This window comes from Panicum virgatum, chromosome 2N (assembly GCF_016808335.1).
Source record: "Panicum virgatum strain AP13 chromosome 2N, P.virgatum_v5, whole genome shotgun sequence".
Taxonomy (NCBI): Eukaryota; Viridiplantae; Streptophyta; class Magnoliopsida; order Poales; family Poaceae; genus Panicum; species Panicum virgatum.
Window position 1 is genome coordinate 40,852,795 of NC_053146.1, and position 72,089 is coordinate 40,924,883.

The 72,089-nt window shown below is 46.7% G+C and overlaps 3 protein-coding genes and 1 pseudogene across 3 annotated transcripts; all 4 read left to right on the forward strand.

The window, feature by feature from the left end:
* The first annotated feature begins 4,014 nt into the window (after nt 1-4,014).
* LOC120660488 lies at nt 4,015-28,589 on the forward strand. The gene is made up of 21 exons (XM_039939030.1): nt 4,015-4,246; nt 4,397-4,473; nt 6,053-6,564; nt 6,811-7,060; nt 7,394-7,692; nt 8,384-8,557; nt 8,742-8,896; nt 9,071-9,473; nt 11,257-11,309; nt 11,414-11,467; nt 11,551-11,639; nt 11,722-11,787; nt 11,947-12,102; nt 13,014-13,409; nt 16,641-16,721; nt 17,956-18,030; nt 18,272-18,342; nt 18,429-18,486; nt 20,320-20,441; nt 27,099-27,178; nt 27,547-28,589. The coding sequence occupies exons 4-21, from the start codon at nt 7,052-7,054 to the stop codon at nt 28,185-28,187; spliced, it is 2,982 nt and encodes a 993-aa protein (XP_039794964.1). The 5' UTR covers nt 4,015-4,246; nt 4,397-4,473; nt 6,053-6,564; nt 6,811-7,051; the 3' UTR covers nt 28,188-28,589.
* A 145-nt stretch (nt 28,590-28,734) lies between these two features.
* LOC120660489 (amino-acid permease BAT1 homolog) lies at nt 28,735-32,264 on the forward strand. Its single transcript, XM_039939031.1, has 6 exons — nt 28,735-29,334; nt 29,428-29,688; nt 30,586-30,604; nt 31,317-31,536; nt 31,617-31,798; nt 31,913-32,264. The coding sequence occupies exons 1-6, from the start codon at nt 29,219-29,221 to the stop codon at nt 32,027-32,029; spliced, it is 915 nt and encodes a 304-aa protein (XP_039794965.1). The 5' UTR covers nt 28,735-29,218; the 3' UTR covers nt 32,030-32,264.
* A 7,075-nt stretch (nt 32,265-39,339) lies between these two features.
* On the forward strand, nt 39,340-40,081 carry LOC120660490 (amino-acid permease BAT1 homolog). Its single transcript, XM_039939033.1, has 2 exons — nt 39,340-39,465; nt 39,558-40,081. Exons 1-2 carry the CDS (start codon nt 39,454-39,456, stop codon nt 39,936-39,938), a joined length of 393 nt encoding a protein of 130 aa, XP_039794967.1. The 5' UTR covers nt 39,340-39,453; the 3' UTR covers nt 39,939-40,081.
* Nucleotides 40,082-40,735: 654 nt separating this feature from the next.
* On the forward strand, nt 40,736-61,928 carry LOC120662617 (annotated as a pseudogene).
* The last annotated feature ends 10,161 nt before the right edge of the window (nt 61,929-72,089 follow it).

Genomic DNA, 72,089 nt, shown 5'->3' on the forward strand with positions numbered 1-72,089 from the left:
GCGGCGGTAAGCCGCGGTCAGGTAAGGTTTGTTTTCCCTAGGATTTAGGTGTATTTAGATGTTTTGTTTTAGGATTTAGGTGTATGACTTAGGTATATTTAGAATTTAGGGAAGATTTATTTGTATTACATGATTTTTTGCACTATGTAGTAGGTTTTAGCTAGATTTGATTTAGGTGTAATAGATGATTTTTGACACTATGACTTAGGTAGGAGTAAGAATATTAGATGATATATTTTTGTTGTGCATGTATGCAGATAGACAATGGCAAGCAGAAATGTTGTATGGGAACACGGTGAAAATCTTTATCCCGGATGACGATGTAACTATTGTCGTACACAGAAAGGAGGAGGTGGTGCGACTAGATTGAAACAACATTTGGCTGGGCGCGGGGCAGAGGTGGTCCATTGTAGGAATGTGCCACCTGATGTGCGGGACTTCTTTCAGCGTGAGTTGGATAGGGCAAAGAAGGCAACTGCTGACCGGGCCCGAGAGAGGTTGAGACGGGAGAAGGCTGCAGCGGAGGGAAACTATCCCGGTGATGAAGAAGATGAGGAGGCTCAGGTGCAGCGTGCCATGGATCTATCGAGAGCGGAAGCAGAGTTCCGATGGGGGGTGGAACAGAGAGGAGGTGCATATGAGCGTGGAGGGGGTAGTGGTTCGACGAGGGGGAATGTTATGCAGAGGATGTTTCGAAGGTCCAATTCGCAGAGGGAGAGTCCTGTGGTGGAGGACTATAACTTGGCAGCTGGTGGGAGAAGAGGAATGACACAACCAAGGATTGATACAGGCTCCTGGACGCAGAAGGGTAAGAACGCAGAGGAAGCTATTGGTAAAGCTTGGTCAAAGTTTTTCCATATTGCAGGAGTACCTGGAAGACAGGCTGACAGTCCATACTTTATTAGCGCAGTCAGGGAGACACAGAAGTGGGGTAAGTTTTCTTTCATTGCAATGATATCTATGAGCTTACATTCTTGTATCTCATGATTTTCATATGGTTGCAGGTGAAGATATCGCATCACCCACTGGACGGGATATTGATGGCAAGTGCCTTGATCAGAATGAGCAAGACTTGAAGACGAGGTATGTAAAGTTTTAGAAAGACTGGCCCTTATTTGGCATCACGTTGATGTGTGATTCATGGACTGGTCCGACGAGGATGAGTGTCATCAACCTTTTGATATTTTGCAATGGGGTCATATGGTTACATAAGTCTATTGATGCGACTGGAAGAACTCAAGATGCTGCATATTTGTTCAAGGTAGTCCCTAAACATGTTCCATTCACATTGTGTATGTTTTGTCATGTTACTAAACAATCTGTCTTCCATTGCAGGAGATTCGAAAGGTGGTGGAAGAGATTGGACCGGAGAATGTCGTGCATGTAGTCACCGACAACGGCTCGAACTACAAAAAAGCATGCAAGGAACTACTAAGTGACGTGTATGACCACATAGCTTGGACACCCACCGTCAATTTGATGTTGAAGGATATAGCTCGAAGGCCTGAACATGGTGTTATCATCAAGCAGTGCAAGCGAATTTCAAATTGGTTACACAATCATGGTTAGTTGAATACAATGATGAGGAACACAATCGGTGGTGAGTTGGTCAAGTGGAATGCCACTCGATTTGGAACCAACTACATGTTCCTAGAGAACATCTATCGGAAACGTGATCGTTTCATGCAGTGGATGGCATCTACTGAGTTCCAACACAGCAAATGGGCGAATACCGAAGATGGTAGATATACTCATGCAAGTTTTTCAAGTATGGAGTGGTGGGATGCAATGAAATATATCATCGACACGGTTCAACCAATATACAAGTTCCTTCGCTTCGCTGATCAGGACAAGAAGCCGAACATGTGCGAAGTCGTGATGGCCTACCAAACTATAAAACAGGAGTTGCAGTCTTTCTTTGGAACAAATGTTTCCACACTGAAAGAGTATATTGAGGTGGTGGACGAGAGGTTGGGTGACGTGTTCATAGGCACGTATGTGGGTCTAGGTAAGCACACACGAGTCGTCTATTTTTAAACTCTATTGACATAATGCTTATTTGAAGTGATTTATATTTTGCAGCTGCTGTCCTAAATCCAAGGTATGCATATATGATGGATCCAACTCAACAAATATTTCGTGGACTCAAGGATACATTTTAGCGCATGACGGATCTCCAGAGCGTTGTCCAGGCATTGCAGGAGTTTGACGTGTTTCGGCAGAAAGTTGGCGAGTATAGCAGTGAAATGGCAATGCGGATGGCGATGGACCCAAAGTAATCCCCATGTAAGAGTTATTCCGTATGAAATTGTTGTTTTCTCTATTCGAATATATTGCTTACATACTCGGTTGCACATGCAGCGTCCTGGTGGATGATGTTCGGATCAAGTACTCCAAAACTGCAGTACCTTGCCATGAGGCTTGTTTCACAATGTTTTTCGTCCAGTGGATGCGAGCGGAACTGGAGTACTTTTGCCTTGCTGCATACAAAGGTTCGCAATCGGTTGTCGCACAAGAAACTTAATAAGCTTGTCTATGTCAACTACAACCTTCGTCTCCGACTTGAGGAGGTCTCCGGCCCACTGATGCGTGAAGAAGGTGATTTCATTGACCAGCTAGCCTATCTTTCTTTCTATGATGAGAATAATCCGGTGCGGGAATGGATGGAATATGGTAGATCTAACCGGGCTCCAGTTCTGGACGAGGATGATGATGACGGCGACATCCCTGTCCCGTCCCATATTGTCAGAGATCAAATAAACGTGTCAGATCTACGTGAGGCTACGTGGAATGATTCCATCAGCGATTGGGCACGTCAAAATATAGGTGACACTCACCTAGGGAAGAGAAAGTTGTAGAAGGGGCCTAAGAAGGGTGACCCGAAGCGTCGAAAAGGCAAAGAAATAGCCAAACCAGTGAGCAGCGACACCGAGACTAATGAAGGCGAAGGTGAGCGTAGTCCTCCGTATCAGGAGTCCGAGGATAGTAGCTCGGCCGATGATGGTGATGATGGTGACGGTGCTGATCCTGATGCTGGAGGTGGTGGTAGTGGTGCTCATGCTGCTGCTGCTGGTAGTGGTGGTGCTCGTGGTGTTCGTTTCACAGGTATACATTGCACATATAAATAGACACATATTTCTGACTATGAGTATTGACTACTAATTATGAAATTTGGTTGATTGCAGGGGAGACTCAGTTCACACATGCTACTCAGGACACCGACCATGGAGTACCGTACTCGCAGAGGAGAACAGGTGGACCGACGGACTATGACAGTCCACATCACTCTTCTTCCTCCTACAGCGATTCCAGGCACTCTTTTCACTACTCCATTCCTGACATCACCACCGACGAGATGGGTGTACGAATGGGAAGACCCCCATTTTTATACTATGTTAGTTCAGGAATGACAGACAACATCGGCGTGGACGGGCCAAACTTGGCAACACTACAAGGCTGAACTGCTTAGAGTGCGAGGTATCGCTTTGATGTCCACCGCCGAATACCAAACCGCGTCCCAAATGGGGGTCTTCCCATTCCTACATTGAACTTTCATTTCATGTGTATAGGTGTATGACTTCGTATTTGTATGCACGCTTATTACTATTGTATTTGTATGCATGATTTTAAATTATTGCTTTGGTAAGGTCATTTACATTAAAATGTGCATAGTTATTGTCGAAATTTCTTTTTATTTCACACCGGAGATTCATTTTTTAAGCGTTGGAAAACTGCTCGAAACCACCGGTATACCGGCCAAACCGGCCAGTAAACCGGAATAATCGGCCGGTATGCCGCTAAAAACCGGACCGGCCAAGTCACCGGTATACCGGCCAAACCGGCCGGTAAACCGGTCTAACCGGCCGGTATACTGGTTAGAACCGCTTCAACGGAGAAATTTGAATTCAAATTTGCGTTTATCCGGTTCCGACCGGTAACCGGCCTAATCGGACCGGTTAGCCGGAACCAGACCCCAGCGGTTAGGCCGGTCCGGGAAAATCAAACCCTGATTTTGCCTACCCGTTCACACTTGCCTTGTTCGGTCGTGTCCTTCCCGTTCTCCTCCTCGCCTCCCTCTCGTCCGTACGTCGTCGTCGCCGCCTGGCTCGCACCGCCGACAGCGCCTCAGCCCAGATCGAGCCCCCCTTTCCCAAATCGGGTTCTAGTTGGCTTCGCCATCGCCGCCGCCCCACACCAGGTGCCGAGGCCTTGGCCGATCTCTTCGCCGGCGAAGTGCGGCCAGCAGGTATTCCCACCCCCTTCTCTTCCCTGTTTGCTGAGCGAAATCGAGTTCCCAAACTACCTCGAGCTATTTGGCTATTCGATGCCTAGTAACTTCTAACTTTTTGCGAAAATTATTGTTTGTACGTGTGTACACGCATATCTCTCTTACTAGATCCGCCCCTGGCCGCCGCCCTACACCAGGTGCCGATGCCTTCGCCGATCTCTTCGAAGGCGAAGAGCGCTCAGCAGGTATTCCCATCCTCTTCTCTTCCCTGTTTGCTGTGCGAAACCGAGCTCCCAAACTACCTCAAGCTATTTGGGAATTCGTTGCTTAGTAAATTCTAACTTTTTGCGAAAATTATTGGGTGTACATGTGCACATCCATGTCCCTGTACGAGATCCGCCCCTGGGTTTGGGGTTGCTCTGTGAAAAAAATGCTAGCAGCCAGCACGACGCAACACAAAAATGGTCTCAGGGCTCCATATAACATTATGAAGCCCTAAATTACGTAATAGTAGTTGAGTGTAGATGTCAATTAGCAGAATGAGTGAAAGACAATGCACAATTGTTGGCTGGAAATTCTATGAACCCCTTTTACTAAACTTCATGCTACTAAACAGAAATGGGGCAGTTTGTATCACATTTCTCCTGTAGGATCCCTACCTCTCTTGTATTACTAGGTGTAACTCGGAATACACAATGATCATTTAGTATATACTTCTATTGAGCCACTGACTAAATTAGAAATGGTCAGTGTGTTGATCGTTTCTCACCTGTGGGTTTGATATGTATCTTTCTATTCCTAATATCAATTCATGCTTCTATTTGTGAATGATAATAAGTACTTCTTTGGATCATTATTTGTAGTAATAACATGTATCTGTCTATTCCTAATTTCACCGTGGTGCTAGCAGCATTAATTCTTTGGATTGAGTTCTAGAACAGGCCAGTTGTTAGTAGCATTAAGTTAGTTTCTGTATAGCATTATTTGTTTGGTTCTCTCTTAACTAGAAATTAGCTGCCAATTTGCAAACCTTCATGGTCGATATGCAGAGGACTTTATTTTGTTTATTTAAGCCATAATAAAGTAACAGACGTTATAGCTTTAACTTATTTCCCTTTCCCCCCTTTACTAACCTAGCAAAAAAGATATGTTTTTTTTCCAATACTACCACCTTCTGACTATGAACTATTTGATAAATGGACAGTCTGCTAAAAGAAACCGAAATATGGCACTACTGCTTTGCTTATATATACATATGTAAAACACGTAAGTTGTATAATTCTACTGAGGCTTACTGAGGCTAGTTCCATAAATGCAGCATTATGGTACTAAATGCATCCATCTATATCTGTGTTTCATAGCACTACAAATATGACCAGCACTGTATGAAAAACAGCAGGGTTAGGTCGATTCCTCATGGAGCTGCTTGCACAATTTGCATCCTGTTTCATGCAGCGTCGGTCATATTTGTTAAGAGTTATGGAATATTGATGAATGCATTCAGTACCATAGTGCCGCATTGGCATATTAGAATGCATTCAGTTTGTTTTTGCAGAATGCAGATTGCGTGTATTTTCATAGTTAGAAGGTGGCACTATTGGAAGAACTTTTTCCCCTAGTTTAGTAGACAACAAAATGAATAAATTAAGATAACATCTGATACTTTATGTTAAATGTGAATGCTGGTATAAATTTTATAAAAAGAACTCTTTTTGTCTGAAAGCTAGGTTTTACTTCTTACTTTGGACATGCTGTATGCTGTGTAATTGAATAGTTGGAATGGCATAAATAAATCATTTTCAAGTTTGTCTTGAGTCTTGACAGGTACAGTGATTTGAGATTCCATACTACCTGTAGCTTCATGGTTTCAAGACCAGGTTGTTTTCACTTGAGGTTGTGTTCAAAATGTTAGTGGTATGAAAATTGCCTCAATTGGGGGCAATGGCATCTAGTACAAAATCCGATTTAGTGTCTGGTAGCCCTGATGGGCATGGATACTTCAATGCACAACGTGGGTCCTATGCAGCTGCTTCATTGGAAAGGTCAGGAAGCTTCCGTGAAGGTGGTGATGGCTATGCGATGTTTTCAGCATCAAGCTCATCAAGGTCAGCTGCAGTGGACTCTATCAATCTAGTTCAGTCACTTGCTGTGGACTTGAGACCTGCAACTGTGGATCACAAAACATCTCGGTTAGATCTAAAGAAATCAATAAGTTCCATTTTTGGAACCCCCACAGAAGATTCAACATCAATTCCATCTCTGGGGAGAAATTTACCAAATGCTATTGAAGAGATCAGATGCATGAATACTCTTAACGACAATTCAAATAAGGCCAGGTATTATTTCATTACTTTGTTGTCTTGCGATGAACTTATCAGATGAAAGGTGGTAGCAGATACTTGAATGTAATATCAATTTTACAAAGAAACACAACTTTTTATCAATGCAAGACTTTATAATGATGTGTTTTTGACCTTCTGGGGGAAGTTGTGTAGGGAAAGTTTTCCAGTACATGGGAATATTTATGTGGGTTATAAATCATGTGCTCCTATCGAATTGTTCACTGTGGAGTATTTTTGTAGGGAAAGATCTAGAGCTTTTGGCGGTGCTATTGCGAAGATCGATAAACTTTATCCCAATGTTGTGCGAAAACGTTCTCGAGGAGACAGTTCATCTAATGAACGGTCTAGTGTGTTATCATCCGGAGGAGTTTCCCCTAAAAATGTTCCTCAGAGCCATTTAAATGCAGATGATATGGAACCTGGACTTCAGAGAGAAGAGAGGACAAAGAATGCATGACAAAATAGGAGAATACGTACATCCATGGTGGAGGTTGGTCCTGCTTCCAAATGTTCATGTAGTTTAGTGTTTTACTTGTATCTTATAAGAGGTGTTAGATAGTGCTGTTTGCGAAACGATACAATTGGGTTTTGCTAGCTTTGAACTCATTTATATATGTGAAATTTGTTGCGTGTCAAACTAGGCCTTATTTTGCAATGTGGCTTAGTTGCTGACTTTTAGCATGTTAAATTTATTCTTCCATTGTTAATTTGCAACTGAAGATACTTCATTACTTCATGTACATAGAGGCCATGTCATTTGATGCCTTGTTTAGCCTACCAGGGATTTTTGTATCATTTACCTGATGGACATCTGATTTGTTAGATGGATGCAAGGACAGCTGGTCCATCAAGAGGCCCCGGACCTACTGATAGAATTTCAGATCCTGGCAAAGCCTCCAATGGCAGTTCTGCAGTCCCAGAAGAAAAAATCAGAGGTTTGGCAACTACTATTGATGGTTGGGAAAAGCCAAAAATGAAGAAAAAGCGTTCTGCCATTAAGCCGGATATGTCACTGTCTGGTGTTTTGAGGACTGTTGATGTAGACCGAGAGTCAAAACAAGGCATGCAACACAAGTTTAGTAATGACGGCAGGGCGAGCCTGACAAGTTCTCCTAGTTTCAGGTTAGAAATTTAACCACCTAGACTTGGAGTTAATATCTCTAGATATTGATTCTGAGATTTTATCCCTTTGAACTTCTTTTGAGAGGCAACTAGGCAACTCAACTGTTATTGCATGAAGATAGTTGGGAACATTTTAAGAAGTTTATACCTGAAGATTCTGCAGCGTGATTAAATTAATAAAGTTTTTGGGACATGCTCCATCCTGAAATGATAAGCGTATTTTGATCATGGAAAGTGACACAAAGTAGTTTTGGACCCTTAATTTCTCTTATAATATGTTGTCATTTGCTAAAGAATAATCAATATCATCTCAGAAGCAGTTTGAATACAAATCTATTGGTGCAAGTTTTATATCCTAAACTTGTACTCCCTCCGTTCCAAATTATAAGTCGCTTTGACTTTTTTGGTTCATCCATTAAGTTATGTATATAGATACAATAATATGTCTAGATACATAACTAAATGGATGAACCAAAAAAGTCAAAGCGACTTATAATTTGGAACAGAGGGAGTATATAATCTGACAAATTGCTGGTCAAAGTTTGTAAAATTTTACTTCTTCCTGTCCAAAATATGCTCACCATTCTGGGATGTAGGGAGCAGTTCCTTAAATCACCAATGAAAAAGTTTGTTATGCATTCCATTTTGCTTTCTGGCTTCTGATTATAACTATATGAAACTGAATGTGCAGGTCTGGAACTGTTGCATCTGGCACAATTAAAACAGATTTGCTTTCTACACAAAATGGTCTTGTTGTGCGACCCTTAAATAGGAGTGACCAAGACAGTGGTTTCCATCCTATTAACAAAAGGGAACGTCAAGTTGCTTTAGATAAAGAAACACCCAATCCAAGAACAATTAACAAGTAAGATGTGTTTCTTTACCTGTTCCGTTCTGTGCTCCTCTACTTTATCATACCACATTAAACTAAGAAAGATATCTTCTGCTGCACATCGAGTCCTAATTTTTTCATCATATTTGTGTTCACCGCCAACTCAGCTCACACACCTGAACAAACAAAATCAGGCCTTGACACATTGATTTTTCAGGCCTAGTGAAGACGACAGTGGATGTAATATTGCATCATTACCGAAGGCGAATGGTTCTGCATGGGGACCCCGATCAAATTCAGGGTCAATATTGAAGTCATCTCCAAACATTTATCGATCACAAGCTAGTTCTGATGATTGCGAACGTCCTTCTGGTACAAATAAGTTAATTTATGCTGGTGCATCTGGCAATCATAAACGTACAGAATCTACGCATTCATTATCTCCTCCGACCCAGTGGGGTGGGCAGAGGCCTCAGAAGATATCCCGTTCAGCAAGGAAGTCAAATTTAGTTCCTATAATCACTACTGATAGTGCACTGGTAACAGGTTTGCTGGACAGTCCTATCAATGAAGATTGTGCAGGTCTACCAAGGCGTGCATCTGTAAATGGTCTTCAACAAACAAAACGAGATCATGGGCTCTCAACTGGATCTGAAGGTGATGAGCCTGTTGTTGCTGAGAAAAAGCTAAGGGACAAGGGCAAAAGGGCTGGTGAACTGGATGATGGGCATGGCTCTGGTTTTCAGAAGATTGCTATGCTTGGGCATCCTTACAAAAGGAATAAGTTGTCTGCCGATGAGGATATTGGAGATGCCGCAAGGAGACAAGGAAGAGTTGGGCGGGGTTTTACTCCGACCAGGCCTGGCACTCCTGTATCCATTGACAAGCTTGAAAATGCTCCAACTACAAAACAAAGAAGTGTGAGGACAGTCTCAGAGAGAACTGAGAGGTGACCTTTTTTCCTTAGCTGAAAAACATTTTTATGTGGCTAATCAATACTCTAACTCTGATTTTCCCTTAGTAAATCTGGGAGACCACTGTAGAATAATAGGATTGGTGTGTAATGGATGGATATATTGCTGAGCCTCATGCACGGATTATATAGGAGTACATTGCTTAGGGGGCAAGAAGCCTCCCTTAGAGATAAGGCAAGCCGGGCTTACAAATCCTAATCTACCATATTTGGAGATATCCCAATATACTCTAACGTCCCCTCGTAGTCACAGCGGGAGCGGCGCAGACGGTGAGACTGGAGAGGGACAAGAAGCCGAAGGCTGAAAGCCAACGAGCTGACATCCCCCCGTAGTCGAAGCGGCCGATGCGTCGCGGATGCTGAGGCTGGAGGTTGCTCAAGCAAGGCGGTATCCCTTTGTGCCGATGTCGAGGTAGCTGAGCATGAGGACGAGTAGCCGCGGTCGAAGATGTCGTGCATAGGATAGCCGTGGTCGACGTGGAGCTGTCGAGGTTTCCGAGGGTAAAGAGCCGCACAAGAAGCCGCGGGCGCACGAGGAGGCGCCATGGTGAAGGTGTGATGAAGAAGACGCCGGAGACGAAGACGGCGACGCGTCGAGGCAGTCGAAGAGGGGGGGCGGTCGATGCCGAAGTCGATGTAGTCAGGAGCCGACGGGCGAGACATTCCCGGGTTTGCCAGGCCCGGAAACACCTCGGGGACGATGGTACGCACCGGTGTTGCCAATACCGGACATGCGAGGGAGGGTGCACCACCGGGCGCTGTCGTCTGAGGGACCAGCAGAGAAGGCCTCCACGACGGTCGCAGGTGCAGAATGGCGAGGTAGAAGATGCCGATGCAGCCCGCAGTTGTCGGAGGAGATGAAGGGGTAGAGTGAGACGGCGACACTGGCGACGAGGTGGTGCTGGATGAAGCGAAGAGGTGAACCCGGATGATCTGGCGCAAGGCCCGGTTATCCGAATGACGCGGCGGCGGAGCTCGAAGAAGACGGCGAAGAACTCGTACAGCTTGATGAAAACCATGGGCGAAGCGCAGCGACACGTAGTCGATGAGGAGATCGTGGACGTGGTCGGTGGCGGTGTAGATGCAACGACGGAGGAGACCACGTGTGGAGCCGCTGCTGCTCGAAGAGACGACACAGCGGCAGCCCTCCATGCTAGGAGAAGATGCACGCGTATTGAGAACACCCGTCCAGATACGTGCGTGTATGCTGATCGGCTGATCAGACCGAGGGTGCACACACAAGACGGCGGACGACGATGCCGCGCAGATCAGAAACATGGCGGAGAAGTCGGGGACGATCGGCTTGGAGACCGTGTCGCGGAGGGCCTGGCGGCGCTGCGGGTGGTGCACCGATGCGCACCGCACGCTAGCCCGGGCGACATAGGTGTTGAAGAAGAACGGCCGGTGACGATGTCGAAGAAGAGGCATGCAGTCGACGGGCGGTGGGCGACGCAATCTCGATCGGTGATCGAGTAAAAAATCAGAGAAATTACCAAAAAAAAACTAATCAGCAGCAACATCTCGTGTAGCACAGAACCCCCCCTATCCTCTTCCCTATCTGCCCACCACGGTGAAACACACCACAGCGTGAGAGGGGGAAAAGGAAGGAACAGAGGAGCGGTGGATGGTGGAGGCGCCAGGGCGGGCAGGCGGCTCCCCTCTTAGAGATAAGGCAAGCCGGGATTACAAATCCTAATCTACCGTATCTGGAGATATCCCAATATAAACAACCACTGATGAAGAAAATATCTGAGCGCAGAGGTAATGCACGGCCTAGGCATACAAGTAGCAGTGTGCAGTCAGACTCTCCTGGTACATGTTCAGAAGCTTCTCTTGGTATCCATTGGAGTGCTTTATGCAATTTGAAACAGTTTCTTTTGAACCATACCCTTGAACTTGTGCTGTTCACTTTTCAGTGCAATCTGAAGATGATCATGAGGAACTTCTTGCTTCAGCAAATGCTGCCCTGAGTATTGACTTTACCTTCACATTCTTTTTTTTTATCTTCATTGGAAAATTATTTGATATTTGAATGGTATATGTCTTGTTGCAGGATCTGCTTGTGCAAGCTCATTCTGGCGGCAGGTTGAACCTTTCTTCGCCTTTTTGACTGCAGAAGACATCACATATCTTAGTCAACAGGTAACGTGGTGATTTTCTTTCGCGCCAAAAGATTTTTCACTACATTAATTTATTGTTCCTTGGTCAATACTTTGTTGGTCAGATACATTTGCCAGACGATTCCACCTCAAGTAGGTCAATGGAAGGGGATGAATGCCAAAAATATAAGGTGCCTTTTCATAACTCCGTCCTTGCAGTATTACTGTACTATCAAAATTGCCTTTGTGACAATGCATTTCTGGGCAGTTCCTGTTTGTAGAAATGGTAGGAGTTATTTCATAACTTGATTTCAATTAAGTCCTATGTTTGATATTTTTTCCCAATACAGGGTGGTCTTGAATACATTTCACAGCCCTCAACTCCAGCCGCTAGCAACAAAGATGATCACGCTGCCCTTCCAAATGGTTTTGGCTTGAATCAGTTGGATAATGGCATGGGGGTCGGCTGGGAGGCAAGCTGCATAGAACCTATCCTCGATCAACTTGTCCATGGCACGGATGAAAACGGGACGGGAAAATCCCGTCCCGACCGACACCGTTTCCGAAATTTCCTGACCGTTTCCGTTTTAGCCAGGAAAAAACGGGAATCTGGTCGGAAACAGTCACAAGGCCACGGGAACGGGAACGGAATCAGGAGCGAACATTTCCTGACCGTTTCTTCGGATCCCATTTTTCTCTCGGGAATTCCCGGATTTTCCCGAGGTGCTCCCGTTTAGCAAGCGAATGTAAATCCTTCCCAACCTCCTCCTCCTTTATAGCTCACCAGCGCATGCATGATTGTTAGGATAGACGAGGTGGGACTACTGGCCAACTGGTGGGTGTTGCTGCCATTGCCGTATTGCAGGCCTGCACCGCTGCGCTTGCGCGTGCATGCATGCGGCCCATGGCCTGCTTAGCTGCTGTCCAAGCAATTTGTGCTTGTCTCTTGCCTACCTGTAAGCATGTGCATGGTGGCCTACAAATCTGTCGGAGTTTTTTTTTTGGGGTTTCGTTTATTTTTCAGTATACGCTAAATGAAATGTCATGTCAAGCAGTACTCATGTACTAAGAAATATATACCTAGTGTGGAGTGTGCTGATGCACGAGTTGTTACTTGAATATTGCCATCTATAAACTTACAGTATTATTTGCCCATGTACTATACACAGTTGTATCTATTGCATTTAGTTGAACATTTAGAGTGGTTATATATGTGTCGGTGTTCCTGTTTTTTATATCGATTCCCGACCGCTATCGAAGTGTTTCCGATCGAATTGTACCGTTTCCGATATCCCGCATAACCGAATTCGTTTTCCCGACCGAGCTTTCCCGTTTCCGTTTCCGTTTCCGAATAAAAATATGAAAATGAAAATGGTTAGGCTATTTTCCCGACCGTTCCCGACCGCTTTCATCCCTAGTCCATGGGATTGGGGTACCGGGATGGCCTTCAGTTGGCCAAAGACTTATTCAAGCATTGATCGATGAAGAGAGGATTGATAGTATTACCAACAACACTTACGTAAGCGAGGGATATGCATTTGATACACATGAAATTCATTTTGATGAAGGAGGATGGAAGTCTTACTCAAATAACTATAAGTTAGGACCTTTAATGAATTTTGAAGCTCCAAGGAGGGGCCCAAATGGTCTGATAATGGATTCTGACTGGAAATATAATGATGAAGTGTCACATAAAAGTGGCAATGTCATGGATAAAGCCAAGGTGTGGCCTGAGTTTCAGTACAGTGAGATGTGCTTCAGTGATAGGATTATCATCGAGCTGAGTGAAGTTGGTGTATCTATTGAACTTGTGGTAGGTTGTTCTTACTACAACCATAATGTTTCTACTATATGTTTTTGTTACTGTGTTATGATTTTTATGTTACTTCTCAGTTTTATTACTTTCTTTACTAATATGCATGTTCCGTTCCAATGATGGTGTTACTTCCCATCTCCTTACTCTATTGCGCCATCTCCCACTTGATTCTGCTCCTATCCAGCTCAGTTGTGCCTTCTGCTCGATTCCGCTCCTGCCCGCTTGATTTCTTCCATCCTTGCTTGTCAATTGCTCGATTTGGAAGGGGGCAGTGGTCGTGGTTGGTCTGAGGGCACAGGACAGTGAGGAAAGTGAAAGGAAGCGGAGAGGTGAGTGGCGGCGGCTCATCTGGAGGGCATAGGGAAGCGAGATTCATGGTGGGGGCATGGGGCAGACGCAGAGGCTGAACGATACCTCTGGAGAACGAGAGAGGCGTGAGAGGGCGGCGGCTCTAGATGCTTCTGGATCGTGATATATAGGAAGGGGAGGGGCACATGGGCATGGGCTAGCTCAATTCTTATTCCTTTTTTGTTTGTTTTTTCCTATTCTTCCTCCTTCACACTATGTCTTGCATTTCCTTACCTTGGTATGGTGTCGCCTTGCCTCATGCCTCACTCGCCAAAGCAGTAACATGGTATTGAGTCGCCATGCCTCGCTTTACCGCATTGATAGATGTAGGAAAGTAGGATGCGTATAATGTGGTCGGTGTATTGCATTGAGCCCCTTGGGCGGTATATATAGGAGTACATGACTTGGAGGGCAAGTAGCCTCTCCTAGAGATAAGGAAGGTTATCCCGAGATTATAATCAATCCTAAACTAACCATATCCGGAGTTGCCTAATATACTCTAACATCCATCCGCAGTCGTAGCGGTAGCAAAATGAACGGTCAGACTGGAGAACAATGGAGACGTATGCCCCCTGCAGTCGGAACGCCGGTGCGAGAGCTGTGTCTGGAGACTCATGCAGACGATAGCCCTTTAGTGCCGTAGTAGCCGAAGTCGAGGTGGATGTGGTCGAAGCCGTGGAGGGGGCGCGGGTCGAAGTGTCGTCGAGGTGCTCGAGTACACAAACTCAGCAGCTTCTTGCCGAAGACAGCAACAGGACGGTGCGGCGGATGACGATGGTAGACGGCGTGGTTTGCGACTTAGGTCACGCTCAGGACAGGGGTGGCGACGGCGCAGGTTACAGCAAATGTCGCGCTCAGATCAGGGGTAGCGACGATATCTTCCTTCAGGAACATCGGCGGCGATGTCCGTGCGAGAACGGCTCGAGGCGCGAAGGAGGATCGAGCGCCTGCTTGACGAAGACTGGCGGCGAGTGGCGCCACCGCCTGAAAAGGCGATGACATCGGTAGGGTGGCTTGATCACGAACGTCGTCCTTCGGGAGTGTCGACGATGAACGGCGACGAACGCCAGGGCGACGCAAACCCAATCTCTGATTGGGAAAAAGAAAACAGCAGCAGCAACGGGACAAACCTCCGAGTACAATCTCGGGTGCACCTAGCTGGATATTCCCACCCCACCTTTATCCTCATCTCTCCCCATCGGGAAAGAATAGAGGAGCATAGCATAGGGAGGCGAGCCGGCGAAGTGCATCCCAAGCGGCCACTGCTCCAGCTGCGCGGCGGGCTGGCGACCTCCGAACCATCCCTGTAGCCACGTCCTTGCGCACAAGGCGGTGGCGGAAGCGGTGCTGAGGACGAAGGGGACGTAGGCTCGACGGCGTCGAGGAGAGGACCGGTGGTGGAGGGCGGCGGCAGCGCTGCGGCCTGGCGGCGACGTTAGACGGCGGTGCGGTGGCCCGATGGCCTCGACGACATGGTGGCTTGGCGGCCCCACGGCTTCCTCCGCAGCCACGCACTCGCGCTTAGGGGCAGCGGTGCGGCGGCGCAAGTGGGAGGGGCGCCTGGACGTTGCGCGGAAGAGGCGGCGGGTCTTGATGCGGTGCCGAGGGAGCGACGACGCAGAGGCAGGGCAGGCTCGGCGGCGGGCCCATGGCGACGCAGTGCGCGACGAGGACGACGGCGGCACAGCCATGGATCCAATGGGCGACGGGAAGAGGTAGGTCCCCTGCTGCTTGTTGATGACGACGGCGGCGCGGATCAGAGGGATCCGTGGCGCATCCTAGGTGGGCGCTGCCCCGGGCGGAGATCGATCTCCCCGGGGGCGGCGCGACGGCAGCGGAAGCGGCGGCGGCTAGGTCAGGATCTAAAACCTAGGCGTCTGATGCCATGTAGGAAAGTAGGATGCGTATAATGTGGTCGGTGTATTGCATTGAGCCCCTTGGGCGGTATATATAGGAGTACATGACTTGGAGGGCAAGTAGCTTCTCCTAGAGATAAGAAAGGTTATCCCGAGATTACAATTAATCCTAAACTAATCATATCCGGAGTTGCCTAATATACTCTAACAATAGCCATGTAAGCTATATCCATATATTTACTTACACGCTTCTTTGTTCATTCGAAAACTATTTGGATAGGTGTATGCAGGGGTGACGCCACATTTATTTTCTCTCGTGCCAATGCACCATGGTGAAGAATTTTTTTCTACTCTTAAATTAAATTGAGATTTTACCACATAATCCTTTATGTTCTTTGTTTGATGTGTCGTAGAGCAGTGTACCAGGATAATATTAGTGTAAGCTTCGCCTGGGTGTATGAGTACTCACGGAGTTCCATACTATACATACCACCTTAAGATGTGAATAATTTTCTATAGTAGGCTTTTCATTGTCTCAACCAGATTGGTTTGGATATTTCGATATCTTGTTCTCTCCACGGCCCTCTCTGTGCTGCACTCTCCTCTTAAATTTGCTATTTATCCTTTCGTCTGAATTGATTAAAGAACATGGAAGCCATGTTATACAGTCGTCCGACTAATCGCGATTAGTCGCGATTAGTCGACCTTATCGCTCCGCTGGCTTCGATAAGTGGAGCGACTAGCTTTTGTCGATCATATGTCTGATCGTCCGACTAATCGTCGCCTAATCGAGATTAGTCGTCCGACTAGCTTCTTGGTCGACTTATCATTTGAACCTATTTATGTACTGAATGTCTGAACACTGAACCTATTTAGCTGTCTAATTGTCTATGTAATATGTATGCTTTGCTGCCCTGGTTTAGGTGTGTTCTTTTTAAATTTTGAATTACTTGCTCACTTGCTGTAATGCTGTTACACATTTAATTTCAGCTACTGACTTCAGTTTTTCTCTTTGTAATTACAGTTTCAGCAGCAGAACAGCAAGGATATGGAGTGTGGGACAAGAATATGGAGTTCTGGACAGTTCAAACATCAAATCTCACAAGTAAGTGTCACCAAACTGACTATCATTGTGGTGTTCCTGCTTGCTATATAGTATATAAGTACATATACATGTACATATATGTCGTGGGATATATAGGACGACTATAGCGACGACTAGGACCGACTAGGGTCGACTAATCGACCTGATCGACGACTAGTCGCGACTAGTCGCCTTATCGGTGCCATGTCGACTAGGTTCGACTAGACGACTGTATAACATTGCATGGAAGTGGAAAATTGCATTTTAGTTTCCATCCCTTAGATTTGATATTTATCCTTTCTTCTGAATTGATTAAAGAACATGGGAAGTGGAATATTGCATGGTAGTTTCCTCCCCTTAGATTTGATATTTATCCTTTCCTCTGAATTGATTAAGAACATGTAATATGGAATATTTCATGGTAGTTTTTTTTAATTAGGACAATAGTTTCTTCCTTTTTTTTTGTCTCGAGCACGCAGGAGAGCTTCACATCATTATATTAAGGAAAAAGGGGAAGAGCCCTTACAAACACACCCACCCAAACCACACCAGGTCCTTCAAAACCAACACACGCCGATTACAAACAAGCCCGATCACAACCTAAGCCCACAAACTTAGTTTGGCACCAAGGCAAAAAGATATGAAACACCTTTGCCCTGGCCAAACCCCAAAAATGTAGTTCCTCACCAGCGAGCTGTAAATCTCTAATCAGGTTTGGAGGCACTCCATCAAAAACACGATTGTTGCGATGCTTCCAAAGGGTCCAAGCGTCAAGGATGACAACAGGGTTGAGGCCCTGCTGCTAGCTGTGGAGCAAGGGATTGCATACCAATTTTTTGCAGCAGTCTGAACCAAAACTCTCTAGCAAAAATACAGGACAGTAGCAGATGGCTGTGGTTTCTTTCTCTTGGTCACAGCGGGGACATCTATGTGGATGAGACAGTCCTCTCTTAGCAAGATGATCAGCTGTCCAGCATTTATCATGTGCTACCAGCCACATGAAAAACTTGCATTTACTGGTGCCCAGGATTTCCATATTCTTTCCCAAGTTTCTTCCTGGGCTGACCTCCAAAATGTTTTAGGATAATGTAGCTTCTTAGTTAAAGCATTTTATTTTTAGTAATATTGTTAATTTGGTCCAGTTTGTAACTTCCCTTTCCTCGACGAATCCCCAATTTTGAACATACTGATTTACTCAAATAATGGAGAAATTAGCTAGTTTTTCCAGTGTTTTGACTTCTTGTTTCCATTTCAGCCTGATCTTGCACAGAGTGAGGACGAGGATATTAATGCTGAAATCTGTAAATTAGAAGGCCAACTTCATAAAGAGGTATTCGTAACTTACCAAGTGCATGGGCGTGTGTCTTAATTCTTGATCGACATATTTTGTTATTCTTAATCTCTTCGACCCATGTCCACAATATAGCATACCATTTTAATTGCTTTACTTCTACTGTTGCATCACATTTCATTTATTGATTGACTTGTTTTACTATATTTGATGTATTTGACCCATGTCTACAATATAACACCCCAATAATTAATTGTAATACTTCTGGCTGACATCATAGGTTGTGGAGAAGAAAAACTTGCTATTGAAACTGGATGGCATTGTTACAACTGCAAAAGAATCTCAGCAGAGGTATTTTCAGGCCATTTGCACCTATTATGGAAAAACAGATTATCATGTTGCAGACTCTTATGTAAACTTGGTGCACTTTATAATAGGGAATTCTCACGGCTCGCCATGGATAGACTTCTCCTGAGAGCATATGAGAAATATATGGTACCTCCCCCAAATCTCCAATATGCTATTTCTCATTTTATTGGTCATGCTACTGATTAATACACACTACAATTCATTTTCCTAATTGCCATTTTAGTTTAGTTATATCAACCTAATTTTGTTTCTTATTAGCTTTCCTGAAACTCTTTGCTCTATGTATCCAAATGCCTTGATCATCCGTTTTTATCCAAAATAATATTAGTTCATTGTTTGTTAATATTCTTTTCACCTATTGAGCATATAAATCTTTGACTGATGTATTGAAAAACCCTGTGTGTATCATGCATTTCTTTTGGCAACTACAATGTAGCTAAAAGGTGACGTTAAGTTAATGACTGTATTCTTAAAATGAACCACAAACATTGTGGGAAGTCACCTTAAAGAAAAATTTCCTCAGTCGATCTCGAGCTTAGAGTGCACCTAAGAAGTAATTTTTAGTCTCTGTCGTCCCCTTTCTCGCCCCCCTCCATGGCGCACATGACTGTTGGTTGGCCACCTTCCAGAATGGTTGCCAGGGCCAGGTGAACATGTGTACAGAAAGGATGGAGCATTAGCCATTACCCATTAGCATGTGGTCCAGGGCAGTCGGCGATAGGACCTCAAGTTGCGTGGTGATCGTCTCCTCTAGATCCTGCAAAGGGGAGAGAGTAGCCTCATCAGATCCATCCACCGGCGGAAGTCTGGATGGGATGTGCTCTGGGGTGAGGACAATATAGCCGCAGGTATCCACGGACAAATCATCAGATTAATCACTCAACCACAGGAAGGAGGAAAGAGCAGAGATACAATAATCCGTGGTTTGTTTCACAAAAACAATAATCCGTGGTACCTTGTGATCCATGGAGGAGCTTGACCTCGCGCAGAGCAGCTAGTGTGCTGGATGGAGGCCCCGTGTCCTGACCGCAGGATCGCAAGGTGGCCGATATGCGACCCTTCCGTGTCGCTGCAGCCTGCTGCCCTGCTTGTTGGTGAATAATCTGGATTGAAGCCTGTCAGGCAAGGACACGCTCCATGCATGAGGGGCCGATGGTGAAGAGAATTGTTGGGTCGAATGAGTGTTCACGGCATGGGAAGTTGGGGATCGAGCGAGCCTTCTGTGTGGAAGGGAAGGCTAGGGATGGTGAGATTGTTTGTATTCTATGGGGCCCGCGTAATGTCCTACTAGAATCAGCATCGCTGTGGCTTATGACTTAACTAACTGCTATGGGTCCCATGTTGTCAAAAAAATAAAAACTTCTATGGGTCCCACATTTAAGGTTTGTTTCGTCCTTTCTCTTTGTGCATGCCCTAGTTCATAACTTTCTCCTGTTGTTATTTTGAAAAGTATTTCATCCTGCTTGGCCTGGCCTGCACAGTTACTTGGATGGTTGCTTGAGATCAAAAAATGACAATTATTGTGTTGTGACTTGTGAGCCTAACCTTGACTGGTTTCTGCAATGCACTTGAGTAATGGTTCTTGCCATGCTCATCTAGGTTCAGGAATTTGATTTGCTTGGCAGCTGCTGTTCCCAAACCACTGGAAGTGGGACAGCTTCGTTGGTGTGCCACCTTCGTAGTTGTTTTAGTTATTTTGAGGTGGTGACATTCTTCATAAATTCGAGCTTGAGTAATGTGTCATTCTTTGGAACTTCCATTTAAGTTTTATAGTTGATGTTCAAGTGTTAATGAACTTACATAAGAACTAGGAAGTAGAATACGTCTGCGCTGAACATTTTTTTAAGGAAGAATAGAGTCTTTTAGACATTCGTTAGCTCTGCTTACTTCGTGGATTCTGAATGTAATATGTTTTCATATGCTTAGCTAAGTGATTGACCGTTTCGTGTTAATCTCCAGGCCTTCTGTGGTCCAAATGTTTTAAGCAGCAAAAATGTTAGTAGAGCTGGCAGACATGCTGCTCTAAGTTTTGTCAAACGAGTACTTGTGCGATGCCAAAACTATGACGAGACAGGGACAAGTTGTTTTTTTTTTCTCGAATATGCAGGAGAGCTGCATATCATTGCATTAAGAAGAGGAAAAAGGCCAAAATAGCCAAATTACACACACTACGCACCCAAGACACACACCACCACCCCAGCCCCTGGGGTTCACTGTTTGAAAGTTACAGACGCGCCGATAAACAAAAACAATAAAACAACCATCGTGACCACTAGTCTGTCGCTATATAGGACTCCTAATCAGGAAATGCGACCGCGACCACCGCACTCAGCCCCTTTGCACCTGCAAGCATCCAAAGTTCAGCTTCATCCCGTGCAAGCAAGAGGGCTCTATCAACACTGGGAGCGATCCTATCAAACACATTATCATTTCTAGTCCTCCAAATAGACCATGCTCCCAAAACGACCAGGGTATTGAACCCCTGCAACACACCAGCACTTATCCTGTCACCAGCCTGCTGCCACCACATAAAGAAATCCAAATCATTAGGAAGAGGCGTGACAGCCTGAAATCCAAAACAGCCCAAAAACCGATGCCAAAACTGCCGGGCAAACACACATGCCGAGAGAAGGTGGTTGATTGTCTCCTCTTCTTGTTCACAAAGAGGACAATGATCTGGATGTGATAGGCCCCGACGAGCAAGTCTGTCTGCTGTCCAACAGCGGTTATGAGCGACTAGCCACATGAAAAACATGCATTTCTTTGGTGCCCAAGTGCCCCAGATCAGTTTGCCCACTGCAAAATAAACGGATCCATTGAAAAGGGCCTCATAGGCTGATTTGGTAGAGAACTGACCCGAAGCTTCAAAACGCCACTTGTGGACATCCTCAACATCATGTTGTAGAACAACCTCTTGTATCAGGTCCCAAACATTCAGGTACTCAGAAAGTACAGCGACCGAGTGGTGACCTTGGATGTCCCCAAGCCACACATTGTTACTCAAAGCTTCCTTGACAGTTCGTCTGTTAGCCCTCCTTTTTGGAACACAAGCGAAAAGATGAGGGGCAAGTACCTCAATGGAACACCCATTCAGCCATCTGTCGGTCCAGAATTTAGTATTTTCTCCATTGCCTACTTCAGTATGTATGGCAATAGCAAATAGCGACTTGGCACAAGAGTGAACTGGAACTGGGAGGGAGCTCCACGGCCTTGCAGGCTCAGTTTTTCCGAGCCACAACCATCTGACTCTAAGTGCCCAGCTGAAATGTTGCAGGTCTAGGATACCAAGACCACCAAGCTCCTTAGGCATACAAACTTTAGGCCAGGCTAATAGACAATGCCCTCCATTAGCCTCTTTTCTACCTCGCCATAAAAAGTTTCTTCGGATTTTGTCAATGGCCCTTAGGCACCATGGGGGAAGCTCCAGGGCAGTAGCAACATATATCAACATGGCTGTTAGAACATGCTGCACAAGAATGGCTCTTCCTGCACGATTCAACAAATCAGCCTTCCACCCTGGGAGTTTTTCTGCAATCTTGTCGATGATAGGTTGGAGTTGTGCACGGCTTAGCTTCCTGATGGAGAGAGGCAGCCCAAGGTATTTGCAGGGAAAGTTCTGAACCTCGCAAGGGAGATGTGCTTGCACAACCGTCAACTCATCCTCCGAGCACTGAATGGGCATGACACTGCTTTTCTGGATATTTGTTTTAAGGCCCGTAGCAGCTCCAAATAGCTGCAGCAAGTTCTCAACCATACACAAATCAGTGGCCACTGGGCGGAGGAATAAAACCACATCATCAGCATAAATGGAGACACGGTGATGGATGTTCCTTGTAGCCAATGGTTGCAGGAGCCCCTCGCTGTTTGCTTTCTCGACCATACAATTTAGAACATCCATAACCAAGATGAATAGCATAGGTGATAGGGGGTCACCTTGTCTAAGCCCACGCCGATGGAACAGCTCTTCTCCTGGAATGCCATTAAGTAGTATCCGGGTGGACGAAGAGCCAAGGATACCACTGATCAAATTTCGGCATCTTGGGCCGAAACCCCTTTTTTGCAAGATCTCCAGTAAAAACGCCCAAGAGACTGAGTCAAACGCCTTAGAGATATCCAACTTCAAGAGAATCCGAGGTTGTTTTTGTTGGTGGAGGAATTTTGCTGTTTGTTGGACTAGGATAAAATTGTCATGAATGCAACGACCTTTAACAAATGCACTTTGGTTTGCAGCCACCATAGCACTTAGTTTGCTTGCCAGCCGGTTAGCGATCAGTTTAGTGACAAGTTTGGCAAAACTGTGGATGAGGCTGATAGGCCGAAAGTCCTTGACATGGACAGCACCTTCTTTCTTGGGCAACAATGTGAGAAGTGCTGTGTTGAGTAGGTGTAGATTTCTGAAATTTCCATGGTGTACTGCAGCAAGGGCCGCCATCACATCCGGCTTAATGGTGGCCCAGCACGACTTGTAGAAGCGGCTAGTGTAACCGTCAGGTCCCGGGGCCTTGTCCGAGGGCATGTGTTTGATGGTGTTCCACACTTCCTCTTCCCCGAAAGGCAGCTCCAGCTCGGCAAGATCATGTTGAACGAGGTCCAAGTTATCAAGGTCAATAGAAATATCCCTCTGTTCAGCCGTGCCAAAGGAGTTTGTCGTAGAACTCAAAAACTGTTGCAGCTTTGTCATTGTGGCTTGTAAGAACTTGGTCCTCTGAAACTAATTTAGAGATGAAATTTTTCCTCTTCCTGTACTGCGCCTGAGAGTGAAAAAGCGCGGTGTTGGCATCACCATCCTTTAGCCACCCAATCCTAGATCGTACCCTAGCCATGGTTCGCTGCAAGGAACTCAGTGCAAGTGAATGTTTCTTCAGTGTATGCAGCAACCACAGCTCACTGACAGATAACTGACGGTTGTCTTGAGCAATCTCGAACTGGTGAATAATTTCCTTGGCCAAGGCAAGCTGGGTTGCAATATGACCTATTTTCTTCTGACTCCAGCTTTGCAAAGCTCGGGTAAGTGCCTTAAGCTTCAAAGATAACGTTTCCAGGGGACAGAAATGTGGCTCGACCGAGTTCCAGGCTTCCGCGACCACATCCTGGAAACCATCCAATCGTGGCCAAAAGGACTCAAAATGGAACCTTCCTTTACCATGAAGTAAATCACCAAGCCCCAAGATGAGGGGGCAGTGGTCCGAGTCCATGGATGCTGTGCTTTGTAGTAAACAATTCGGGAACATACCATCCCAATCCATTGAACAGAACACCCTGTCCAGCTTACAGAGTGTTGGGGATGGCCCTCCGCCACTCCAGGTGAACTTGCGACCAGAAAGTGGCAACTCTTTCAATGCTAGATCATTAAGTGTTCTCCGAAAACGACCCATCATTGCACGATTGAGATTTGAATTATTCTTGTCCTCCTCTCTGTAAATAAGATTAAAATCACCTGCTAGCACCCACGGGCCATGACAAGCTGCCCGAATACTACGTATCTCTTGTAGGAATTGGACTTTCTCATCATTGCCTTGAGGTCCATACACACACGTAAGCCACCAAGGTTCACCTCCCTCATCAGCTGGCTGAAATTGGACTGAAGTGCTGTGAGCATCCACCCGGGTGGAGATTGCTGGACCCAGGTCATGCTTCCAAGCGACTAGGATGCCCCCACTCGCACCCACCGAAGGGGCGAAACTAAAATGGCTGAAGGAGGAACCCAGGGCAGAGATCAGGATCTGTTTGGATATGATTTCCATCTTAGTCTCCTGGATACACACGATATCGGCCTTAGTGGACTCCACGAGCGACCGCAATGAATCTTGGCGTGCAGTTGAATTTAACCCACGCATGTTCCATATTAAAATCTTGGACGGATTCATTGAGCAACAGAAGAAACAACCGACCACCAGATAACCAATCAGCACTGAAACGCTGTACTTATATTACATTACTCATGTTCCTGAGTCCCTCGGGCACATTCCAGCCAAACAAAGCCGCTAGGGCTTGGACATGGGACATCGAAAGGAGATTGCTGAACAGCTTGGCGTAGTCGTTCAGGACGCGTTGGTCAATATGCTCCTGTTCCATTGCGATGTCGAGGGAGCGGATGACAGTTTTCCGGGCTCCAATGTCCGGGATGCCACCAAATTCAGCGCTCAGCCCGGCATTACGCCGGCTTCTGCATGGAGCCGAGGTTGGAGGAGGCGCCCTGTTCCGTCTTTTGTTGATGACCGGAGGGAGTGCCACAATACTGTCAGTTTTCTTGGTGAGGTTGTCAATGAACTCCATCCTACGCAAGGTAGCCGGTGACTGGGCTTCCCCTGCTCCGGGCGAGCAACCAGTGGGGGCCACAGCTAGCTGTGGCGGTGTGACTTCTGTAGGCGGCGGCGAGGGTTGCCGCGAGCGCTGCTTGCGTCTGTAGTAAACCCTGAGACCACCATCTACCCCGTCGTGAGGAGCAGTGGCCCTTGAAACCGCGGTCTCCACAAAGACGAGGGCTTCCAGGGCTTCAAGCGACGGGTCTTCAGAAAAGGTCGGCGAGGAGTGTAGTGCAGGTGGTGCAGAAGCATCGCTCGTCGAGATCAGGGGTGCCATCGATCCTTCAACACCCTCGCCAGCAGAAACGGTCAACGTCAGGGGATCGCCAACATCCATCACCACTTCTCCAACATCCAGGGCCGCCCCTAGCAAGCTGGCAGGTTCCACGTGCTGGGTCTCAACCGGCAAGATGGGAGACGCACTTGCACAGCCAGCAGAGCACCCCCCAACACCGAAGTCCAGGGCCGCCGCGGCCACCATGGGACTGGTAGCCGGTAGCAGGGGGGCAGGCGCGACCAATAACTTCTCAGCGATAAGTTCCTCAGGCTGGAGCGCCAGTTCCTCGTGCTGGATCTCAACCGGCGCATCGGGAGACGCAACAGCACGGGCCGCTAGGCACTCAGCAGCTCCTCCGAGCTCTTCCAGTGAATACGCCCCCGTGGCGGAGGGGACAGCCACGGTTTCGCCCCTGCCCCGAGTCCCCCGCCCGCCATCAACACTGCCGCGCGAAAGCCGCACCGACCCGAGCCGTTGTTGCACTGGGACTCGTTCCTCAGGCCCACCGCCCGCGCTCCCAAGCGCTGCCGCATCGGCCTGCGCGTAGCGGCGCCGCCAGCGTCGTCGGCGACAGCGATCGGCCGGAGGCGGCGGGGGAGGGGTAGGGTGGACCGCCGGATCAGGTTGGTCGTGCCGAACGAGTGATACCTCCACAGGATAGAGGAGGGAGCGCTTGGCAGGGATGCCGCCATCGCCGGCGATGGGAGCTTCGATGATTTCCAAGTCGACCTCCGATGGGACAGACTCCAGGGAGGAGCACCGGCCTGCCAGGCAGAAAACATCACGACGTTCCGCCGTCTCAGGGTGCAGGTCGCCGATCCAGCAGAAATCGTTGAGCAGGGCCTCCACCGTTGGGAGCTCCCAGGCGTGAGCCGGTATGCCACGCAGCTCAACCTCTACCGCGACAGGGAGAGAAGCCGCCTTGGCGTTGATGAACCGCGACCACCGCCGAACATGAAGACGGTGGGAATTGGTGACGATCGGACGTCCTCCATTGAACACCCGCATTGCCGCCGCCTCATCTTGCAGGATAACCAGAAAACTTGCCGGGCCAAACTGTCGTACGAAGAGCTGGGAACTCTGTAGCTCGAAGCGGGCGGCGATCGTAGCCGAAATTGCGCTCGCCGAGCCGTCGAGGCAGTCCCCGAACACAGAGACGACCAACGCCTTGGAGAGGTCCTCCTCCCGTTGCACGATGCTGGCCGAGCGATCGATTATCCGTCGAGGCCGCGATACTGCAGCCGAGGACCCATCATCGCTCGAGGCCAATCCCGAGTAAACATCGCATCTGCCCCCATCTCCCTCGACGTCACCACCAGGAACGGAAGGAGATGGTGGTCCGCCAGGAGAGGCCGCACGCCGGCCCCGGCAACGACGCCGACGTCGTCCAACACCGGCCGCCTCCACGCAAGTGCGGGTTGCCGTGGCCACCGGGAGTGGAGGGGAACAGGTCGACACCGAGCCGAGAGCGCCTGCCGCGGGGGCGGCGTCCATCAGCACCCAGACTCTCCGTTGTCCCGTCGAGCCGGCGTCCGTGCGGCGGCGCTGGCACCTGTAGGAGATGTGCCCGAGCCCGCGACACACGAAGCAGCGCGGCTTGGAACGGCACGCCACCGCCCGGTGATCCTCGGAGAAGCAGTTGAAACACCTGCCCCGGAGATCCCCAGGGACCCGTCGACGGGGCAGGCGGGCCTGACGCAAACGGGCGCGGCGAGCACGTCGACTCATCGCCTCTTGCCATCCATCCGAGTCGGTCCGCCGTACGGGCAGAGCACGGCGGTCCGCCGGACGCAGCACGATGCGCGTCACCTCGGCCCGCGACGGCGGGGTCACCACGGGCGGCGGCACCCGGCGAGCAGCGTCACAAGGGGCCATCCACGAGGTTGCCGGTGGCGCGCGCCGAAGGAGGGCGTCCTTGAATGGGGTAGGAGAAGAACACTCCGGGGAACCAGAGGGAGGAGAAGCGTTCTGCCACCTCTGGAACTTGGAACGGCCCGTGGGCACGGGGGAGAGAGAGGAAGAGGGGGCGGGCGGCGTCTCGGTGAGGTGGGGCGCCGTCCGCTGGGTGGCCGCCGTGCCCGGAGTGGGCGGCGGCGGGCTGGTGGGGGAGCGGACTACGGGAGGGGAAACGAGTCGCTCCATCTCCTCCGGACAAGTTGTTTTGATGAGCCTACTTTCAAGGATATGTTTTTATCAGCGACATCTCACAGAAGCAGTCCAGATGCTGCTTCACAAGGTATTGCATCGACATAATACTTATTTGCATTGTCTGTAGCAACTTTTGTTTATACGACCTCCGTCTCGAAAAGGATGCAATTACGAGTTTGGATTTTGATTAAACCTCCTTAATCTAAGTTTATAGCTTTTTTAATATTTATGACTCCAAATAGCTAATACTATGAAAATATATTCCATGATCATTCTTATGGTACTTATTTGGTATGATAACCTTTAGTACTTTTTTTTTGATAGTTTTGGTCAAACTTATAAACATCTGACTTCTTGAAAAGTGAGGGTTGCATCTTTTCTGGGACGGAGGGAGTACTAGTTATATGTATCACATTGCCCAGCCATCAGGGATCTGATTTATTATCTTCTTCGCAGATAATCATACAACAGTGAAACCAGTCCACAGGGCCAGTGCATCAGATGCTTCGCGAGGAAGCAGTCACCTGTCAGACCTGTCATTTGTAAAGGAGGACCCCTGGACAAACAATGTAAAACAAAGGGAATTGTTACTCGATGAGGTTGTAGGTAGCATAACAGGAGGAGCTTTGAAAACCTCAGGCCTTGGTACTTCCCTTGTCAGCAATACGAAAGGAAAGAGAAGTGAGAGGGACAGGGAAGGGAACGGGCACAACCGAGACAGTCTTAGGTCTGGCCGTCCATCGTCATCCAATGCAAAAGGTGAAAGGAAGAATAAAACAAAGCCCAAACAGAAGACAGCCAACATCTCTGCTCCTTCAAGCAGTAACCCTAGGGATCCACAGCTTCCAGCCAAAATAACGCCTCCCAGCAATGGCAAGGACAGCACAGCAGCTCCAGCTGCTGCTAGACATGATGATCCGGCAAATGCTTCAAATGATGCCGAAATGCCGGACTTATCTAACCTCGAGCTGCCAGGAATGGACGTTGACTTTGGTGGCTGGTTAAATCTGGATGACGACGATGGACTCCAGGATCTCGACTTGATGGGCCTCGAGATCCCCATGGATGACATCAACGAAATAAACCTCATGATATAGCCGTACATTTTCATTCTCAGCGGGCCCACCCATAGAAAAGCTCCCTATAGTGCACAAGTAACATGTGATTTTCTCACAGTAACCACCAACCATCAGTTTTAACACCAGGCCGGTTTGGCTTCAGTTAGTTTTGATAAAAAAAGTTTATAGAGACATCTTGACAATCCTTACAACCACATGTTCTTTTTGTACCAGCGTGTAATTTGCCTCCCTACCTTGTACCCTCTGGTCTTCTGTGTGTGTAGACGTCGGTGTACATATCTATTTTGGTGCTGTACAAGGTAGGGATGCTAGTTACTCCATTTATCCAGGTGTACTCCAAAGGTTGTATATATCAGTAATATCAGTATCACCATCATCATATATTCTTAGTGCTGAAATAAAGCGCGCCAATTATACCTCTGCACACATCTTTCTGTTGGTTCCCTTGTTTGTTACTGCCTGCGTCACAATTGTGTGCTACGTGCCTACGTGTACGGGCGCTTTTGGTGGATGGTTTAGCACCACGCCTTTGCAATCTTCAAATGGATTCAAATTTGGTTGGTCGTCTTTGCAAATGGATTCAAATTTGGTAGGCCTTCTTTGCAAATGGATTCAAACGAGGCTAAGTTATTAGCTAGTCCCGCTAGTGAAAACTTTGTTAGCATGGCTTCCCCTGGCTAGCAGCTAAGTAATTAACTGCAAAGATCAAACAAGTGCTTACTCGTCCTAAGCATCAACATCAACTTTCCCCTTGATTCAGTCAAACATGATTTCCAATCCAATGACATATATCCCGGAACGGGGCAACCAACCCTGCTGCCAAATTTCCAGTCCTCGTGTTGACTCTGTGTGCATCTAAGACTACTATACTAGTAGGAGTGCACTATATAAGAAGCTAGGCCACGGATCTGTCTTTGTCCCGTAGTGGTAGCAGCAAAGTACCCAGCCATCAAAAAAAAAAAAAAGCAGCAAAGTACCCTGCGTTGCCTGCAGGGCCACCACTGGCACCGACCGAGGAACTGAGGAAGTGCGTGCGCAGCCTGCAACCCATGGCCGCTTCTCGCCGCTCCTCCGTTGAGCTGCCCGTCGCGGACCCGGCGGCGGATCGAGACCAAGTCCGGCTGCGCCAGCTGGGCTACAAGCAGGAGCTCAAGCGAGGCCTCTCGTAAGCTAGTAGTAGTAGCTAACTGCATGCCTTGGTTCTGAGCTCTGGTTTTTCTGCTACATGCTGATCGAATTGCTGATGATGCATGCACAGCGTTCTTTCCAACTTCGCCTTGTCGTTCTCCATCATCTCCGTGTTCATGGGCGTGACCATCACCTATAACACCGGCCTGCGCTACGGTGGCCCGGTGTCCATGACGCTGGGGTGGCTCGTCGTCTCCGCCCTCAACGGCTGCGTCGCGCTGTCCATGGCGGAGATCTGCTCGGCGTACCCGACCTCCGGCGGCCTCTACTACTGGAGCGCCAAGCTCGCCGGCAAGGACTTGGCTCCCTTTGCGTCCTGGCTCACTGGATGGTACGTTACCTCTGTTCACATATTCTGTTGTTTGTGGCAACACTATACACTTTCTGTGTGTCACTCTCGGTTTGCAGCACATTTTGGTTGGTTTCACAAGAATATGTGCAACGGACCATTTCGCGCCAATAATAATTGCTACTCCCTCCGTTTCAAATTATAAGTCGTTTTAGCTTTTCTAGATACATTGCTTTTGCTATGCATCTAGTTATACACTATGTCTAGATTCATGGTAAAAGAAATTGATCTAAAAAAGCCAAAACGACTTATAACTTAGAACAGATGAAGTATAAGAAACGAACAAATGAATGATATATGTCAAACAAGCATTCCGCTTTGTGATATACATAAGGGTAAAGTCCAAATTCCACCCTCCAACTCTGGTCCAAGTCCAGATTTTAACCTTGAACCTCAAAACTGGGTAACAATAGCCTTCCAACTCTTGAAAAAGTTCAGTTTTCAACCTTGGACAGTTTTTAGACGTTTTAGACGGTTTTGACGTATGAACAATAACTTTTGATATTTTTCTATCTTTTTAGAAATCCAACTTAAGAAGCAAGAAGGGGTACCTAGAGAGCTTTAAAAATATTGATATTTTGTGCGTGATAGACTGATTAACAAGGATAATAATGACATAAAACATGCTAAATTTTGTTTAGTGAAATTTGAATTATTGCATTTTAAAAATGGTCAAACTTATATATTCTATATGAATTTTTAGGGTATTCAAATGGCAATAAAAAATATCAAAAAAACATATTTGTCCATCATTTGTACTCTAGTTAATCTGACAAACAGTGACTTGATTTTTTTTTTGAGATTTTTGCATAGGAGACTTTTCCATTCATTTGCCTAATCAAGTTTCATCTTTTATTGCGTCGTGTCGATCATGTGCAGGTTCAACATCGTGGGACAGGTACGCCGGCCCGATCAATCTCCCCTCCCTTCAAAGGTTCATGCATGCATATATGACTAGCTGCAACACAAAGTATATCTATATTTTCGTATTTTAGTTGGTGCTGAAATTATTCTTGATCATGTAGTAGTGTACTAGCTAGCTAGAAGGAGTAGGCATTATATTACCTGTTTTTGCGTGTTTTGGATAGCCAGCTGGCAGCTAAAGCGGCATCCTGGCATGTGGGATAGTTTCCATAGGAAAGCCGCCGGCTGGCCGGCGCACTTTGAGGCATCATATACTATTAGTAGTCAACTTAACTACCAATTTCTAATCTCATCTGAAAATTACTCCATGCATGTCTCATCAGTATTCAGTCACTAAGGGACGGAGTCCGTCGATGTTCATCTAATGGTACGCGTATGGTTGAAGATATGACTGATAGAACGTTCATCAATGGTCAACAATGGTTGAAAACATGCATGATTGAGAAAGTAACTCGCAAAAAAATATGATCGAGAAAGTAACAGAATTTTATTATATAATATAGCCGGTGTTCTCATCGAACGGTTGAATGTTGAATCCGTTGGTGTTCGTATTTACTTAAGAAATATATTATGTATTACATTTTAATTATATACTAGCCGCCCAATCGGCAAAAGTTTGACTAGAACCGATCTCGAATGTCCATTTCTGATGACCAGAGCACTTGACATTCTTGATGAACGCACAGTGGGCAGGTACGACGAGCGTGGACTTCTCATTGGCGCAGCTTGTGCAGGTGATGGTCCTGCTGGGCACCGGAGGGCTCAACGGCGGCGGCTACATGGCATCCAAGTACGTCGTGCTGGCCATCTATGGTGCCATCCTGGTCATACATGGCTTAATGAACAGCCTCCCTATCCACTGCCTCGCATGGTTCGGCCATCTCGGAGCATTCTGGAATACCGCAGGTATGTATATACACAGCAATTCACTATATAATACATGTGACTAACGTTATTGGCGATAAAAAAATATATATTATATGTAGGCACATTTGCTCTGGTGATCATCATTCCAGCTGTTGCGACGGAGAGGGCGAGCACGGAGTTTATCTTTACACATTTGAACACAGAAAATGGCATGGGTATCCACGACAAGGCCTACATTCTTGCCATGGGGCTGCTGATGAGCCAGTACTCGCTCATCGGCTATGACGCATCAGCACACATGGTATGCTACCAACTACGTATATATACTCTCGTGCAATCTGACACAAAATACGTATTAGTTGTGATGGTCATTATATATACTACATAATAACAATGCATGCATGCGTGCCTGCAGACGGAGGAGACAAAGAACGCGGACTGGAGTGGTCCAATGGGGATCGTCACTTCCGTTGCTCAGTTGCTCTGTCCAGCGTCTTGGGATGGATTTACCTGGTGGCTTTGGCGTCGCTGATGACGGACATCACATACCTCCTGGACCCCGGCAACGACGCCGGCGGATACGCCGTCGTGCAGGCCCTGTATGACGCCTTCCACAGGAGGTTCGGCAGCGGCGTCGGAGGCATCGTGTGCTTGGGGATCGTCGCCGTCACCACCTTCCTGTGCGGCTCTGCATGCGTCACCAGCAACTCAAGGTATTACGTGCAGTGCAGTGCAGTGCGTGCTCCCGATTATTGTGTAAAACTGAAAGAGCCTACTATGTGTGTGTAGCATGGGGTATGTGCCAGACCGGCCGAGTTAAAACGCTTAATTGAGCATAACTGCCATCATTTGAACATATCAGGCGCATTGGCTTAATTAAGTGTAACTCGACAGGCTGTTTCCAACCCACAGGCCGATCGAAACACACCAGAAGTCTCGCACGAAGGCGAGCGCAGAAGGTACCAGCATGATAAAATCTTACAAAAATTAGTAAATAATATGAAGACTTTTACAAAACAGCTTTAAATTTATAATTTATAAAAGAAAAAAGTAGCAGCAGAAGCGAATCTAACTAGAGAAGCATTATTAATAGAGAACAAATAAAATAAACAAAATAAATCGAGAACTACCGAGGCGTGAAGACAGGATGCCACATCGAGCCCACCGATGTGAAACCTAGTTAGCTCCTATACCTGAAATAGGGTAAACAACAAACCCTGAGCAACTAATACTCAGCAAGACTTACCCGACCAATGGGTATAACTTTGCCCACATATCTAGATATGCAAGACATCTGGCTGGTGGTTATTTTGCGGAAAAAGCGACTAGAGTAATTCCTTACTTTCATTATTTTAGCCCCAGATTCTATATAAATTAACCATAATCTATCATTTGCATAAACTAGCTATAGCAAACATGGTAGAATATTAATTATAATTTAAAGTAGACATCAACATATATAATATAATCCATGTTCCATATCATATTACTACGATGTGACGCAGTTGATCAAGGTGCTCATATCCGAGAGCGATTGACGGCGAATCAATTCGATTTAACCTTGCAAGGTGTACCTAACGAACACGGCACGCAAAAGCCCCGTCGGACCCCACACACCAACCTTTCCCCTCCCTGCCTCGAACTACAAGAACCAGCCCAACGACATATAGTCAGCCGAGCCCTACGTGAGACCACCAAAAGTAAACATATGCAACCCCTTTCTCCGCGGCCACTCGACTACCCTAGGAGTTGGGTGCGGGCTCCTGTACTTTTGAAGCAAGGCAGTACTTGGCTTACCGGTTTCGACTACCTCCTACTCCTGGTATGCGGTTAATACAATTCAACATGATCACCAGGGCCAACAACGGTACGGTCCTTAATTGACACAGACGGGACTAAGACACCCAGGAATCCTGTCCTGCTGCCATACCTACATATCCTTATCATTCCCGTCCGGTCTCAATTCTCCATTCATTCCAAATCGAATACACAACTCATGTACTAGAATAGGAATATATCATATATCTCGCAAGTAACTAGAAATTACTCGACTTCTAATCGTCCTATATCTCGCGAGTGACAAGAAAACACTCGTCTTCTACCGGGAACCATTAAGCATAGCAATTCTATCGTCCTATATATATTAGTATAACTCAAGGAAACATAGGGATCATGCAACTAGGATTCCAAACAATTCCTAAACCTAATGCACAGATAATAGAGAAATATATAGGAGTCATAATTTGAAATAATAGGATGTGCACCGGGGCTTGCCTGAGGGTAACACTAAGTTAGTGTTAATATTATTTTCGGCCTTGGGCCCTTCCGACCTTGGGCCGGGTCTTCGGTTGCTTTAGCAGATCCTTCCATCTTCTGGAGGTCTCCACCGAACACCGTCTTGTGGTACGGCCCCAACACCACGTGCTGCACATCCACACATTGTATATCTAGCGTACATAAATAAGGTGCAATGATGCATATGTATGAATGCAGGGACGATGCAGTAAAAAGTGCAACAACACAAGTATAAGTTCACTATTGCCTAAACATGAACAATTACATAAGCAGAGGTTAAGTAAATCTTGCATGAGTCTAAATAAAGTTAAGCCAACTTGTTTTATATTTTTACCATTTTCCTAGCTCCAATTATGCATTTACAAGCTATTAAAAGTATTTTATCTAGCATAATTAAAACTATATAGTAAAAGCTCTCAAATAATACATTTTGTAGTTCTATCCTACGGAGCACGAAAATATGAAGCTAACAAACTTAATTTTACATTTTTCCCATTTTTCTAACATTTCCTATGAAATTTACAAGTTTCAGCTGAAGTTGCAAACCTAACAAAACCGGTGATACCGGATTACAAAACCGGTGGTACCAGTTTCAGGCACCGATCAGATCAAAACCGGTGGCACCGGTTTCGGCCAGCGGCGCATAGATTGGCGCCCAGCGCTCGGAATGGAAGAAGGAAGGGCTGGGAAGGTCGAGGGGGATGCCGTGATGCTTACCCCATGCTCAGTTTGCGCGAAGAAGGCCGGAGAAGGGAGATCGACGTGTGAGACGAATCTTCAAGCGGCCACGTCGATGGGGAAGCAATTTCGGCCGCGGAACGGCTCAAATGAGCTCGGGGATGGGTGGAGGACGAGGCGAGACATGTGTGGGTGGAAGGAATCGACACCCGGTGGTAGGAGATGGCCGGAGCGGCGGCGACGGCGGCTCAGCTCGCTAAGGCACGGTAGGAGAGAGAGAAGGAGGAGGGGAAAGGAACACGGAGCCAGGAGGGGATAAGTGAGGCAGGGATAAGGTGATGTGGCGCATCCTCGGCGTAGCTCACCGACGGCGACGCGTGGCACGCCAAGATACGTGCTCTGCCACTTACCCGTGGAAAAACCGGTGGCACTGGTTTCCAAAAACCGGTGGCACCGGTTTTGGTCCAGTCAGACAGAAAAATTCTTAGCTAATGGTTTTGGTCGCGTAAGTTTAACTAATGTCTGTGACTAGGTTTAATTATAGGTGATTAACACCAGTGATGTTACAATCCTACCCCATTATAGAAATCTCATCCCGAGATTTAAAGGAAAGGAAAAAGGCCGAGAGTGGATTTTTAAGTTTCAGCTGATTTAATAATTCTTTACTTCATATGGTTCTGGAAGACATAAGTTTTCTAGCAACCAGATGGTTATTACCTAAATGGAGACTAATCGTGCCACTGAGGGAACTAATCAATTGTTTTTCCACACTAAAAAGCTCCTGGGTTTCAGCTTTTGCAGCGAGTGACTGGGGATAACATGTGTGGTCACAATTACAGTTAGCTGAAAAGGGGCCGGTTGTCTAATAGGATCCTGCAGAGACGAGAGGTTCTAAGCTAGGTCAAGTTGATTTCTTCTACTTGCCATCTCTCTTCAACGAAATCGGTGTACATTTCTCATGCTGAATTCGCTAATGGTCACCTACTATGAACTTCAACCTTACCACGGTTAAACCATCAGCATATTTTCATCCTTCTTTACTTTTAGAATAACGAAGTTACTCTTATTAAATATAAATCATGTAGATTCTTAAACGGAGTGAATTCTCGCTTGGTTAGAACATAAACCATCACCTACACATTGGAAATTTCGAGGGACTAATGGAAATCAGAAAGAGAGGGCACATTCTTACTCAAGTTGTTTATTATTATTACTACTTTATTATAATTATATATATATATATTAAGTGATATGATGCAAGATGCATATGTGGCCATGCAAGTTAGTGGTTTGTGACCCTCAGAGACTGGAACCTAATACTACCCATGTACGTTGTTATTCCTATACGGCCTACCCCCTTAAAAATAGACTTGCATTATAAGGGTTGCCGAAAAAGACAGTCGTAGCAGTTTATGTCCGCACGTACTTAAGCACCAGCGCACACCCAGCAGCTCAATCGTATGCGTGCATACGAGGCCTTAGGCTCTATCGCGGCACTATAGTTCGAGGAACACTCACTACTACGTAAGAAATCATAGAGAGCAACCCGAACAACACAAGTAGTCAGAAAAAGATTTACGAATTATGAACACAACATGAGTTCTGTCATTAGTTAGTCGGTCTATCGAGTTTCCCATGTCAGTCCCATACCTAAACAATATGTGATTATACAATGCAATAATATTGCAATCCTATTCATGCATGATGACTATAATGTATGTGCTCAAGTTCTTAATACATTTATATCTATTCAAGCAAGAATGCAAGCAGATCCAATTTAGATATATAAATTAAGGTGATTAGAAATGAGCGAAGATCAACCCTAGCACAATAGGATTATCCTCCGTAACGATGGCCGGGATGGATTACCATAGAGCATTGGGATAGATAACCATAGAGCATTTAAATGAATGGCCTAGAGACAAGTATATCTGATCTCAAATTAACATTGACCTCTAGTGGAAAACACCAACCTTTGGATGAAATGGAATGGTTACAGAACCATGGATATCATAAAGTTAGCTTATTGTGGTGGGGAGAGATATATCAGAATAAACAACTAATGGTCTCATCTAAGGGTAACATCCTTACTTTGGCTCTCAAGGATAGTGGAACCGTCTAGGGGATTTTTACCCACGGAAATGTGAAACACTAATCCCTACTAAATTCGTAACTTCGCATTTCAATTGTTTAACCCAGTAGATAAACTTTGTTCAAATACTAAGCATTGGTTTTCAGGTTTTCTTAACCACATGATGTGCGAAATTACTGAAAACGAGATGTGCACAACGTGAAGAGATTTACACTGAAATGCTAATAAACATTCAACGCAAAAACAATACGTATAATATGATGCATGCATGACCTATACGTCCTCACAAAGGAAAAAATTTGCCACTCAAACTATGGCAATATACGGATAACCTTCGGTGGCACAATACGTACTCTCCCTGTATACACTAGTCGTTTGCTACTAATCTTCCCTGCGTAAGCAGGGTTAGTGTACCTGCAGAAGAACCACACTATATCATATCCAATACAAATAAATGGCTATGAGTTAGTTAATATTCTATTTTACGGCCACCTGATATAACCTACACTATGTAGGGCTTACGAGCTAATCTTTCCTAATCCCTTAAGCGCAAATAAGCGTATTTTTCCGAAACTCATTTTTAGTTTTGAAAATAACAAAAATAATAATGCCGGTACCCCTCCTAGTGCATTTCAGCTCTGATACTAGCTGTGACAGACCCGCCGAGTTAAAACGCTTAATTGAGCGTAACCGCCGTCATTTGAACACATCAGGCGCATTAGCTTAATTAAGTGTAACTCGACAGGCTGTTTTCAACCCACAGGCCGATCGAAACACACCAGAAGTCTCGCACGAAGGCGAGCGCAGAAGGTACCAGCATGATAAATTCTTACAAAAATTAGTAAATAATATGAAGACTTTTACAAAATAGCTTTAAATTTAAAATTTACAAAATAAAAAAAGTAGCAGCGGAAGCGAATCTAACTAGAGGAGTATTATTAATAGAGAAAAATAAATAAATAAAATAAATCGAGAACTACCGAGGCGTGAAGACAAGATGCCACATCGAGCCCACCGATGTGAAACCTAGTTAGCTCCTATACCTAAAATAGAATAAACAACAAACCCTGAGCAACTAATACTCAGCAAGACTAACCCGACCAGTGGGTATAACTTAGTCCACATATCTAGACATGCAAGACATCTGGCTGGTGGTTATTTTGCGGAAAAAGCGACTAGAGTAATTCCTTACTTTCATCATTTTAGCCCCATATTCTATATAAATTAACCATAATCTATCATTTGCATAAACTAGTTATAACAAACATGGTAGGATATTAATCACAATTTAAAGTAGACATCAACATATATAATATAATCCATGTTCCATATCATATTACTATGATGTGACGCAGTTGATCAAGGTACTCATATCCGAGAGCGACTGACGGCGAATCGATCCGATTTAACCTTACAAGGTGGACCTAACGAACACGGCAAGCAAAAGCCCCGTCGGACCCCACGCACTAACCTTTCCCCTCCTCGTCTCGAACTATAGGAACCAGCCCAACGACATATAGTCAGCCGAGCCCTACGTGAGACCACCAAAAGTAAACATATACAACCCCTTTCTCCGCGGCCACTCGACTACCCTAGGAGTTGGGTGCGGGTTCCTGTACTTTCGAAGCAAGGTAGTACTCGGCTTACCGGTTTTGACTACCTCCTACTCCCGGCATGCGATTAGTACAATTCAACGTGATCACCAGGGCCAATAACGGTACGGTCCTTAATCGACACAAACGGGACTAAAACACCGAGGAACCCTGTCCTGCTGCCATACCTACATATCCTTATCATTCCCGTTCGGTCTCAATTCTCCATTCATTCCATATCGAATACACAACTCACGTACTAGAATAGGAATATATCATATATCTCGCGAGTAACCGGAAATTACTCGTCTTCTAATCATCCTATATCTCGCGAGTGACAAGAGAGCACTCGTCTTCTACCAGGAACCATTAAGCATAGCACTTATATCGTCCTATACATATTAGTATAACTCAAGGAAACCTAGGGATCATGCAACTAGGGTTCCAAACAATTCCTAAACCTAATGCACAAATAATAGAGACATATATAGGTGTCATAATTTGTAATAATAGGATGTGCACCGGGGCTTGCCTGAGGGTAACACTAAGTTAGTATTAATATTATTTTTGGCCTTGGGCCCTTCCGACCTTGGGTCGGGTCTTCGGTTGCTTTAGCAGATCCTTCCATCTTCTGGAGGTCTCCACCGAACACCGTCTTGTGGTACGGCCCCAACACCACGTGCTGCACATCCACACGTTGTATATCTAGCGTACATAAATAAGGTGCAATGATGCATATGTATGAATGCAGGGACGATGCAGTAAAAAGTGCAACAACACAAGTATAAGTTCACTATTGCCTAAACATGAACAACTACATAAGCAGAGGTTAAGTGAGGCGACGCCGGCGGTCGGAGAGGGCCGGAGCGGCGGCGACGACGTCTCAGCTCGCTAGGGCACGGGAGGAGAGAGATAAGGAGGAGGGGAAAGGAACACGGCGCCAGGAGGGGATAAGTGAGGCGGGGATAAGGTGACATGGCGCATCCTCGGCGCAGCTCGCCGACGGCGACGCGTGGCACGCCAAGATGCGTGCTCTGCCCCTGACTCGCGGAAAAACCGGTGGCACCAGTTTTGGTCCAGTCGGACAAAAAAATTCTTAGCTAATGGTTTTGGTCGCGTAAGTTTAACTAATGTCCATGACTAAGTTTAATTATAGGTGATTAAGACCGGTGATGTTACAGGGTAGGGTATGCCTTGTCCAGGGACGGAGCAGTGCGATTCTCGAACGTATGGTACAAGGTGAACAAGCAAGAGGTGCCCTTGAAAGTCGTCTGGCTCTCCGTGTCCGTGGCATTCGCCATGGCTCTCACTGTACGTGCATCCCCTCACCATCTCTCAGCTACTTCAATCCAAGCAGCTACATAGCTCATGATCTGATGTCCATCTCTTCTATCAATCACCAATCACTGGGGAGCCTGGTGGCATTTCAGGCGATGCTGTCGGTGGCGACGATCGGGCCGTACATCGACTACGGTCTGCCCATCGTCTTCCGTGTGACCACGGCCCGGAGGTCCTTCGTCCCGGGGCCATTCAACCTTGGGAGGTACGGCCTCCTAGTCGGCTGGGTGGCCGTCGCGTGGGTGGCCACCGTCACCGTGCTCTTCTCCCTGCCCGTGGCGCACCCCGTCGCTGAGGACACCTTCAACTACGCGCCGGTCATCGTCGGCGGCGTGCTGCTGCTCAGCGTCGGGTCGTGGGTGCTCCATGCTCGGTTCTGGTTTCGGGGGCCCATCACCAATGTCGACGGTAGCGGAGAGAATCCCCCACTGGGATTTCATTCATAGTTGGCTCTTAATAGCCATGATGGTTTACAGATATTGATTTTAGTATTTTGATGTGTGTGTTGTGGTTGATGTAATATATGCACGAGCACGAGTGCACCACCCATGTACAAGCTATTTGTATATGAAGGTCCTTCATGTCTTCATCGCAAACATCCAATCTAGTACTAACTTCGATCCGTCATATATAATTTGAGTTCAAGTTAATTCATCATGGAAGAGACCAAAAATTAAAAATTTATGAAATTGTTCAATGATTTCAATGTCTCAAAGTGTCACAAAAGTGCAAACGAGGTAGCTCAGGATTATATACAAGGTAGGGAGGCTAGTTACTCCATTTATCCAGGTGTACTCCAAAGGTTGTATATATCAGTAATATCAGTATCACCATCATCATATATTCTTAGTGCTGAAATAAAGTGCGCCAGTTATACCTCTACACACATCTTCTCTCTGTTGGCTCCCTTGTTGCCGCCTGTGTCACAATTGGCCACATAAAGCTGTCCGCACTCGTCGTACTCTATATATTTCTCTATCTATCCTAATCATCAAGATTCTTTCCTTTATACACATTTCTTCCGCATCCATCCATACTCTATATATTTCTCTATTCCAACTACCAGCCTATGGACCCCACATGTCATGCTAACCCCATTTTCTCTTTCCCACCCATTTTCTCTCTCCCACCCGCCGCTCTCCTCCCACGGTCCCACCTCGCATCTCCCGCCACCTCCACGCCCGCCGCCTCCCTCTCCCTTCCCTCTCCTCCCTCCTCTCTCCTGCTCACTGTCCTTGCGGGGATGCACGGCCGCCGGAGCGTAGGCCGGGGCCGAGCAAGGCCGCGCCGCTGCTCCGCCGGGCATGCCTCCCGTGCCGGGAAGGACGCGCACACCCGCCACGGCCTCGCCGCTCGCCACGTCAGGAAGGACGCGCGCACCCGCCACGGCCTCGCCGCTCGCCGTGGCCTTCACGGCTCTCCTCTCCAGGACGGTCGTGAGCGTGGCCCTTGCCGGACATGGCCTCGTCAGGCATGGCGTTATGGTGCAGCTCGTCAGAGTGCTGCCGACTGGGGATGTGTGAGATGTGTGACGCAGGGCGAGGCGACACGGGTGGTGGGGATGCTTCGGCAGCGGTTGCGGCGAGATCGGCGGGCGGGCGTGCGGCGGCTCTTCGGTCGGCGGTTGGTGGGCGAGCGGCGCGCCAAGCGGCGGGCGGGCGGCACAGGTGCGAAGGTAGAAGCAGTGCGTCGGGCCCCACGTCGCGTGTAGCGTAGCTCCTCTACCACGCCACAGATAGCGTGCCGACGGCCGCAGCAGATGATTTACAGTTCCCCGCTGCGGGGCTTTTTTACGGCAAATCGTACGGGAGGACCGGGTACCGGAAGTCATCCAGTACCTAGTGCAGACAGTCTAAGGTCCTATGCAACACACCTGCGTGTACAGGAGCTTCTGGTGGATGGTTTTTTTTATGAAATTGGAGGGACCGAAGTCCCTACAGGAGATTTATTAAAAACAAAGAGAGATCATACAAAACAACATGGGAGGAGGGATGGGAAAGGTACACTTGACAAACTTAAGAAACAAAAAGAGATAAAGAAAATAAGCCCCAGCTGGGAATCTAAACATTTTTAATCCATGATGAATAGAGAGCACTTCGAGCATGCTTAATCCTGTGCTTTAGCAGAGATAATTCCTTGTAAAAGGCCCTCTGGCAGTCTAAAAATCTTGGTTGCCCCTAAAAATGAGTCCATTTCTAGCACACCAAATGGTCCCACAAAGAATAATAACAGCTTCCATGAAAAAAAGGAGAATTGATCTGCAATTTGACCTGAGAGATGAGACCAGGGAAAGAAACACCAGAGCTGAAATGCACTCCAATCATATCCCAACACATGGCTGCAAACGGGCAATCAACAAACAGATGTATTAGAGTTTCTTCAGAAGAACTGCTGCAAATAGCACAATCAAAGGAATCAAGCTGCATATTCCTCCTTTTCAAAATGTTTCTGGTACTCAGCCTATCCGTAACTAATAACCAAATAAACACTTTGTGCTTGGGCTGACAGCAAGACTTCCATAACCATTTATAAGCTGGATGAATTACCGAGTGACCAATCATTGCTTTATAAACCTTGCTCGACGCAAACGTTCCAGAACCCCAGCTATAACCCCAAGTATCACTGCCATCTTGAAGAGGCCTAGAAATGCCTCAATGTCCTGCATCTGATCACATGCTATTTGAGAAATAGGCAACCGCAACAGCGAGGTGAAACTCTCCAAGCTAAAAGCTTTCTGAAATATGATCAGCTTATTAGAAGTGTAAGAGAAAAGCTCTGGGTCCGGGAGGCCAGTGACTGACCATCCCAATTATCATGCAAGAAGAGAATAGAGTCACCACAGGTAACATGAGGAACAACCAAATCTTTAAATTATAACAACAAATTTAGATTGTTGCCCCACCAAAAAGAACCTTTCCTAATGTGGCTTGGAAACTTTTAATTTTTATAATGCTTCCCCCGCACCAAATTAACCCAAGAAATATCTAATTTATTGAAGAATTTATACAGATATTTCATCATAAGAGCCTTATTTTGCTTCTCAATATCAATCACACCTAGTCCTCCCTTAGCCTTTGGCACACATACCAATTCCCAAGCAGCTTTTGGAGGTATTTTTGCTTGGAGGTATTTTTGCATTGATATCAGAACCTCTCCAAAGGCAGTGCTTTCTAAACTTGTCAATTTGTTTGATTACTCCCTTGGGCAACATCAGAGAACACATGTAAAAAGAAGACAGAGCACTGAAGATAGCATTGACAAGCTGAAGTCTCCCAGCTTGGTTTAGAAAACTAGATAAATCACCCAGCCTTCTTTCACATTTACTCACTAAGGGCATGAACTCATAGATTTTAGGTCTCTCAATGGACAGAGGAAGTCCCAGACAAGTAAACGGTAGAGATCCTCTAGAGCATCCAAAAGTTGTAGCCAAGACAGAAAGCCTTTCATCAGACACATTACTAGGAACCATCATAGTTTTGCTAAAATTGATCTTAAGCCTAGTGGACATAGAAAAACTATTCAGGAGACATTTGAGGAAGAAGACCTGCCTAGTGTCACCTTCAACCACAATAAGTGTATCATTTGCATACTGAATCACAGGGAAGTCACTGGAGAACTGTTGGTATTTATTAAATGTAATTAGAATATGAAGGGTTCTGCATGCGCACAGAATGCCATTGTAGCTTTTACCTAGGAGTATTCTAGAGTATCGTATCCATAGGGAAGCTTTGGTTAAAGAGATTGATAATTCACAATCATGTATCTACTAACTTAGTAAACCAACTAAACTAAAGTGAGGGGTAAGTGGTAAATGATATTTATTTATATATGAATAAAGGATATGAATAAAACTATAAATTATAATAAAGATTATGAATAATAACACATAATAAAGAACTCTATGATAAATTAGTAGATTAGCTAATTAAGAGGAAAAGAGATCAAGGTTCCTAAACACTTTTCTATTACATTGGTTCTAAGGTAACTAAAGCATGGATAGATATAGCAATCATACAAAAGCACTTTGGAGCAGCAGTACCTTTCCAACTCTCGAGGAAGACTGGGAAGGGTTAGTTGGGGGGAAGGCTGCCTAAAGCTCTACAAACATCAACCGTACACTAACGTGGTGGATTACAAAGGCCTGACAGAGCTGTAACCTTTGGGGCTACCACAACTATTCGGAGGATTGAGCGCAACCTCAGGTAACCTATAGTCTAGACACCATGCCTAAACTATCGATTACTACTCTAGTCAACTAGTATAACTAAAGCACTCAATAAGAGCAAAGATCCCATGCAATTACATAACAGCTATACTAAATAAATATGGAAGACATGAAAGTAAATAGAGAAGATAAATATATTAAATCATAAGTCTTGTAGAGTAAAGATACAAAGACATACCAAACTCTGAAGACTTCTCCAGAACCGGAGCGCAGCTCCACTCTCTCTAGCTCTCAATTAGATCTAATCTACATCTAATCTACTTCTAATATTGAGAGAGAGGTTATCCTTACATTGGGACACCTCTGCAATCAATCTAACTTGAGAGATAATGAGCTAGGGTTTCCAGGGAGTGGTCTGCCTCTGCTTATATAGCCCTGAGGGATGAATCGCAGCCGTTGGATCAAACCAACCTAAATCAATGGATTGGATATGCTCTCGGGGGTCTCATAGGTCAGTGGAGGTGGCCAACTGAGGCCACGTGGCTCCTCTGTAGATGGTCAGGTGGCCATGAGGGGGGATGGCCAGGCGGCCATCCACCTTGACATGTGGGTCCCACCTTTGGCGAGTCGTCTTCTGGTGTCTTCTAGATCTCTCTTTTCGATTCTAATCATGTGGAATTGATATTTTTTGATTCTGGGCTCCAAGCATAGCAAATGATATGTCTGTTTCGATTGTCTTGACGAGCTCTTTGCAATGGTGCACTCCAAATCATCAATTGAGATACTTTTATTCTGTAAAAAATAGAAATCCTATAAAACAAGTGAAAGCACCAAAACTCATGGAACTAGTTCGAATCAAATCCTACAACTATGCGTTGTAATTCATTTTGTATCAATTTATGCAATAGTTCAGGTTATATATGGGGTATAAGGACCATCAACAAGAACATGGTTGGGATGGGCAAGTTCAACAACCCCATGTACTTAGCCTTGTTTATCATTGACTGAAGAAAGTCTGCTGCCAAAGCAAAGAGCAAGGGAGAAAGAGGATCACCTTGCCTAACTCCCCTTCTACATTGAAAGGTTTTGCCTGGAACACTATTTAGCAAGACAGCTGAGGTCCCATAAGAAAAAAATGGACTGCATCCACTCTAACCATTTCTGACCAAAGCCCATGGAATCCATGATGGTAAGGATGGCCTGATGCTGAATCTTATCAAAGGATTTTTCAAAATCAATCTTAATGATCACAATTTCTTTCTTTGAGTGGTGACATAAGTGAAAGTATTCAAAAGACCAAGCAATGCAGTTCTGTATAGTCCTTTCTCTGATAAAACCATACTGATTTTTATGCACCAAAGTGGTGATGACCAGCTGCAATCTGTTGGCCAAAAGTTTAGTCACTAGCTTCACAGACAAGTTCAGTAAAGAAATGGGCCTGAAATCATTAACTCTAGAAGCACTGTCCACTTTTAGAATGAGAGTAATGAATGAGGAATTAATGGTTCTTAGATAGATATTATTATTGAAGAAATCTCTACAAATGTTATGAAAATCCTGCTTGATAATAGGCCAGCACTTATTGATGAAGTCATTGTTCAACCCATTTGGCCCAGGACACTTGTCACTGGGCAAGGCCTTGATAATATCATCAATTTATTTTTGAGTGGAAGGGCTTTCAAGCTGGTCCAAAAAAATCCTTGGCCTCTAAGAAAATCTAGGATCAACATAAAAGTCACTGAATTCAGCCCACCTTGAAATCCTCCCAAAGAACCTGCTCTTTTTCACAGTGGCTAGAAACAGCTGTCCCATCACTATTTATAATTTCTTTAATCAAATTGCCTCTGTGTCTTATAGTTGCATGAGCATGAAAAACTGGAGCCTGCATCTCCCAGCTTTACCCACTTGACATCCCCCTCTGCTTCCAATAGATTCTTTGCTGCTCAAGACTTTACAATTTGTGGTGGATGGTTTAGCACCACAACTTTGCAATTTTCAAATGGATTCAAATTTGGTTGGTCGACTTTGCAAATGGATTCAAATTTGGCAGGCCTTCTTTGCAAATGGATTCAAGCGAGGCTCAGCTAGAGCATCTCCAGCAGTTTGGCAAATCGAGTTGTCATCTTTGATTTTTGGCAAAAACGTTAAAAATACTCCTCCAACAGTTTGACAAAAGACTTGGCAATTTTTGGCAACTTGGGAAAAACCAGCCTCCAGTGCGCAAATATACGCGCGCGGCGCACGGTTGGCATCGTGGTTTCTAGTCAGGTGGGAGGGTGAAAAAAAAGAAATAAATAACAGAGAAGGGTTCCTGATTTAAGTTTTTGGAAGGGCATAAATATAATTTTGTTTCTCTCTCAGGGTTCCTGATGTAAGTTAGATCTAGGTTTGGCAAGTGAATTATGCCAAACTGTTGGAGATAAGCTTTTTTTTATTTGGCATATTTTTTTAGAAGTTGGCAAAACACAAGATATGTCAAGTAAAATATGACAAACTGCTGGAGATGCTTTTATTAGCTAGTCCTGCTAGTGAAAACCTATTAGCATGGCTCCCTCTAGCTAGCAACTAAGTAGTAATTAGCTGCAAAGATCAAACAAGTGCTGACTCACCCTAAGCATCAACATCAACGTTCCCCTTGATTCAGTCAAACGTGATTTCCAATCCAATGACACAAATTTCCAGTCCTCGTGTTGACTCTGTGTACATCTAAAACTACTGTATTTTTTTTAGCGACTGGGCCATTATACATGTTTTTCAAGACTACTATACTAGTAGGAGTGTATATATATGCACACTATGGGCATGTTTGGTTGCCAGAGCAAACTCCGACCAGGCCAGACTGGGCGAAGAATCGGCTGCTTGGTTGTCTTTGGCCAGCCCATTAGCCTGGCTTCGGGGAGCCACCGTACCGGGGATATAGCAGCCAAGCCCCTAGAAAACCGACCTCCCCTCCGTTTTCTAGGCTGGCTTGCGCCAGCTCGAATCGCCATCCCGTCACCGCTCGGAGTCGGAGGAACAACGCATCTGCTCGACCTGCTGCGCCATGTATGTCTAGATTTAGAGAATGTTCAATGAATCTGGTAAAATACTAGAATGACTTATATTTCAAGACAGAGGGAGTATGTTAGTAGTCAACTTAACTACCAATTTCTCATCTCCTTTGAAAATTACTCCATGCATGTCTCATCCGTATTCAGTCACTAAGTCCGTTGATGTTCATCTAATTAATGGTACGCGTATGGTTGAAGATATGACTGATAGAACTACATCAACGTTTTCATTAAGATGGTCAACTATGGTGCATGATTGAGAAAGTAATTCACAAAAAAAAGTGATTGAGAAAGTAACAGAATCCGTTGACATTCTTGATTGAGAAAGTAATTCGCAAAAAAAAAGTAGATATAGCCGCCGGTGTTCTCATCGGGGCTTTCTAATTGGCGAGCGCGCGTCAGGACGGCTGCTGGCGATCGATCAGACAGCTGCCCGCCCCATCTGTGTCGTTTTCCTTTAAAATCAGATAATCAATCTAATCTAACTAGCCGGCTTCCGTGGACGCTCGCCCTGAGTCCTTTAATTTTGTGCTGCAGCGCACTGTCCACTGTGACCACTACGTGCGTGGACACCGAAGTCCTCCTTCTCTTTTTATCATGAAATGTAGAATACTATAAACAAAAATATAACACAAACTTATTTTGTATATGTGAACAAAACCATTTAAAAAAGTTATACAACAAAAATTGTATACAAAGTTATATAATAAATAACAAAAATTATGTTCATAAATTGTGAATAAAAAGCTTTATGTGCATAAAATAAGTGATAAAAATATTATACTCGTATAAGTTGTACAACAACAAAATTTAGGTTTATAAGTTATGCATAAATGTTTGGATAAAAGATTCTGACAAAATATTACAAGCAAAAATATTAAGACAGAAGGTTTTGAATAAAAAGAAATAAAATAGAAAGCATGTTGGCGACCGGCCGGGTCGCCACGTCGAGCTTGCGGCTACCGGCACGCCGCACAGGCACAGCACAACAGCGCTGTCACGTACTCACGTCGTGGACTCGTAGAAAAGGAGAATAAAAATAAAAGCCGTCGATGGGATTCACGTATAGGAGCGCGAGTTGCGGCAGTCAGAAATCGAGCGCTCGGATGCTTGCTAACGAGCGCGTGTGGAATTGGATTTGCGGTTCTCATCGAACGGGTGAACGTTGAATCCGTTGGTGTTCGTGGTTACTTAAAAAAATAAGAAATACATTATATGTATTCCATTTTATTTTAATTATATACTAGCCGCCCAATCGGCAAAAGTTTAACTAGAACCAATCTCGTGTCCATTTCTGATGACCAGAGCACTTGACATTCTTGATGAACGCACAGTGGGCAGGTACGACGAGCGTGGACTTCTCATTGGCGCAGCTTGTGCAGGTGATGGTCCTGCTTGCCACCGGAGGGCTCAACGGCGGCGGCTACATGGCATCCAAGTACGTCGTGCTGGCCATCTATGGTGCCATCCTGGTCATACACGGCTTAATGAAACAGCCTCCCTATCCACTACCTCGCATGGTTCGGCCATCTCGGAGCATTCTGGAATACCGCAGGTATGTACTCCCTCCATTTCAAATTGTAAGTCATTTCAATAATTTTAGAGAGTCCAACCATCTCAAATTTAAACAAATTTATACGTAAGATAATAATATTTATGATGACCCCCGAATCCCGATCATTACGCGGGCATGAAGCCCCCCCTCCCCACCCTGACCGTGAAGCCGCCCACCCCACTGCCTCTAGCGGCGCCGGCCGCCGCTCCGGCGCCAGCGCCTCCCGGCCCGCCCTCACCACCCCCTCTCTCTCTCTGCCTCCCCCTCCACCACCCTCATCACCTTCAGTCGCGCGGAGGATGGTGCCTCTGACCGTGCCGCCACCCTAACCCAAGGCACCCAGATCCCGCCGCCGTCCGCTTCCTAGGGGATCTCCGCCGGCGCTGCTGTGGCCTCTGGCGATGGGCCGCCGCCGCACGAGACGCGCCCGTCCGGCTCCGAAGCCGGCGCCCCACGTGGGGGATTCGCGCCCGCCGCATGGGGCGCTCCATCCTAGAACGTTGCCCCGCGCCGCCGCTGGAGGCTGTCTTCGATGCGGGCCGCCCCGGCCGCAACCACGACGGGCGGCTCCGCCCCTCGTCCTCCTGCATCCCCGTCATGGCCGCTGGTGGCTTCGTCTCCGGCGTCGGCCGCACCATCCACGACGACGACGGCCGGCCCGCTCCTCCATCCCCTGGACGTCCGGATCCACGGTTGTCGGTGGTGGGGATGATGCTGTTGAACAGGAGGTGCCGGCGGAGGTCGATCTGGCACAGTCGGCGGCCATGAGTAGCTCCGCGCTATGCTCGTATGCCCTGTCAGTTCCTCTCTCCGGGCCCGTGGCCTTCAGGTCTCCGCGGCCGTCGCTTGTGCCGGGCGATGGGGCCGTCGGTGTTGGCGCGTCCATCGCGCAGCCGTCGTCGTCCATGGATGTTGGTGTCCTGGCACCACTAGCATCTACACCGGCGCAAGCGCCCCAGGGCCGTACCGGCAAATTCGGGGGCCCTGTGCGAAACAATGGACTGGGCCCTGGTGACCTAGTGAAGGATCATGAATACCAAGCGATACCAGTCGGCAAGCGCGATATGCTGTGTGAAAGCACAAATGTTAGAAGCCACACGAGCGCGATGTGCTGTGTGAAAACACAAATGTTAGAAGTCACACGTGTGACTGATAGTTAAATCATCACATAAGGCCCAATAACTATTTTTTGTTCCGGAAATTTTTTTTGTTGCTGGAACAATTGTTATTGTTTGGGCAACAAAAATTTTTTTCCGAAAAAAAGTTTGTTCTAGCAACAAAGCATTGAGGGGTCTGGTTTATTAGGCCGATTTTATCTCCAAAACACGAAAACTTGAAGAGGTTGGGGTGCTGTGACAGGTACACTTGAGATCACACACGTGACCCCAAACATCACCCATGTAAAAAAAAGTGGGAAGTGATACGCCTACGACGATTTATCTTTTAGGAGCAATTTGGGCCATGTTTTGCCACAAATTGGGTCAAACAATCAACTAAATTAAAGTGTTTGCATGACTATATCTAATATATACCTAATATTTTGGGGGCCCTTCGAATTCGGGGGCCCTGTGCGGTCGCACGGCCTGCACGTGCCCAGATACGGGCCTGAAGCGCCCTCACCCCGCCACATGTCGCTGGGGGATGAATCACTGGTTATTGTTGAAGATGCTTCGGACAACGATGATGATGAAGACGATAACAACCCGTCGCCGTCGCCACAGATGTTGAGCGTTGTCGCCTCCTCCACGGGGACACTGGAGTCGCAAAGGGCACCGCTTGGATGCGGGTGGTCTCCACGGGCATCCTCCTGTCCCCTCTTGCGTCACCCTTCTTCCCTGCCAAGCAGTCCGCGGGCAGGTCCAAGGCTCTACGTTGGATGGAGAATTCCGACGACCCCCCGATCCCGACTGTACACTCTACTGCCCAGTTTGTCGTACCTTGAGGCCGCTCGTCGAGCTGTAGAGGTGACGACCTCGCCCGTGCCTACGGCGCCATGCGAGGGGGCCATCTCTGCCTCACGTCCGGTTGCCATCCCAAGGGAGAGGTGACGCCGTCGTCGTCTTCGAGCCAGGACCAGGGACACTGACGGCCCTCCAGCGGGCCCCCCCCCCCTCCCGGAAAATCCAAATTTGCCGAGTGTCTCGGCCTTTGCCGAGAGCTAAGACACGGGCACTCGGCAAAGACATAGTTTGCCGAGCTAGGGTGCCCGTGCACGGCGGCTCGGTCCACAGCCAATCGAGCGTGCGCCCGTGCACCAGCCGCTCGGCTAGCGCCATCAAGCGTCGCCGCCTGACGGCCTTCTTCGTTGACCTCTGACACCTCGACACCACGTTCCTTGAGCGTCCGTGCCTGTAGACGCCGATGGTTTCACTCTTGTTCAAAGCCATCGGCGGGGGCGCCGCCAAGCACCACCTCACCCTCGTCGCCAGCGGCCTGTGCCACCTTCACTCGTCGGCCTCTGCTTCAACTGTCTGGCGGCCGACCACATAGCTACCTAGTGCACCTCTTTGTCCCGCTGCCTTTTCTACCTCAGCACGCAACAACGGGCAAGGAACTGCAAACATCGTCTCCTGCCTCGACGCCTTCCGTCGAACCGGGTGTGTTATCTCTGTCATGGCCTGACCTCCATGGCATTGGCAACGGCGACAGGGGCCACGGTGCTCTTGGCGCGCCAGAACCGCACCTCGAGCAGCAAGCGCCACCTATCATCGTCGGACAGATTCTCTGTCCGGCACTTTTGATGTCATTGGCTGCAGGTGGTGGTCCACAGCGTTGCCCGCACGTGCCACCAGGTGGCTCAAAAGCCACGCGGCGTCATCGACGTCGACGTCGGTGCAGGCCGTCGAGGGAGATCACCATTGCCGACAACGATGCCACTTCTCCTGATCCGACGTATGGGTCGATCCGTTGCTCGATGAACTCGCTGCGTCCCTCCTCGTAGGGCGGCCAACTAGTGCTCCCCCGTCTACTTCAACAGTTGCCTTTCTGGAGGCCCAGGCAGCGCTGGCGGACACCTGCTCGCCGCCGTGGATGGTTGAGCTCGGCTTCGATGCTGCGCATCCCTCCATTGTCTCTGCGGTAGCGGCGGACAACCGTTCGCCGCCAAGGATGGTTGAGCTCGACTTCGCGAATGCTGAGGCATCGAGAGCGGTTGGTGTGGATCCCCCCGTTGAAGCCGTGATACCGGCCTTTGACAACATCGACGTCGGGGCACTCTTCATCAACTCGCTTCGGCTGCCACTAGAAGAAAGTCTCCTGCACATGCCTCCGCACCGACGCGGCATGCGTCAGGAGCCCGCTAGCCTAGTCCCTCGTCGCAGTGACAGGCTCGCGGCCAAAGCTCCTTTCCGTGACCCCAACCTAGAAAAGCAAGCTAAATGTGTGCTGGTGAACATGTGGGAGGGCAAGCCGGACACTGTCGTCGACACTCCGGACGACACGATCGCTGCCAAGTTCCACGCAGGGGCGGAGACACGGGGGGCGGGCAGGGGCCTGGCCCCCCTAATGATCCCGTAGCACCATTATATCACCATTATTAAAAGTGTAATTTACCTCAGCGGCAGCCTGCGGCAAGACTGTTGGCCTCCAATCACTGTTTGGCCCCCCAATGATTAAATCCTGGTTCCGCCCCTGGTTCCACGAGGCATTCGCCGAGCCCGTATCCCATACCAGGTGGGAAGCGATGCGCGGGCTATAGCGAGATGCGTTACTCTTGCCAGGAAAGCATCGGAACGCGGTCAGCGAGCTGACGCCGTGAGTCACAGGTAGCACTTTGGGCTCTCCCGTCTTTGTCGCGACATTTTTTCTTTTCTTAGTACATCCTTCAGTGGCCACCACTAGCCGGTGATTTGTGTAGTGTTTTTACCCAAGCTGCGGATGGCTCCTCGTCATTCTGCTACTTGGGGCGTGTAAAATTTCTAATTTTCTACTTAATGAAACACGTGATAATGTTAAGGCACGCTTTCGAAAAAAAAATTATTAGGATGACAACTAAGTTTTTTGGATTTTTTTGTTAATTATATTTTCTTATTATACCTATTTGATGTAACAAATCTTTGTAATTATCTCTAAATTTGGTCAAACTTGAGATGCTTTGACTCTCAAAATTTTTTGGAATGACTTATAATTTGGAATGGAAGAAGTATATAAATATACCACTCTTCTAATTAAACAAATATAAATATGTAGCAAATTCACTAATACATGTAACGGTGTAGGTGATAAAAAAACATATATTATATGTAGGTACATTTGCTCTGGTGATCATCATTCCAGCTGTTGCGACGGAGAGGGCGAGCGCGGAGTTTATCTTCACACATTTGAACACGGAAAATGGCATGGGTATCCACAGCAAGGTTTACATTCTTGCCTTGGGGCTGCTGATGAGCCAGTTCTCGCTCATCGGCTATGACGCATCAGCACACATGATATACTATACCGTAGTACTAATAACAATGCAAGTACAACCACGTATACATACTCTCGTCCAATCTAACACAAAATATGTATTAGTTGGGATGATCATTATATATATATATATATATATATATATATATATATATATATATATATATATATATATATATAGTACTCTCTTCATTCCAAATTATAAGTCATTCCAAAAAAATCAGAGTATTTTTTTATGGAAACGGGGGAGAGGATCCCCACCATGTTATATTTCAAGGAACTTTTGGGAGCTCATAAAAACCATAGTTTCAGCAGGATTACAAAGTTTTTCGGGGAGAGGTGAGGGACTACATATTTTAAAAAAAACTTGACACCAGGCCTCTGTGATTCCTTGGAGGGCATGTGGCAGACGGCAACGCCACAGGCGTGCATCCTCCTTGCAGGCGAGCATCAGTCGGAGGAGGGATGGTTCCATGTTTCTGAAGACGACGTCGTGTCGGTGCATCCACAGCTGCCAGGCACACAGCAACAGGAAGGTGTGGTAGGAAGGCGCCGGGATGTGATCTGGCCGTGGCAGCTCCCACATACAGGAGACCGAAGCAGTAGGGGGGATAGTGATCCCCAGGACCGTCCAGAATTGTGTGGCAGTAGGGCAGTGGAGAATCAGGTGGTCAGGGGACTCGACATCCATGTGGCATAGCTCACATTCTGCATCGTCGACAATGTTTTCGAGCAGCAGATTGGTCTTGCACTGGATCTTCCCTTGGACGAGCAGCCAGGCAAAAAAACAAACTCTGGGTGGTGCGTGGTTGATCCAGACGAACTTGTAGAAGGGGCGGTCAGCGTCAGCATGGGCATGCATCGCTGTGGCGTAGACAGGTCCAGCTTTGAGATGTTATCCTTGGCAGCTAGAGGGCAGAGACGATTGTCCGGATCGGCCGAGAGGTGTACATCATCGAGCAGCTCCTCAAGCGCTGCTAGTTCTGCAGCAGCAGCACGTGACAGGCGCGTAACAAAGTGGGCTCGTATGGGTTGAGCTAGGACATCCGCGACCGAGGCAATTGCACAGGTGGCATGGCTGTGTAGCGCTAGGAAGGTCTGAGCAAGCTGCCCAGCCTGCAGCCAATTGTCAAACCAAAAGGATGTGGAAATGCCATTTCCAACTTGTGTTGTTGTGATGGCCCTGTATGCTGGCAGCAATTCTTTCAAACTGTCCCAGTGTGCACCTTCAATGTTACCAGCAAGCGAGGCAACTGTAATCTGATTTTTCACCCACTTTGCCCATGCTGAGTCACCTGGGTGGTGTAGCCGATGCAAAAGCTTGAGCAGGAGGCATTGGTTGAAGGTTTTCAAGTCCTTGACGCTGAGGCCACCATGTTCCTTTGGGAGGCAGGCTCGCTCCCATGCTACCAGACACTGAGCACCACTTGTTGACGACTCACCAGACCAGAGGAAGGCGCGGCAGCGTTTGTCCAGCTCCTCAATTGTGCCTTGTGGTAGCATCATGGCAGAGAGGATATAAATTAGTGAGCTGTCCAAGACGTCATTTACCAGGACTGTGCGGCCCATGGCGTTCAACAAGGACGCCAGCCAGCCACTGAGGTATTTGTCCACTCGAGCGATCAGTGGGGTGAAAGCGCTCAAGTTGAGCTTGACATTGGATAGCGGCATACCGAGATACGTCTGAGGGAAACTATCTTGGCAGCAGCCGAGGATGTCGAGGAGGCCAGGCAGATCAGCAGCATCCACATTCATTGGGACAATCGTACTCTTGTGAAAGTTTATCCTGAGGCCTGTTGCTGTGGCAAACTGATCGAGCAAATTTTTCAGCCTGATGACATCTCCCGGAGCCGCCTTAAGTACAATCAGCGTGTCATCTGCGTACTGTAAGACCGGGCAACTGGCGTTGTCCATGGCAGGGTGGCGAACTCCTCCATCAGTGCGGATCAGTTGTTGGAGAACGTCAGCAACTAGTAGGAACAGGTAAGGTGAAAGTGGATCGCCTTGCCGTAACCTTTGCTTGCAGGTGAACCAGCGTCCTGGACAGCCATTGAGGAGGACGACAGACTTGGAAGTGTTGAGGATGTGCTGGATCCAGGAGCACCATAACATGGGGAAGCCTCGGCTAGCCAAGATGTGGAGTAGACTGTCCCAGTTCACAGAGTCGAAAGCCTTTGCAAAGTCAAGCTTGAGGACAAGAGTGGGCAGTTTCCTCTTGTGACAGCATTGCACGATTTCCATGGCATATATGAAGTTCTCAGAGATGGACCTCCCTTTGATGAAGCCGGTCTGGTCAAGATCAATGAGTTTTGGGATTTCTTGTTGCAGCCTGGTAGTGAGCATTTTTGCTATGATCTTCAAGGAGCAATTTTGCAGGCAGATCGGCCTGTAGTCCCCGGGCATCACAGCTCCTGGTTTCTTGGGCAGCAGCACAATGTATGCACGGTTGACACGGTCGAGGTCCACCCGGCCTTCAGCAAAGGCGTGAACAAAATTCATGACCTTTGGGGCAACAATGTCCCAGGCAGCAGCATAGAAACCGGGACCAAATCCATCAGGGCCTGCCACACTGTTCCGGTTCATCTGCTGGATTGCATGTTTAGCTTCCAGGCAGGTGAAGGGTGCAGCCAGGTGTGCAAGGTCCACCACAGGGGAGTTGTTGTAGATGATGTTCATGTCAAAGCCCCAGGTTGTTGCAGTAGAGGTGCCGAGGATGGAGGAGAAATACGCAGTGAGGGCATCTGCTTTAGCATTGTGTGCTGCTCAGTGCCATCAATGACCAGAGTTTTGATTTGGTTCCTCCGGAGTCGAGCAGTGGCGTGAGCATGATGGAAGGCTGTGTTTGCATCAGCCTCCCGTATTGCCCTGAATTTTCCTCTTTGCTTCCAGTACGCTGCCCTCTCTCGAATTGCCACATGCAGTCGATCAGTACAAGCTTGCCTCAAGAAAAGTTCACCTGCGGACAGAACACGAGTTTCTTCTTGCAAGTCGAAAAAAGCGATAATGAATTTGCAGTTTTGTGTGAGAAAAGGGGGTGCCCGCCTTACCCTGGACCATACCTTTGCTGCACCTCTCGACGCCTTCAACGAACTCGCAAGATCACCTGCCGCGTCCGTTGTACCAGGAGCAGCACACCAGGCGGGGAGGATGGAAGGGAGGAAATCATTGTGTATGAGCCACAAGTTCTCGAAGCGGAAAATATTTGGTTTTGGAACCGTGGTGGAGATGGTGACAACTAGAGGGGTGTGGTCAGAGGTGGGGCGTGTGAGAGAGGTAAGAGTAGTGTTGGGGAAGGTAGTGCTCATAGTGGCGTTAAGGAGAACACGATCTAGACGGGCGAGCGTTGGGGTGTCACGTTTTTTAGACCAAGTAAACATCCGATCGAGAAGAGGGAGCTCCATGAGCTGGAGAGTGTGGATAGTATCGTTGAAGAGCGCAGCAAGAGAGGCATCAAAGCGATCATTGTTTTTGTTGTCCTGAGAGCGTATAAGATTAAAGTCCCCAGTGAGAAGCCAAGGGCTAGACACAAGTGGCGCAAGCTCAGTTAAGTCCTTAAGAAAGGGAACCGAGTCCCGGTGGTCAGAGGGGCATAAACATTCGTGACAGAGAAGAGAATGTTAGTGACGGTAGAGGAGAGGACCGTTGTTAATGTGTGCTTGCGGGTAATGAAGCCCTCAAGGGAGAGGGAGCGTGCATCCCACGCAGTTAGTATGCCACCTCTGGAGCCACTGGCATCAACACACTGGAAATCTCTAAAGTTGGGCGGTAAAAAGGAGCGAGCTTTCTGGTTTGTGGTGGAAGAGAGGTTGGTCTCTTGCAAGTAGATGATTGTGGGGTGTGCAGAGGTTAACGCATCCTTAACAACATCGCATTTTAAAGAATCCCCAAGCCCACGCACATTCCAGGAGAGCAAGTGAAACACACGACCGTTTTGATTCATTCCAATAGGACAAGCACCGAGCTACAGCAAATCACCACACAAAGCACCTTCCATCCAAGGCACAGTGTGGCGAAGCTAACATTAACCCAGGAAGAAGGGGCGAGCACGAAGACTCCCCCAAGAGCTAGGACAACAACGACACAAACAAGATTGAGATCAGTTAACAACAACACGAGTGACATAGCTAGAACTAAAACACCAAGGAGACTGACGTTGGCGCTACTGCTAACAAAATGTGGCAAAGCAGTTCGCGTCCACGGCGAGAGATCAGGCTTCATTCCTTGGATTGTAGCACCAGGTCTAGCTGCGCAGACGCCGCCGGCCCAATGCCTGCGGCTGCGGCGAACTTGTGGAGATCAGTGCCGCCCAGGGGTTTCTTCTTCTTGCGCAGGAGCCCGTGCTTGGCAACTTGACCTTGCAGGTCATGGGAACAGGAGGACAGTGTGTTCTTGAGTGTCTTGAGTTGAGTTGCCTTCGATGCCATGGTGATGAAGGTAGGCTTTTCCTTAGCGGCCAAGCGTGAACTGGGCTCGCGGCGCGGCAGAGCGCGGCGGCTTGGCATGCGGCGGCCACGCGTGGGCAGGCGCTCCTTCACGGGAGAAGGGTGCTCAGGGGAGGAGACAGGGGTAGGTGGTGGTGGAGGGGGTGTGTCAGGCAGTGGAGCCGGATGCCAAGCGAGGAGCGGGATGGATGGGTAAAAGGTGCGAGGCTGGCGAGGTGGCGCGGTAGTAGTAGCAGTGATCACCAGCGGGAAAGCAGGAAGGCGGGGCAGCGGGTAGGCGTTAACAAAGCCGTGGCAGAGGATGGTGGCACCGAGGAAGGCAGCGGGGTGCAGCGGTGCATGGGGTTGTGGTGGCTGGTTTGCTGGCGGTGCTGGAGGTGGGGCAGGCCCAAAGACCGGGGGTGGCATGGCGCCTGGAGCTGGTGGCGGCAGGCTGTGCGGTGAAGGCGGCTGCGGGAAGAAGGGAATGAACTCGCCATTGTCGTCCAGTTGCTCAGCACGTGACCAGACCCCGAGCCTAGTCACGTTCACAATGCTGCCATTGCCATCATCTGCATGTACCCAGACATCACCAGAGATGTCCGAGCGTTGTTCCAGCTCGATCAGCAAACGCAGGGCGGAGTAGTCAAAACGGTTGAGGTTCTTGGGATCAATCTCTGCCACTCTGCCAAAGCAACAGAAAGCCTTCTTGATTGGGATCTCAAACCAGTGCTCCGGTGGGAACTCCTTGACTGACAGTAGGGCAACCCATTCAAACTTCCTGTAGAACCGGTTGGTGGATTCCTCACAACGTTCCAACTTCACTTGAGCTCCCTCATGGAAGATGGGCTGCATGTCGGCGACAAACTCACGGTCCTCGTGGGAGGAAAAGCGCAGCATCATGACCCCACGGGAGGAAGGTAGCATCTCAAACAAAGTCATTGGCGCAATCGAGTGTATCGCTTCCAGAATGAAAGGGGCGGCGTTGACAGCAGCAAACGGGGGCAGGAAGACATACACAAGGCGCAAAGCTTCAGCCCAGTCACCATTTGGGAGCCAGATTTCCTTGAAGTCGGCCCCAGGGAAACTCGCAGGGCCGATTGAGCCGGACTCCCCCTCGCTGTTGTACTCCACGTACTGATCCTCTTCTCGATCACCAACAGGCGGGACGGCCTGCTGAGCAGCATCTTCCATGGGGGCAGGAGCAGCAGCCGGCACTCGGACCGGCGATGCAGGCGGCGGCGGGGAGCGGCTTCCCTAGGAGACGAGCCGCACGTGCCCCGAGGAGGCGTCCCGGGGGGAGTTTGCCCCGGATCTGCTGCCCACGGCGCAGATGTCGAGCGCATGCGGGGGCGTCGGCCGCGGCTGCGGGGCCGGAGCAGCACCCAAGATGCCCCTGCCACGCGGGCTAAGCTCGTGGAACATGGAATCCAGATGGAGAGACTCTAGCGAGGAGGAGCGGGAGCGCTCCAAGGAGGGTGGCTCAGTGCTGGAGGAAGCAAGCATGTGCAGGGGATCAAAAGCAGTGGTGAAAGGTGGAAGCTGCACGGGGGTGGGGTGGCGGAACGCGAGGCGCTGGCGGTGGGTTTGTGGCGGGGCGGGTGAAGGGGACCGGAGCAACAGGGATGTGGGTGGCGGGGACTGGGATGGTGGGTCGGCGGGCGGGGTGGGGGGTTTGCTCCCTCACGAGCGGCATGGTGCACGAGTAGCTGCGATGACCGCTGCCTCGGCAGCGCCGGCAACGAACGGGGTCCCGGCAGTCGCGAACGCGGTGGTTTGGGGCCAGACAGCGAAAGCTGCCGGTGGAAAGGGAAAGCGGAGGGAGGCGGTGTGGGGTGGCGGCTTGGTGGTGGATGGGGAGAGCAGCGCCGAGAGGTAGGGTTTTGAGGGAGGTCGCTGGGGGTAGTAAATGGAGACGCGACGTCCGCTTGGGCGCAGGGCGGGTGCGGCATCACGCCGACCTTGCATGGACACATGGCAGTAGGCGGGCGGGGTGGGGTCGGGGGAGGGTGGGGGGATGGGTGGCAGCTAAGGATGGATTCGGATTGGATACGGATAAAATCGGATCCGGATGTCACATTTTACCACATTTTAATCCGGATACGAATACGAATGCGGATCTCATCGGATACGAATATAAAACGGATAGTTCGAATCCGGATACGAATCCGGATACCTTCTCGATTTGAAACATAGAGCTATCATGAGTATCGGTTTATTTTGTTAACAATTTTATAGTAGATCAAAATCATTATACAAGTAGGGAGTAAAAGATTAAGAGATAGCTAATAAAAAAAGAATATAATTATCTATGCATAGCTTTTATATTAATTATATAATACTAATATTAAATATAAAATAAATAAATATTTAAATACTTAATAATTAAGATATATAAAAAAGATTTTATCATTAAATAAATAATTAATTTGACTCGTATTAAATAATTTTAATCATGAAATAAATATATTAAATAGTTAAAGTTAATTTTTATATCATTACTAATTTTAATAAATATATTATTAGTTATCTAGCTTTCTAAATAATTTAAATAGTGTACATCATTAAGTAATAGGTATAAAAATAAGTTTAAGATTGTCTCACTAGTCATTTTTTCTTTGTGGATACGGACGGATACGGATGTGATCGGATATTCTTCGAATACGAATATGGAATCGGATAGAGAAAAGTTCTTAAAATCGAATTCGGATGCATCCATATGACATCCATATTAAATTCGAATACGGATACGATATTCATATTTACGTTTTAAGCGGATACAAATACGAATAATTCGAATGTATCCTTAGTGGCAGCTCCGGCCGAATCTAGAAGGATCTCCTTTCCAGCATCAACAGTACTTTGCAGACTGGGGAAATGAATATCTCCAGTGTCTTGAGCCGTGAGCAGGCAGCCAATTGGCAGAGCAGTAACTCTAGGTTGTTGTGGTAAAATCCTCTTCCAGCTCTGGCCTGTGGACCTCGTCAACGATGGCAGCAGCTTCCGCGGCAGCAAGCTCCGAGGAGGAATGGAGTTTGAACACCAAGCCGTTGAGGCGTAGGCAGCCATGGGCGAGGACAAACTTTGCCACATTCGAATTAGCGAGCTGAGCTGAGCTGAGAAAGTAAACGACCCAACCTTACGAGCACGGATTCTAGCGGGGGACGCAGTTAGCAAGTAAGTGAGCAGGTTGGAGATGTACGGAACGTTGAACCTAGGTGAGCGGAAAGGTGGCGTGATCCAGATCAAGGCTGGAGGGGAGTGGGAAGGGACGACAGCACCTGGGACCGCGGTGCAGTAGAAGTCGGAGAGGAGGAGATGCTCGAAGAGGACACCAGGCCCGGTACTCAGCTCCCGGGGGGGGGCGGAGCCGGAGGTGAACCGCGAGGACGTCGACGGGCGAGAGGGCAGCGCCGGAAGGTTGCAGGGCAGGGGGGCGGCTTGGGAGCGGGAGCGGCGGGGTTTGCAGCGGCGGCGGTGGGGTGGGCTGTGGCGGCGGCCGGGGGGTTCCGGACGCCCGGGTCGCTCGTGTCGCCAGGAGCGAGACGAGCCATCACCTCCTCGCAGATGGTATCTCAATTCTCAACAAAATCAGAGTATTTAAAGTTTGACCAAAATTACAAAGAACATTATAAAGATTTGTGATATTTAATAGGTATACTATGAAAATATAATTAACGAAGAGTCCAATACTACTTAGTTGACATTCTAAATGTTATTGTTTTATCATATAAATTTAGTCAAATTTAAGCTTTTTGACTCTTTAAAATTCTTAGAATGACTTGTAATTTGAGAGGGAGTACATAATACTGCATGCACGTGTGCCTGCAGACGGAGGAGACGAAGAACGCGGACTGGAGTGGTCCGATGGGAATGGTCACCTCCGTTGCTCTGTCCAGCGTCATGGGATGGATTTACCTGGTGGCCTTGGCGTCGCTGATGACGGACATCCCTTACCTCCTGGACCCCGGCAACGACGCCGGCGGATATGCCGTCGCGCAGGCTCTGTTCTACGCCTTCCATAGGAGGTTCGGCAGCGGCGTCAGAGGCATCGTGTGCCTGGGGATCGTCGCAGTCACCACCTTCCTCTCCGGCTCTGCTTGCGTCACCAGCAACTCAAGGTATTACGTGCAGTGCAGTGCGTGCTACCGATTATTTCCCATCATCTTTAATCGTCTTTTTTTTCTCTAAAAAAAATGATAGTGTAGAACTGAAAGAGTACATACGTGTGTATAGGTTGGGGTATGCCTTCTCTAGGGACGGAGCAGTGCCATTCTCGAACGTATGGTACAAGGTGAACAAGCACGAGGTGCCCTTGAACGTCGTCTGGCTAACAGTGTCCGTGGCATTTGCCATGGCTCTCACGGTGCGTGCATCTCTCGCCTCACCATCTCTCAGCAACTTCGACGAATCCAAGCACCTACATACATAATACGGAGCTAGTAGCTCATAACGTGACCTATCTATATGTGTATCACCAGTCACTGGGGAGCCAGGTGGCGTTCCAGCCTTCCAGGCGATGCTGTCGGTGGCGACGATCGGGACGTACATCGCCTACGGTCTGCCATCGTCTTCCGCGTGACCACGGCCCGAAGGTCCTTCGTCCCAGGGCCGTTCAACCTCGGGAGGTACGGCCTCCTCGTCAGCTTGGTCGCCGTCGCGTGGGTGTGGCTACCGTCACCGTGCTCTTCTCCCTGCCCGTTGCGTACCCCGTCGCCAAGGACACCTTCAACTACGCGCCGGTCGTCGTCGGTGGTGTGCTGCTGCTTAGCGTCGGCTCGTGGGTGCTCCATGCTCGGTTCTAGTTTCGAGGGCCAATCACCAATGTTGACGCCTAGTGTTTTCATGTGTGTGTTGTTTTATTTTTTTCGAGATCGGGCCATTCGCCCAGTGTTTCCGATATGTGTGTTGTGGTGATGTAATATATGCACGAGCACGAGTGCACGGCCCATCTAGTACCAACTCCGATCCGTCCTATATAATTTGAGTTCGCATAATTAAGTTAATTCTGTATTATAATAACTAGTTTGATTATCAAGAATATACATGTAATAAAGTGGAGAACAAATAGAGAGGAAGGAAATGTGTGATTCTCTCTTCACTTATCTTATTTCCAATACATATGCTCTCATATATATAGCCATACATGTAACATGGAGTTATAAGAATTGATGCTAGGATAGTTACACCATTAATGAAGTAGAAGGTTATAGCTTTGATGGTATAGGGGTTATGGACATCCACGTTAATATTCACAACCCCCCCCCCCCCCCTGATGTCCATTAACATGTGAATTATATGCCTCGTTAAAAACCTTGCCAAGAAAAAACCCAGTCAAAAAAACTAAGGCCAAGGAAAAACGAGTACACACATATTCACTCCCCCTGATGGCAATATCACTTGACGAGATGTGTTTCACTCTATCCCCTTTTATGTACCCATTTTTTAATTGAGTTATGCAAGTTGCATTGTCTTCATGTATAACCATTGGCACTTCCTTTTCTAAAAGTAAATTGCATACTTTGCGAATATGATATGTCTGCATGGTTAGATGAAGTTGCTGCTATAGTTTGCTTCATAGAATGCCATGAAATAGATGCACCACCACACATAAATGCATATCCCGTTTGTGAATGACCATTGTGTGGATCAGATAGATAACCTGCATCTACAAAACCAAATAATCCCTCCATGCATTTGTTAGAAAAATATAGACCCATGTGCTTTGTACCTTTCAAATAAACGAAGTATATACTTTATCCCATTCCAATGTCTTCTTGTAGGACAGGAGCTATATCTTGCTAATAAATTAACAGCAAATGCAATATCAGATTGTGTATGAGTAGATAGATACATTAGTGCTCCTATAGCACTTAGATATGGCACCTCAGGACCAAGAATTTCACTATCACATTCCGGAGGTCGAAAAGGATGTTTGATGACATCAAGGGGCCTAACAACCATTGGGGTGTCATCAAGGGGTCTAACAACCATTGGGGTACTCAATGGATGCGCTTTATCCATGTAAAATTGCTTTAGTATTTTCTCTGTGTAAGTCGCTTGATGCAAAAGAACTCCATCTTTAAAATGTTCTATTTGCAAACCAAGGCAAAACTTTGTTTTTCCCATATCCTTCATTTCAAATTCTTTCTTCAAACAATCTTTCACCTCTATGATTCCTTGAGTACCAATTAAGTTTAGATCATCAACATATACAGCTATGATCACAAAAATAGATCCAGATCTTTTTATGAATAGACATGGACAAATAGAGTCATTCTTATAACCTTCTTTTATCAAATACCCACTGAGACGATTGTACCACATTCTCCCAGATTGTTTCAACCCACATAGAGATTTGTTCAACTTAATTGAATATTGTTCTCGAGAACCTGCTCCTCCTGGCAGTTTAAATCCTTCCGGTAGTTTCATATATATATATATATATATATATATATATATATATATATATATATATATATATATATCAAGTGACCCATATAAATATGCTATAACAACATCCATAAGACGCAATTCAAGGTTCTCTTTCATTGCCGGACTTATAAGATATCTAAAAGTTGTTGCATCCATCATGGGAGAGTATGTTTCTTCATAATCAATTACTGGTCTTTGGGAGAATCTTTGGGCAACCAATCGTGCCTTATATCTTATGATTTCTACTTTCTCATTTCATTTTCTAACAAATACCCATTTATAACCAACAGGTTTGACACCATTTGGTATACGAGTTACAGGCCTAAAAACTTCTCGTTTTGTGAGAGAATTTAATTCTGCTTGAATTGCATAATTCCATTTTGGCCAATATTTTCTTTCTTTGCATTCCTTGACTGAGTGAGGTTCTTGATCCTCATTTTTATCAATAACTTCTAGCGCTAGATTATATGCCAATGCATAATCGATGATGACTTTGTCACGGTTCCAAATTTTTTCCGACATTACATAGTTTAATGAGATCTCATTTTCTGAAGAATTAGGTACCTTTGTCTCTTCTTGAGTGTCATGTCTTCATTTTCTTTAGGAGGTTTTTCCTGAATTATTATTTCCTAGATTTGACCATCCTGATTCTTTGCTCCCTTCCGTTTTTGAGCAATTTTATCTTTGGAACCTAATGACCTACCACGTTTTATAGTAGCCTTTGATTCATTAGCAGTAGATGGTTGTCGTACTTGGACATTAATTTTTTAGGAGCATTAGCAGCTGGAATATATGACTTAGTCACTCTTTTTAAGTTGTAAATGCATCTCGCAAATTATTTGCTAAACTTTGTAAATGAATTGTCCTTTGAACTTCTTGCTCACACTGTTTTGTACGAGGATCGAAATGAGATAATGATAATTCATTCCAGCTTATTTCTCTATTCAGCTGTTTATTTTCTCCCCCTATTGTTGTGAAATTTGATTCATCAAAATGACAATCAGAAAATTTTGTTGTTAATATATCTCCCGTTGACGGTTCAAGATACTTTATTATAGATGGGGATTCATACCCAATATATATCACCAACCTCCTCTGAGGTCCCATCTTTTTGCGCTTTGCTAGAGCAATTGGGACATACACCACACATCCAAAAATTCTTAGATGGGAAATATTTGGCTCTTTGCTAAAAACCAACTAAGGGGGGAATAAGTATGATAACTTGTTGGTATAATGCGAATTAATGCTGCTGCATGCAAAATAGCATGTCTCCATGTAGACATCGGAAGTTTTGACTTCTGTAGCGAAAATGGCCTCTCATGCCATATTTCAATATAATGTTTTGGCGATTGATGACACACGCAACACTTGAACTAATGTGTTTGCTTAGATGATATACTCAGGCTTTTAGGTTCAAGTGATGACAAAGAGAAGAGAGGCGAAGCTAGGCCCGAAGGGCCGCCCCTACGGGGGTTCCGCTACCCGGTTAGCGGACGGGGGTCGAGGGGGAGCCGGCCCTCGCGGGTCTCAGGGCAGCGCCCTGAAACCTAAAAGAAATCAAGTCACCGGTTGAACCGACGCCAAGCAAATTACACACGTCGGTGCATTGACTTGAGCACGTCTGGGAGTTTTAGTATCACCGGTTAAACCGACGTAAGGCAAAATGTACTCATCGGTGCAATGCCAGAGATGGCCTGCGGGCTAGGGTTTGGCACCGGATGAACCGACGATAGGAAGTTTGAATACGTCGGTGCAATGGCAGAAGCAGACCAAGGAAAATGCATACATCGGATGAACCGATGATGCACCGGTTAATGGCGTCGGTGCAGTTGTCCAGAGAGTTTGTTTTTCAAGGATCAGAGGACAGTTGCACTCACCGGTTAAACCGACGCTAACATTACATACACCGGTCGATTGCGTCGGTTGATTGCCCGTACACGTAACGGCTAGTTTTCAGTGGGCAGTTTAGTATCACCGGTTAAACCGACGATGGCGATTTGGGGAGCATCGGATTAACCGGTGTTAAGCACATTTCTGGCAGCTTTTCTCCAACGGCTATATTTGCTTGTGCTGCCTATATATACCCCCAAGGCCGCACCATTTGAGTGTGCTGGAGTTCAAAGAAGTATACTAGAGCTAAAGATCATCTCCAACCACCATAGAGCTTCATTGTACATCATATAGGCTTAAGCACACTTGTGAGAGTGCTTAGTGCTTGTTTAGGCTTAGTTCTTGAGAGAACTAGCTTGAGAGAAAGTCTTGCCGCGGCAAGCAACTTGTGTACTCGTCGTGTGACCCTCCGACTTGGTGTGGAGTGGCAACGACACTTTGTGCGGGGAAGGAGGCCCCTACTTGGTGTTAAAGCTCCAAGATAGTGAAGACGGTGCCGTGGTGACGCTTCGAGATAGACGGTGGCGGTGACCTCATCTTTGTGACTTGGCGTCACTTAGCCTTTGCTTGTTGGGAGCCTTGGAGGCGTGGCAAGACGGTGATCAAGCGAAGAGACTCGGCATCACACTTGTTCTTTGTGAGCAAGTGGCCGTGGACGTAGGGAGGGACTTTGGTGTCCTAACCGAACCACGTTAAATCGTGTGTCTTGGTGTCTTCACGGGAGTTTGCATATCCTCTCCCTTACCGCTTTACTTACCGCATTACGTTTCCGCATTTACTCTTTCTTGCTTACCTTTACTTTCCTAGTTAGTTTGATTAGGATTGGCTATAGGTGGCAAGTCTTTTGGGGTAAGTAGAGGGTAGCATAGATAAACCTTAGTCATAACTAGCATGTGTAGGACGTGTTAGGTTTATCTTATGCAATTAGATTGAGCCCTAGGATAGAAAAGCGATTAGCGACCCTATTCACCCCCTCCCCCTCTAGGGTCGGACACCCCGGTGATCCTTACAATTGGTATCAGAGCTTGGTCTCACACCTCTTACGAGGATTAGCCAATTCTATTGGTAAATTTGTGAGAAAGCTCGTGGGAGACCCGTCGACTTAACCGTCGAGTGAGTATATGTCCGGGGAAGGGATGAGTACCGATAGGGCTCCATTTTTCGATGGCACGGGTTTTCCACGTTGGAAAGTGCTTATGCAAGCACATCTTCAAGCCCGGGGGCTTGATGTTTGGCGTGTCACCGAAGAGGGCAAGAAAAATCAGAATAAGGCCGAGAGACAATATGATGCCATTGCAAAATCTATTCTATTGTCATCTCTATGTGATAGTGTGTTTAATCGTGTATTTGCTAATGAAAATGCTCATAAGCTATGGAAGCAAATTGTCGAGAATCATGAGGGCACAAAGGATGTTGCCAATCAAAAATACCATATTCTCGGCGAGGAGCTAAGTAGCTTTAAGCAACTTCCAAATGAAAATGCTCATGACATGTACTCACGATTAAATACTCTTGTCAATGAAATTAATGCCTTAGGTCTCAATCAAGTTGATGATGGGGAAATTAACCGCAAGATTCTCCGAAGCCTTCGCAAACCCGACTACAACATCATCAACACGATCTTGCAAAAGGAAGACTTGGTCAAGCTTACACCAAACCAAGTCATCAATCAAATCATCGCCCATGAGTATAGTATGGGGATGACAAAGAAGAAAGAGCAAGAGTCCACCTCTCCTTCAAGCAAAAAGAGTCTCGCCGCCAAGCACTCATGCAAGCATCAACCAAGGCGACAAGACTCATCAAGCTCAAGTGAAAGTGAACAAGAAGAAGAGGATGACGAAGATAGTGATGATGAATCAAGTTCAAGTGATGAAGAATACCCAAGGGCCGTGCTATACCACAACCGCAAGATTGCCAAGCATGTACATGAGCTCTATGAGCTTGGGTACAAAACACTCATTAAAGGAAGTGCGGTTGGGATAGAGAAGATGGCAAAGAAAAAGAACAAGTCAAGAGCCCAAGCTCTCTCCGCCATCCACAAGCCCAAGAAAAGTGGTGAAAGCTCAAGTCACAAGAAAAATTCCAAGAGCTCAACCACCCATCGTCCTCGGAGATTATCACCACCTCCCATGTGTCTCATGGCACTAGGTAATAACGATGTAAGTGATGACTCCTCCTCAAATGATGAATCTGATGTTGAAACCAATGAAATGTGTGAGATGATGACTCTTCTCCATAATCAACAAGAATATCTCATTAAACAAAATAAAGAAATCAAAGCTCTCAAGGCTAACGAAAAACTTCATGCTTCATTTGTCTCAAGATATGAGAACTTGCTAAACAAATTCAATTTGTTAGACAATGAGCATAAAGAACTTAAAATGAAATATGAGAGTCTTGAGTCTAAAAGTGAATCATCATCGGATAAATCATTTCCTTGCAATATTCCTTGTGCTATCTCTTTTGACAAGGTAGATGCGTCTACCTCTTGTGATCTAACCCCTTGCAATGAGAATGTGATTGTAGAAACATGTGATGATCTCATTGCTAAGAAAAATGATGAGCTTAAACAAGAGATAGAAAGGCTAATGACGGACTTGAGGCGGCTCAAAGGAAAGTACACTCAAGAGCAAGTCCAACCTTCTCAAGATAACACCTCCGCGGGCGTGAAGAAGCTTGAGAAGGGAGAAACCGTGACTTGTTTCAAGTGTCACAAAGAAGGCCACAAGTCCTACCAATGCAAGGAAAAAGAGGGCAAAGCAAAGGGCAAAGAAAATAGCAAGCCCAAGAACTTGAACAAGAACAAGAAGGCTAAGGAGATCAAGAAAAACACATCTCTATACTTGAAGGCGTCCTACATGTACACCAAGCCCACCCACAAGAACAAGCACAAGAGCAACCACTACATAATTGAAAAGAAGAAGAATGGCAAGGTGGTGGCTCATGTCATGGGGTGGAGAACATATGGGTGGAACCAACCTATTTGGGTGCCCAAGGATATTATTCATACCATGGATGGCTCCCAAAAGGTTTGGGTCCCTAAGACTTAGGCACCAAACAAGTGCATCGGGGGATTTGGATGCTTAGCTTACAAGTTAAAAGTGAAGGTCCAAGCCAAAACAAGCTAAGCTCACAACTTGGACATTTGTTGCCCAAGTCCCCCATAAGGTAATGGTAGCTAGATTTCAATTCAAGCATCATGTAGCTCCATTACTTTTGCTAGGATGTTTGCTTGTTTTGCATCTCCTAGTGTTATATATGGTGGGTTGCTTATGCCATGACTCTAACCCATGAGCAACCTACATGGTTTGATAAGTGTGTAGAAAGCTACACAAGGTTACCTTTCATGGTACACGGACTTCATGAGGTATGTATTTCTTATGTGTACTATGAACACAAGCTATAGGGTAAACTCCCCAATTGTGTAAAAATCAATGTGCATACATTTGCTTGGTGATTCAAACACTAAATGCACACATTTAGGGGGAGTTCACTTTATAGCTTGTGATTTTGAGACTAACATGTTTGCTAGCTTATCTTTTGTAGTCTCACGTGAAGTTAACACTCTAAGAGAATGTTTCTCACAATCAATGTGAACAAACAACTCTATAAGAGTGGTTAGAAAAATTGTGCCTTCATGCATGTTGAGCCATGCTTTATTGAACTTAAATGCTCATATCTAAGTTCATAAGCTATGTGCTCATACACTTGCTCAACCTAGGTGTACCAAGTACTCTTCCTTCAAAGACTTTCAATTGGTTGCAAGTCACTTTCAATTTGGTACATGCAAGGTAAACTAAGTTGTTTCCCCCGGAGGTATGCTAGGTTCTAAACTCATTCAATTGGTATAATTGTCAATTTCTTATCCTTTTTAGAGCTACCTCCGTGCATGATATGATCTAAGCTTTCTAGTTATAACATCTAGTTGTGCACTTGATTTTCACATTATCACTTTATGCACATACTTGTGGAAAGCTTAGCTCATGTCATGCTAGTTTCGTGATTTTGTGATCCACCATAGTAAATTCTCAATTGGTATCTTCATTGATATCATACAATTGGATCATGAGTCATGGAGCTAACTCCCTAGGATACTAATCTTCTTTTGAGCTATATTATTTTGCAAGACCTTTTAGAAGCAAGACCTTTTAAGTAATTTGATTCCAAAGAGGGACAAATGTGGATCAAATCAAGGTATTTTCTCAAGGAGAGGAAGCATATCCCGAAGAGGGAGAAATACCAAAGTGAATCAAGTCATGAGGGAGAATCAAAGGGGGAATCAATGTTTTAGAGGGAGGCCAAGTCATCATTATATGGTGGTAAGCATCCAAGCTACGGGGAATTTGGAGGCTTGACAAGGTTTGGATGCATGAGTAGGGATGCATCATGCAAAAGTTTTAAATTAAAGCCAAGTTGTGGATTAAAGATTAGTAACCCAAATTCCCCTTCCCTACATATGAGGTAATGAGCAAGGTAAAAGGATGATCTCAAATTCATTTGATATCCTTCATGCATCATTGTAGCTCAATGCCTCTCTAGGAATGCATGATCTTATCTTTACAATTGGTATTTACATTTGGTATCTTTTATGCCTTCCTAGAAATATCATATGGTAGGTTGTTTTGGTACTAACTTCTTATCTAGTGCAACCTACATGGGCAAAAACCGTTGCTTCACCATGACACATATTTTCGAAAGAAAATACCAAAGTCTACAATTGGTATCAATCCTATCCTTGGTATCCATTTGGTGTCATGTTTTTCAAGTTATAGAGTTTGATCCCCATTATGTGAATTACAAGTGCATACATTTGATTAAGTGATTCAAACACTAATGCACACATTTAGGGGGAGCTAACTCTATAGCTTGTGTTTTTGTGACTAACATGCTTTACAAGTGCTATTTGTTGTAGTCACACTCCTTTTTGTCCATATGGTAATACACTCAATCCCTCGATATCAAGATAATACACATTGCAATTAACCTTACATTTGGTATCAATGGATCAAGAAAGATTGGACAAGGGAAGAAGACCAAGCCATAACTCCCAGCATGGCTAGTCACCTAAAGCTATCTCCATGAATTCAATTTCTTTTGAACACTACCCCTACAAGTCACAATTGGTATTACAATGGATGTCAAGATAGGAGGTACCACAAGTTTTGAAAAAGGGGGAGCTTGTTCAAACAATGGGAGATATGCCTAATCTAGTTGGTATAACACTCTATCACTAGTGAATTTCTTTTGCTACTAATGATCCTTGTTGCTAGTGGTTATGAAGCTTTTAGGTGTTTGATGACAAAGGGGGAGAAAATGTACCCTAAAAGCAAGCAAGTGATGCCATTAGCAAGGGGGAGGAATGGAAAATGCAATGCAAAAGGATGCATGGTGATAGGGGGAGGTACTTAGTCAATGTGGGGGAGAAGTGCAATTTGATGATCCCATGGACTAAGGTACAAATTTTTCATTGCTCATATAGTTCAAACCACACACAAGCCTTTGTTCTACAATTCTTTCTACAATTGGTATCAAGGGCTCTTTAAAATGAGCATTGAAATGTCATCCAAGCAAGCTAAGTAGTTTCTAACTTTTCAAATTGGTATCAACTTCATATTCTTGAAATTCATCTTGCTTGTTTTGGTTGTGTTGTCATCAATCACCAAAAAGGGGGAGATTGTAGCGAAAATGGCCTCTCATGCCATATTTCAATATAATGTTTTGGCGATTGATGACACACGCAACACTTGAACTAATGTGTTTGCTTAGATGATATACTCAGGCTTTTAGGTTCAAGTGATGACAAAGAGAAGAGAGGCGAAGCTAGGCCCGAAGGGCCGCCCCTACGGGGGTTCCGCTACCCGGTTAGCGGACGGGGGTCGAGGGGGAGCCGGCCCTCGCGGGTCTCAGGGCAGCGCCCTGAAACCTAAAAGAAATCAAGTCACCGGTTGAACCGACGCCAAGCAAATTACACACGTCGGTGCATTGACTTGAGCACGTCTGGGAGTTTTAGTATCACCGGTTAAACCGACGTAAGGCAAAATGTACTCATCGGTGCAATGCCAGAGATGGCCTGCGGGCTAGGGTTTGGCACCGGATGAACCGACGATAGGAAGTTTGAATACGTCGGTGCAATGGCAGAAGCAGACCAAGGAAAATGCATACATCGGATGAACCGATGATGCACCGGTTAATGGCGTCGGTGCAGTTGTCCAGAGAGTTTGTTTTTCAAGGATCAGAGGACAGTTGCACTCACCGGTTAAACCGACGCTAACATTACATACACCGGTCGATTGCGTCGGTTGATTGCCCGTACACGTAACGGCTAGTTTTCAGTGGGCAGTTTAGTATCACCGGTTAAACCGACGATGGCGATTTGGGGAGCATCGGATTAACCGGTGTTAAGCACATTTCTGGCAGCTTTTCTCCAACGGCTATATTTGCTTGTGCTGCCTATATATACCCCCAAGGCCGCACCATTTGAGTGTGCTGGAGTTCAAAGAAGTATACTAGAGCTAAAGATCATCTCCAACCACCATAGAGCTTCATTGTACATCATATAGGCTTAAGCACACTTGTGAGAGTGCTTAGTGCTTGTTTAGGCTTAGTTCTTGAGAGAACTAGCTTGAGAGAAAGTCTTGCTGCGGCAAGCAACTTGTGTACTCGTCGTGTGACCC

Bases quoted from the DNA above. Each gene is read 5' to 3' on its own strand.
- LOC120660489 (XM_039939031.1), top strand. From the start codon at position 29,219: ATGGCCGCTTCTCGCCGCTCCTCCGTTGAGCTGCCCGTCGCGGACCCG. The intron at 31,537-31,616 runs GTATGTATATAC...TATTATATGTAG, and splicing joins AGCATTCTGGAATACCGCAG to GCACATTTGCTCTGGTGATC. The intron at 31,799-31,912 runs GTATGCTACCAA...GCGTGCCTGCAG, and splicing joins ATGACGCATCAGCACACATG to ACGGAGGAGACAAAGAACGC.
- LOC120660488 (XM_039939030.1), top strand. The intron at 9,474-11,256 runs GTGACCTTTTTT...ATCTGAGCGCAG, and splicing joins GTCTCAGAGAGAACTGAGAG to AGGTAATGCACGGCCTAGGC. The intron at 18,343-18,428 runs GTATTTTCAGGC...ACTTTATAATAG, and splicing joins GCAAAAGAATCTCAGCAGAG to GGAATTCTCACGGCTCGCCA.